General features: G+C 40.8%; 1 protein-coding gene and 1 non-coding gene across 9 annotated transcripts; one reads left to right on the top strand and one right to left on the bottom strand.

Moving 5' to 3' along the window:
• Window positions 1–17962: 17962 nt before the first annotated feature.
• Trnas-uga lies at window positions 17963–18036 on the bottom strand. The gene has a single exon. It is a non-coding gene; the product is annotated as a tRNA-Ser (tRNA).
• Window positions 18037–18448: 412 nt separating this feature from the next.
• Window positions 18449–58210, top strand: LOC124600613 (E3 ubiquitin-protein ligase sina-like). 8 transcript variants are annotated; one of them, XM_047136180.1, is made up of 7 exons: window positions 18515–18741; window positions 18846–18925; window positions 21997–22083; window positions 45551–45757; window positions 46542–46778; window positions 47123–47295; window positions 57561–58210. In XM_047136180.1, the coding sequence occupies exons 4-7, from the start codon at window positions 45566–45568 to the stop codon at window positions 57754–57756; spliced, it is 798 nt and encodes a 265-aa protein (XP_046992136.1). In that variant the 5' UTR covers window positions 18515–18741; window positions 18846–18925; window positions 21997–22083; window positions 45551–45565; the 3' UTR covers window positions 57757–58210. The 8 variants fall into 8 exon arrangements, with proteins under 8 accessions (XP_046992140.1, XP_046992136.1, XP_046992139.1 ...); XM_047136184.1 differs by lacking the exons at window positions 18515–18741; window positions 18846–18925 and adding an exon at window positions 18449–18464; XM_047136183.1 differs by lacking the exon at window positions 18846–18925.
• The last annotated feature ends 13879 nt before the right edge of the window (window positions 58211–72089 follow it).

Raw genomic sequence — 72089 nt, 5'->3', positions numbered from 1 at the left:
TTGTCTGTTACTACGAACTGTGACCTTTCTGACAGGAAATCACGAATCCAGTCGCACAACTGAGGCGATACCACATAGGCACGCAGTTTGGTTAGAAGACGCTTGTGAGGAACGGTGTCGAAAGCCTTCTGGAAATCTAAAAATATGGAATCAATTTGACATGCCCTGTCGACAGCACTGATTACTTCATGAGTATAAAGAGCTAGTTGTGTTCCACAACACTGATATTTTCTGAATCCGTGCTGACTATGTGTCAATAAATCGTTTTCTTTGAGATACTTCATAACGTTCGAATACAGTGTACGTTCCAAATTCCTTCTGCTAATCGACATTAGTGATATGGGCCTGTAATTCAACGGATTACTCTTACTTCCCTGTTTGGGTACTGGTGTAACTTGAGCAATTTTCCAGTCTTTAGATATGGATCTTTCTGTGAGTGAGGTGTTGTACATAATTGCTAAACATGGAGCTATTGGATCAGCATACTCTTGAGAGGAGTCTGACTGGTATACAATCTGGACCGGAGGGCTTGGCTTTATTGAGTGATTTAAGCTGCTTTGTTACACCGAGGATATCTATTTCTATGTTTTTCATCTTGGCAGTTGTTCTTGATTGGAAGTCAGGAATATTTACGTCGTCTTCTTTGGTCAAGAAGTTTCGGAAAACTGTGTTTAATAACTCTGCTTTAGTAGCACTGTCATCAGTGTCTTCGCCGTTGTTATCGCGCAGTGAAGGTATTGATTGCGTCTTGCCACTGGTGGGCTTTATGTATTTCCAGAATCTCTTCGGAGTTTCTGCCAGATTTCGGGACAGAATTTCGTTGTGGAAATTATTAAAAGCATCTTGCATTGAAGTACGCGCTATATTTCGAACTTCTGCAAAACTTTGCCAATTTTGGGGATTTTGCATTCTCTTAAATTTGACATGCTTTTTTCGTTGCTCCTGCAACAACGATCCGACCCATTTTGTGTACCATGAGACCCTCTAATGTAAGAGACCGCCCAGTCCCTTCCACACAGTCCCCGCTACCCGTGTAGCCACCTCCTGTGTGCAGTGAACTCCTGACATATTAAGAGGAAAATAGAAATCCACCACCTGATGGCACAAGTCAAGGAATCTGCAGCCTACTTGGTCACAGAACCGCCTGAATATCTGATTCAGACCTTCACCTCGGCTCTGCACCAAAGGACCACAGTCGGTTCTATTGACGATACTGCAGATGGTAAGCTCCGCCTTAATCATGGAAGCAAGACTGTCAGTCTTTACCATTTCCACTAGCTGCCCGAAGCCAGAGAGAATCTCCTCCAATCCAAAGTGACACACGTCATTGGTACCGACATAAGTCACCATTTGTAGTATTAGTATAGTTGTAACGCCAACTTAGAACATTGCAGGGGCACTCCTCTGTCCCATAGAGAGTGACAAACTCGTGATCTATGTTTCTATTATGTTTCTTGTCCAATACATATTTTCTACTTTCAAAAAGGAACATACAAGCAACAGAAGACAGTACACAACACTGGACAAAGCAGGAGAGAGCATAAACAAATACTTGCAAAGCATAGTGGCATTCAGTGGTAACAGACCAGAAACAATGTTCCTTTGAAATGTACTGACCAGTGATCTCTGGTGCCGATAAAGTCGTGGAACATGGAGTTTGTGTGTGCAACGAGTTGAAAAAATCGGTATTCTATACAAACTGCAAACAACGTTGTGAAAATTGGCACAGAACGTGTTCCGGACTCAGTGTAAACGCACATTTAAACCACAAAGGTATTTACTTGTGCCATGAAATAAGACATCCTCGATTGCTCTGGTGTCACAAATCTAGGTGCCAAGTGCCTGATGGTAGGGGATTGAAAATCTGTCAGCTACAGACAGACTATTACAAAAATGAAACGAACAGAAACGTTAAATTTTTATTACCTTTTACTGGTCCTTATCTTCTATTGGATTTTTTTCATTTGTTTTAGATAATTCGGAAAAAGTTTTTGTTGTGTGTTGAGTCATCAGCATATTTCTTTTTTGTATATTCTAAAAATATTATTTATGTTATTTATCATAATATTTGTTCATGCAGTAACTTTCCCATATTTTCAAGCATCATTTGTTAACAGTATCTAAAGCCAGGTTCACACATGCAACTAAAGTGTCGCCACAGCTGGTGGCATACTGCAGTCATGTGTGAATTCCCAGTTGCTAGTGAACCAACTTTACAGACTCATTTGTCATACCACAATAAGTTCAACATGGCTGTGAAAATAGTGGTCGACAGTAACATCGCAGTCTAACATAATAGTGTTGACGCTCTCTGCTGTAAAAGCTGTTGCCGTTTAACAGCTGGAGCGACACTAGCGCTCCAAGAGGTGAGAAAGGACAATATCAGGTGTGTCATAAGCATAATGTTTGTTCTGTATCCCTTTCCTACGTGATTTACAAAATATTTGAGTTACTTTTTTGCCTTCAAGAGTTTATGTAATGTCAGAAGACATAGATGTTTCTAAAAATGATTCTAAAATAAGCCCAAGTAGGGATAAAAATCATAAATCCAGTAGAAAGTTACAACGCATTTGTGAAGAAACACTTGTAACGTTGGACAGACGTGCAGCTTACCATGTAAGAAGCACGGACATGTACCTCTGTGTGGAAAAGTGATCTACACCCCATTTGTCGTTCTATAGGACTACTGTGTTTTAGTCATTGTCGCCTGTTGACATATAATATTATTATAAGTGTGACAAGCAACTACCAAATAGTTAGAGAAATATGCTGTGCATGTAGACTGCAAGTCCTCTAAGCCAATGACACCGTCAGAAGTGCTGTCATATGTTAAATTTGTCATTAGAGACATTTCATACAATGTCATATTCACTAGTTTATCAGAATCAGAGAAATGCTACACCTTCTGCTTCAAAAGGTGGAATATTTTGTCACTTAACCCACGTTTTATTTGTATGCCTTCCGCATACATCTGTAATGTATGCACTGATGGAAGTGTAAAACATTCTGACAACACCCATATGCCTGAGCGCCGTAATGTAATAAATTTAGAGGAAACAGTTTATTTTCGTTTTTCCATCTTGCAGCACGTCTCTCCTTCAACGGCATGGTTGGTTCAAATGGCTCTGAGCACTATGGGACTTAACTTCTAAGGTCATCAGTCCCCTGGAACTTAGAACTAAGTAAACCTAACTAACCGAAAGATATCACACACATCCACACCCGAGACAGGATTCGAATCTGCGACCATAGCAGTCGCGCGGTTCCAGATTCTAGCGCCTAGAACCGCTCGGCCACCCCGGCAGGCTCAACGGCATACAAATCTATCTTAATGTCAAGTCATTGGGATCCTACCCCAGATAGCACAGTAAGCTGGTTTCAAACTTGTTTCCAGATGTAAAGTTCAAGTATGTAAGCTTGATCAAAGCTGGAATATTCAGGCCTGTTAGTTGGATTCAAGCTTGAAGCAAACATCAAAGTTGGCAGAGTTCAAGATGTATTTCAAGCTTGACTTATCAAGTTTGGCTCCAGCTGTATCTACACACGTGGAATACAGCCTGGTATTTACAGCTTGTTTTAAGCTATATTATTATTAATCTGAATTTATTGAACCTAATTAATTAAATAAATATCAGAATGGAAATGGTGTGAAACAAATTATTAAGACAAGTATGTTTAAAAAATTTTATTTTCAAAGTGTTTAAAATTGTTTTATTTTAAAATTTAATTATTCTGAAGCCCCTCCGGCCCCAGTACACAGACCAGAGCAGGATGAAATATCGCTGACTTCTGCCGGTATAATGATCCTGTAACAGGTAAAAGAAAATGTTAGCCATACCTAAACATAAAAAATGTAAAAAATTGAAACTGATCAACCTAAATATAATTTATGCCCCAGATTACCAAAATAACTTGAAACTCAGTGATGAAGTAAGAATCATTAACTAGTATAAACGTCACTGAGTAAGCAGCTGCTTCTGGTGACTTCATTCCAAAGAGTTTTTAAAGTAATTTGAAATAACTTTTTGTTTGAAATTTTTAAAGTAAAGATTACATTTCGGTAATTTTGCGATGACTTCATGAAGAAGCCACACATCACTATTTCTAACAGTTTCAGGGCCATTTAATCTGAATTATAAAGAAACAATTACTTGAAATTGTGGTGTCACCGCCAGACACCACACTTGCTAGGTGGTAGCCTTTAAATCGGCCGCGGTCCGTTAGTATACGTCGGACCCGCGTGTCGCCACTGTCAGTGATTGCAGACCGAGCGCCGCCACACGGCAGGTCTAGAGAGACTTCCTAGCACTCGCCCCAGTTGTACAGCCGACTTTGCTAGCGATGGTTCACTGACAAATTATGCTCTCATTTGCCGAGACGATAGTTAGCATAGCCTTCAACTACGTCATTTGCTACGACCTAGCAAGGCGCCATTATCATTTGCTATTTATCTTGTGATGCATGTACCATCAGACCGATGTTCACCAATTATGGATTGAAGTTAAGTATTCCAGCAGCTTGTAATTTTTCCTCCTATCTACGTGATTATGTAGCTCTCAATTCGTTCGAGCAATCAATCATTCATGATAGGAAATACAGTCATAGCTCAGTCACTCAAAATGATTCTGAAATTTTACTTGTTAGAATGAAATCAGGCGATGATTCTTCTTCTCTGCAGGCTCATGCTTCGCGGCAGTCTGCTAATCTGTACAAATAAAATGCCTCGTAATTTTGGGACCGTTGTATAACCAGTCGGGAAACCTCAGATCAAGCGGATATTTGGCTTTGATGAAGTTTAACCTTCCGACGAAGTAATGGAGCTCTTGGATTATTAAATGCAGGTTCGTATCCAGTCTTTCGGAAGTTCCCTTCTGGTTAACAACTACGCAAAATATCGATAAATATCATTAATTCTCAAATGTCAAATACACACCTTTAGTATGAAGGAGTAATCTATATATATAATTCCTTTTTAATCGTACAGTTCGTATCAGTTATCTTCTGTGATAAATCTCAATAATCAGATTACAGTTCTTCCAAACCAAGCTCAGGCCAATCGGCAGGAAGACAATCTCGGAAGCTTTTTTTTTTTTTTTTTTTTTTTTTTTTTCTAACAACCACCAGAGAGAGTACTACAAAGAATACTTATGCGCTCATGGCATAGCTATTGTATGAACTACTTTTCGCATGGATTCTGCGAGTATGAAGATAGAAAATTAGTAAACGTCATTCAAGGGTAGAATTGTATCTGAATAATTCATCGAATATATAGAGATATTACAATTGCCCCTCGCAGCGAGCAAAGTTAATGATAATACACTTTGCGAGCTAACAGAAAAAATTTGTTGGGTTGTTTATTCAAAAGAGGAATATTTTGAATTAGTAGAATTTTATTATAGAGAGTATGGGTAAAATGTTAAGACAATAAGTTACGAGAATACCTAAGCTGTAGCTTTTACATGTACCGGGGTATACCCGCATCCCGAGTACATAACCAGGGAAGATGTAGATTGGTGTAATTACGAAAAAGGTCTACCCATTTGGGAACTGGCCTTCACAGGGAAACCCTGGAAAACCCGGAAGAATAGACCCCAGCTCAGGTATTAAAGAAGATAGGAAAGCCTAAATCCAGTAATTTTGAAATGTATAGAAACTCTATAGATTAGATCGAAGGAAAAGTGTCTCATAGCCAAAAAAAAAAAAAAATTAACAATATTGCTCAAAAAAAATTTTTTTAAATTCTTCTTTCGACGATGTAGCCGGCGATCTCGTTGTGAAGTCGATGGAACAGGAACACTGGGTATGGACACCGGGTAGGCGACGTACAGCGTTTGGTGGACGCGGCACGGAGGACAGGCGATGGCTTATGGTACAGGATAGAAGCTGGTAATGTGCCGTAGAAACAGGAAGATGATCTCAGGAACAGATGGTCCGGGACGTGAACATGAAACAGGTTTAAAGTGGAATAAGAAAAGGTTCTGACTGAATAAATCCCTGGAAAAGAGTGGATTAAGGCAACGAAGTCCATATTTCATCGTTGAACTCAAAATCGGAGTGGATTCTTATATTCTTCCATCTGTACTAGACTGGAACATCCATCAGTCCTGACAATCACGAATTTTTTTGTAGTCCTCAATACCAAAGTTGTTTTGCATTACAACTGCTGATTGTCCAAAACATTGCCAAATAGACTGTGGGCATTTAAATTTTGTTGTAGCTCATATCGAATGTATTCCTCTCAAAAAAAATTTTAATCAAATCTTCGTTTTGTTATAGTGCAGGTGGAAGTAGAGCATTGAATCTGTCCGAGGTTTGCTTTCAATTAAGAAATTATGGATAAATTTAAGTTTACACCTGATGAAAAATTTTAAACATAGGCATATGACACTGACTCCACAAAAGGAATAATTTGAAAAATTTTCATCATTCTTATAATTAATTGATTTATAGATCCACTTGCAAATAAATATCATTAATGATGACGTATGTTCATTTAACAAATCATCCACTCGTAGAATCTTCTTCATCCTCTCATGAACATTTATGGAAATATATTTCAACAATTATGTCCATAATATGAAACACACAAACTGCTATTCTTAAAAAGTTAATTAAAATTCTTAAATTAATTCTCCTGGTAAAGAAGGCATAATGAAAAATCTAAAATTTATAATAATTGCGCGAACAGTTCACATCATACACACAGCGTATTTACCTACATATCCCACACTGTTCAAGTTTCACACGCAATTCTCACATAAGTGCCGTGTCTTGAGGAAATGTAGATGCACTTTCATTGTATATCACTGTGGCTTCTGCTCATAGTCCACACTTACAAACACTAGTAATTAACAAATTCTTCTACCTATCTTAAAAATTTTGTGCTAAACTATCACAGGAGTAATCTCACTGTCTCTTAACCTATCACAGGAGTAATCTCACTGTCTCTTAACCTATCACAGGAGTAATCTCACTGTCTCTTAACTTACCATAGGACTAATCTCACTGTCTCTTAACCTAGCACAGGAGTAGTCTCACTGTCTCTTAACCTCTAGACAACATAAACTTCTTGATATTTATATACACATTCGACTCATAGTCAAATTCCACTCTAAATTCTTTTCCATATTTGGTATCACAGATCTATGATCCTTCACTAAATTTCTTAATATCATTATGCGGGAACAATCCCTTTATTCTTTTCGATTCGGGATATGCCAACAAGTATGATCCAGGATTTGGTATATTTACAATAACATATGGTCCAGTATAAATAAGATTCCATTTCTTTATGTTCTTCATCAGTTTCGAGGAATGGATGTGTCGCCTCAATAAAACCTTTTCTCCAAGATGAAACGTCTGAATCTGGTGAATCCGTTTTTCATATGTCAATTTCCGTTGTATTGCCTTTTTAGTTAAATTGACAAGTGCGAGTCGAATCTTTTCTTCCCATTTTAAATTCTGGTCTTCATACTTTTCGTCCGTTGCCTCCAGGTTTTGGAACGACCAAGAACGGAGAACAATATGGACTAGTTGATGGCTCAATCAAGTTCCATTCTAACATTCTATTTATCTCCCTTTGAACGGATTGTTTTAAACGCCAGGGGATCGGATAGTGCGTGTAACAGTAAGTCTGATGTGGCTTCACTTGTAGGTGACAAATATACCCTTTAATAATTCCTGGTTTCTCATCAAAAATCTCTTCATATGCCTCTAACAAATAATGAAGCTGCTGCCTTTGTTCTCCGGTAAGCTGATTTGATTCACTAGCTTTTATCATTGTTGTTTGGTTAAAGTCCTCCTGTTGTATCAAATCCTTTGAAAGCTCCGTCCAACGACCGTTTGTAGTGTCAATTAATTGAATTATGGCACCGCGACAATATTTCTCATGCACCGTTTCCTTTCTATTTAAATCCAGTGCTATCTCTTCTCCATTTAATCTAAATTTAACTATTCCTTCCAAAAAATCTATCTGACAATCGTATTCCTGCATACTCCCAATACCAAGAATACAGTCCACTAATAACTTCTCCACTACAAGGAACGTGCATTTTATTGCTACATTTCCCATTTTCATCTCTAATTGTGTTTGTATTTTGACATTGGGAGAGCGTGCTCCAATAGCTCCGATGATTTTGCAGTTCTGTACTGGCAAAATTGGTACCTTCTTCTTCCTAATAATTCTCCGAAAAAGAACGCCTGAGATGACATTGGCGGAAGCGGCGGTGTCTAATATCACATTCGTTGGAACTTCCTCTATTTCAACAAATACTTCCGATACCGGAACATTCGATCTGTCATTATGACACGTTATTAAATCCTTTGTTAACTCATCAGTCAACAGCTCACCATCATTATATCTTAACAATTGTAATTTTACTGTTTCGCTCCTAACAGATCCCCTGACCGCTCCTCCGGGGCACGATGCGGTCATGTTTAGTTTGACTGATTATTGGTCCGATTGGTATTTATCTCTTCAGCTACTTCAGTGATTATCGGTTGTTGTGGTGAATTCGGTCTATATTGTCTTGCTTGATTTGTGTAATTATTGTTGTTGTTCTGCTGGTGTTGGTAGAACTGTCCTGTGTTGCCATACATTGGATCATATCGATTAAAATTCCTACTGTTCCTAAAATAGCCCCTCGCTGCACCATTACTAAAGTTTCCATTATGGTAATAATTATTGTTTGCATTTTGTCCATTTCTAAGTCTCCTCGGAGAGTGTAGTTGGTTATGATTATTGTTACTGCTACCATTACTGCCATTCCCACTCGAGTTGCAGCTCGGATTCGCTTCTATTGCTCTTCTTTGATATGACATTTCTCTTGCCCTTTTATTGTCCTCCTCAATTATATCAATACGATCAAGCGTAGTCATAAATGAGTCTATATCCTTATCATTTGTATATAACAGCTGATTCCTTATACTGGTGGGTAGTCTGGACTTGAGTATTCTAAGTATATCCGGCAAAGGAATCGGTACATCCCAATACAAAGATTTATTAATGTATTTCTCAAAATATCTCTTTAGAGATCCTCTAGAAAATGAGAAAGGCTCAGGATATAATACTTCCTGCCTAAGTCTTTCTTGTACTCCAGCAGACCAATATTTTGCTAGAAAAGCCTGCTCAAATTCTTTGTAACATTTACAAGAAGATGTTTGTTCGGATGCCCACAGTGCTCCTGTTCCTTGTATATATCCAGATACAAAACTAATCTTTTGCCATTCTGTCCAAGATCGTGGAAATAGACCATTGAAACTTCGAATAAAGACTACAGGATGAACATTCTTTTTGTCAGGGTTAAAGATTTGAAATTGTCTCTGTTTAATCATCTTCTCCTCAACGCTACTACGATTCCAAAAATCATCCTGTTCGTACTTTTCCCTATGGCTATCCGTTATATCGAATCTTACTTGTGACGTTCTAGTTCTGTCTACATCGGATCTTGACGTGGACGGAATGTCACGCACAGATTGAGAGCTTTGTTTCTTACTTCTCGGTGTTTCTAAATCCTCCTGCGAGAGATTTAGTGATCTTTCGATATTTTCTTTCCAACGCGAGAATTCTTCGCCAAGTTGTTCTCGAACTTCCTTTAACCCTTTGTTAAAAAAATTATCCTCGGAACTCTCTGAAATTGACTGTAAAGCTACTTTCACAGTTTCTTCTATCGTTTCCGAAGGAGAATTTTGCCGCTCTAATGTCATTTCTGAAAACTTTCCCGCAAGTACGTTCATTCTATGTTCCACTGTCTCCTGTTTTTCCTTCACTTCGTCAAATTGCTTCTTTAAATTATCTTGGGATTCTGTTATTTCTGGTATCATAGATACGGAACACTGTATGTCCTCTTGAGCTTGTATTACTTGAGGAAACAGTTCTACTTGTTTTTGTATCGTGTCAATTTTGACGGATACATATTCGGTTAGTTCCGCTTTTAATTTACTATTGTTTTCTTGGCATTGTCGGCGGACCTGCTCAATTCGAGCAATAAGATTCTGTTCGGTCTTTTCTGCCTGTTCTTTTATTTCCTGTGTCTGGGTATTTAATCTCTGATCTAATTCGGTAAAGGTTGCTCTTAACTGATTTTGTAGTTCTGTTTGATTTTCGGCTAGTTGATTTTTGAATTCATTTTGTATAACGGATAAGTCTCGTTTCACCTCCGCTTGGCCTTCGGCTAATAGAGACAACTGTTGCATAATAACAACTAATGTGTCAACAACCCTCTGATCAGCTGTTGTATGAATGTTTTCTGAACCAGCGGGATTATTTATATTGCTACCGCTAGCCACAACAGTCTCAGAATTGTTATCCGTGGCCTCTGCTCCTGCGCAAACAGCTGAAGGCTGTTGCACGTCTCGTTGCTGATTCAATGACATTTTAAATGCCGCTCTAGTCAATACCATTAAATAACTGTCAATATCAGGTTCTAATCACTAAATACAGTTTCAAATTTACTGTCGTAGACACACTTAACTTTCAAATTACTTCACAGATGGTATAAAGTTAAATGTTCAGATACGAAAATCACACAATATACAGTTCTACAATCTAACTACTATCTGGAAAAAAGTTCTTTCTAAATTGATTTCAAACTATTTTAACTACAGGATAAAAAAATTAGATTTCTCTGGCCTTGTTCTGTAGTCTCGGTGTTGTCCAATAGTTGAAATCGTTTCTTGGTATCAGCAATCTTTTACTATGGTCACCGAATCTCTCTTCAGATTAGTTACCTCTCGTTCTCGTTGGTTTTCATGAAACATAAAATACATATATTATATAACAATCCAAGAGAGTCCTGTCACACTGGCGCCACTGTAATTTTTTTTTTTTTTCTTTCTTACGTAATTATGTAGCTCTCAATTCGTTCGAGCAATCAATCATTCATGATAGGAAATACAGTCATAGCTCAGTCACTCAAAATGATTCTGAAATTTTACTTGTTAGAATGAAATCAGGCGATGATTCTTCTTCTCTGCAGGCTCATGCTTCGCGGCAGTCTGCTAATCTGTACAAATAAAATGCCTCGTAATTTTGGGACCGTTGTATAACCAGTCGGGAAACCTCAGATCAAGCGGATATTTGGCTTTGATGAAGTTTAACCTTCCGACGAAGTAATGGAGCTCTTGGATTATTAAATGCAGGTTCGTATCCAGTCTTTCGGAAGTTCCCTTCTGGTTAACAACTACGCAAAATATCGATAAATATCATTAATTCTCAAATGTCAAATACACACCTTTAGTATGAAGGAGTAATCTATATATATAATTCCTTTTTAATCGTACAGTTCGTATCAGTTATCTTCTGTGATAAATCTCAATAATCAGATTACAGTTCTTCCAAACCAAGCTCAGGCCAATCGGCAGGAAGACAATCTCGGAAGCTTTTTTTTTTTTTTTTTTTTTTTTTTTTTTCTAACAACCACCAGAGAGAGTACTACAAAGAATACTTATGCGCTCATGGCATAGCTATTGTATGAACTACTTTTCGCATGGATTCTGCGAGTATGAAGATAGAAAATTAGTAAACGTCATTCAAGGGTAGAATTGTATCTGAATAATTCATCGAATATATAGAGATATTTGCCGAGACGATAGTTAGCATAGCCTTCAACTACGTCATTTGCTACGACCTAGCAAGGCGCCATTATCATTTGCTATTTATCTTGTGATGCATGTACCATCAGACCGATGTTCACCAATTATGGATTGAAGTTAAGTATTCCAGCAGCTTCGTACTTTTCATGCTAGTATAATTACTTTAACTGTTCCAGACCTCAAGCCAGCCTGCGTGAGATTAAATGTGTGCCTTTCGGCTACCTGTCACTGTGGATTGGCTGTCTTGCCAGTCCACAACAGAAATCATATACACCTCATACTGTAAGCTTGTAAGGAAACTACTGTTTAGAAAAATGTAGACGTTTTATTCTATCCACAATTATGTTAGTGCAACTAAACACACACTATTTAAGCTAAATACAACATTAAAAAGGTACAAACATTCATAATAAACTCAGATTTTTTTTAAAGTTCTAGTCAAATGAGAAGTGTCCCATGTTGTTCATAAATGTTGGAATATGGTAAGCTTTCTCAACAGTACTACAATCATTCTCAATAGATTCATCCTTCACAGTGCAGCCCAGATCCAAAATTTGCCACTACTTTCCATTAAAAGTAATGTTACACTTATTATGAATATTCTTTACTTTTGCCAAGCATGAGTCACAAGAAATTTTGTGTCCATCATCACAGAAAGAATTAACAGCTTCAACAAAATCTCTCAAGACTGATGGCGTAATAACAACTCTGATTTTACTGTTGCCCAACTTTAAGACTTCTTTGACTTGAATTTCTTGAGTATGTTTACTTTGTACAAGAGTGTCATACTAACGGGAAGAAATTTCATATTACCGCAATTAAAGAGCAGTCAAAGCTATGTAAATAAAAAAGACTGACACCTATGTAGTGACTGGTTCTTGATGTACTTTGTCCCGTTCACCATATCATTACTATTTGTATTCACAAAGAAACTTTTCGCACTTCACGATTATTCATTCATTCATTACAAGTAAACAAATGTAATAGGGCGATATATATATATATATATATATATATATATATATATATATATATATATATATATATATATATATATATATATATATATATATAAAGGCGAGATTTTAAAAAGGTAAAATAACATTAAGTTTTAATTTATTGGTGAGATGTACTAGAGAGCTAGTTTGAAATGACCTCTTTTTGCTGAACAACTTGTAATATGTATTCTTAGCTGGTAATCCATTTCACTTTCACCCAGGCTCAATATTTCTACGTAAAAGAATATGATATTCCTTTATGTTACATGATAATATTTATCATTTGTAATATTAACGTACCACTAGAGAAAAATGCACCAACGTACCTGTAATACACTATATGTCGTCTTCAGACCCGGTATAGCTGTAAGGCAGGAGACGCCACACATTTACCGAACTATTTTCCAGTATAAAACAAACTTCACAACAGTCAACGATCATTAACGCGCGACAAAAAGGTAAAATGGCCGTCAGTGCAACGCTTATAAACGCTTGTGGCGCTTCCTGTGGACGTGTATGGAATCTATGTTGCGCGTGCATCGGCTGTACAGCCTTCCAGGAAAATTACAGTTTATTTCAAGCTTGGGAAAATTATTTTAATTCAAGCTAAATTTTTACAGCTTGATGTAAACTGTGTAACAGCTTGATTTTTCAATTTTGAATTTTCAACTGAACCTAAACTCAATATCCACCTTGAAATAAGCTGTGTAAAGGTTGATTTTTCAATCTTTAATTTTCAACTGAACATAAGCTCAATATCCACCTTGAAATAAGGTTGAGTGCTAGCTGGGACAGTCTTCAAAATTTGCTTGTACTCCTTCACTTGATCCTTCTAACGCAATTTCTGTAGCGGTCTGTACTTAAAATGATAGGCACATCTTTGTCCCATAATAGTTTTGCACGAAGTCTAGCAATCTGCACATTCTGAAACGTCACACGCTTTTGCAAGACACAAATAACTTCACTTAATCTAACAACTTCATCGGCAAAGCAGGTCTGTGTTGACGAGTCAGGTGAAACTGGCACTGATATATGGGTAGTTGAACTGGCTGCTTTTGTGCCATAGGACTGTTTTTCAGCTTTATACGGATTGTCAAAGTTCTGTGGCAGTTTTCTCTTCGTCAGTTGAGGTGGCTAATCTGAGATGTCAAACACGGTGAGTACTGCACTCCACAGAAGTTTATTATTGTCTCCATTCATGAACTGGTTTGGTTCGTAGTGTAGCAAACAAAACATAACGTTATTATAAAGGTCAACAGGGTATTTTTTCATAAGATCTTCTCGTCTGATATTCACTAGCCATTTTCTGCTCCTAAAACGAAGCATTAATCATTAATGCACATGTAGTTTGCAAGCGAATCCTGACGATACCGTTTAGTAACATGATGGTGTATACCTCTCAGGGTCCTTAGGAAACCTAAAACAAAAAGATGTGGTGTCTTCTTGTTGTTGTTCTTATTGTTGTTGCTGCAATTTATTGCGCTACAGACGCTACCGTTTGTAAAAACCGTTCTACAAACCAAAATAAGCAACTACTATTCGCTTTCACGACCGTGCCGAACTGAACAGTTTTACTTACGGGTCTCTTGGCGCACTGCTGGCACAATAGGCAACAAAATTGACGCGAAGTGTCGCGACTGTCATGTTAGATTCTAGTAACACTCGCAACTTCTGGAATTACAAGAACAGCAACCTATGTTTGATTTTCTGCAGCAATGTGTGTGTGTGTTTGTGTGTGGACAATATTTGCAAACTAATGATATATTCCACAATCTTCAAAGATTGTTTTGATGAATAAATACATAAACATAATATATGTACCTCCTCAGGGGACACCGCCTTAACGTAGCACTGTCCATGCGGGTGAGGAGGTTTGTGTGCTCTGGATCCAGACGGCTATGCTGGTGGTGGCGTAGCTACCAGCAGGGCCACCCATGCTGGACAGGCTAATGGGGAGGAGTCAGACGAAGTGTGTCCCACAATGACCTATCTCCTGTCTCCTGTCCAATCCTATCCTAAGCCTATCCCTTTCCCTTACCATTCTTAACATCCTACAACACTACAACACAGGGCAGGGAGGGCTCTAGAGACATGGCGAAGCCAGTCTGCCTAAGGGAGTAAACCCAATACAAATCACCTATTGCCTTGCAGTTAGTAGGAGGTCTACAAAGGCTAAGGATGCTGCCCTGAACATGTAGCCAGCTACCCTGCAAGCTGTAAGGGGCAAGCCCCCAAACGGTTGGGAGGAAGATTAACAGTCTCACCCTGTAAAACATCAATTGTTGCGAATGCTAGCAAAGGAATAAGCCGGAGAGATATTTCGATGACGACCCCAGCAAACAAAAAAAGAGATATGTACATAGGAATATGGAATGTGCGGAACCTATACCAAGCTGGAGCCTTATGTCAGCTGCTAATCCAAGTAAACAACTACAGTATAAAAATATTGACTCTCCAGGAAGGGGAGTGACATAATGGATGCAGGAAATTTCACTATCTTCTATAGTGGTTGGAAGATGATTACCTTTGGAACAGGTTATGTGGTGGCTAAAGAACTGAAACATGTGGTGATGTGCTTCCAACCAATCAATGAATGGATCTCCATTTAAGATTAAGGGGAAAATTTTTCAACATTACAATGATAAATGTACGTACATACACCCACAGAGGAGGCAGATGAACAACTAAAGGATGACTTTTACAACAAGGTAGAACAACTGTATGATCAGTCTCCCAAACACGATGTCAAGATATTAATAGGAGATCTGAATGCAAAAATAGGAAGAGGCCTTTCACCCACCATAGGAAGACATGGCCTCCTTGAAATATCAAATGACAATGGACTTAGGGCTGTAGATTCTGCTATAAGCAAAAACATTACTGTCAGCAGTACATGTTTCCCACACAAAAAAAATACACAAAGAAACATGGATTTCACCAGATGGACAAACCAGAAATCAGATAGACCATATAGGGATTGATCGGAGACATCGATCAAACATAATGGATATTAGGAGCCAACGTGGAGATGACTGCAATTCAGACCACCATCTAATGAGAATTAAATATAAACAAAGGATCTCATTATTGAGTAAACAAAAAGGATACAAAAAAAGAGGTTTGACATTAAGATACTGAAGTTAGAAGAAATACAGAGAGCATATCAGGCAATAATAGAAGAGGGGATTAAGAATGAGACTGACACATCAAATGAACATACAGGGGTAATGTGGAGACAATGTAAGACTGCAATCCTTGAGGCAACTGGAGAGGTTTTAGGACATGAATGGGCTCAAAGGAAGGAAGATTGGTTAGACAAAGAATGTATGAGGAGAACTGAGGAACATAATATAGCACGAATGAAATTATTGCAGAGAAGAACTCGAGAAAATCTGAATGAATACAATGAAAAGCGCCGTGTAGCGAAGAGGGTCTGCAGACAGAAAAAAAGAGCACTAGAAAAAAAACTGGAAAAATTGAACAGCTAGGAGAAGAGAAGGAAAGTCGTGAAATTTACCAAAAGGTTAAAGAAGGAAGGACCAGGTTCCAAGCCACAACAAATATGTGTAGGAACAAAGAAGGGGATTTGATACGGGAGAGTAATAAAGCACTTGACAGGTGGGCAGAATACTTCCAAGAGTTACAGAATCCAGAATTAGAAGGGTTAGAACCAGAGGAACTGGTGGAACTAACTTACTATGGACCACAGGTTTTAACACCAGAACCTACACTGGGGAAAGTGATGCAAGCCATTAAGACCTTAAAAAACAATAAGACGCCTGGAGAAGATCAGATCCAGGGCGAACTTCTCAAATATGGTGGGGAAAGCGCTGTGGAAAACAATTCATAAAATAATACTGAATATCTGGCAAGAGGAGAGCATGCCAAAGGAGTGGAAAACAGCTATAATGTTCCCCATACGTAAAAAAGGAGATAAATTAAACTGCCAAAACTATTGAGGAATCTCCCTACTAAATACTACATATAAAGTTTTCTCTAAGATTCCTAACCAACAGGCTTACTCCATACGTGGAAGAGAGAGTTTGAGACTATCAGAGTGGCTTTAAAAAAAATAGTTCAACAACTGACCAGATATTCACATTGCGCATACTACTTAAAAAATGTTACGAACATCAAATTAACATACACCAGCTTTATATCGACTTTAAACAAGCCTATGATAGTATCTCAAGAGTGGCACTGCGGAATGTAATGGAAGAGGCTGGAATACCTAAGAACCTCATTAAACTTTCTATGATGACCCTCAGCGGAACCAAATGTAAAGTAAAAATACAGGGCAAAATCTCCAGAGAAGTGGAAGTGAAGAAAGAACTTAGATAGGGTGACAATAACTCCTCATTGCTATTTAACCTTTGCCTAGAAAAAGTCATAAGTCAGATAGAGTTAAATAAAGGAGGGACCTTCTTAAATCGTTCACTACAGTACCTAGCCTACGCTGACGATGTGGCATTACTCGCACGAAACACTGCTGTGCTAGGTGAAGCCTATCAACGACTGGAGAATGGTGCAAGGGAACTTGTCCTGACAGTCAATGTCGAAAAGACCAAGTATATGGCAATGACCAACCAACAAAACCTACCAAATCTCAGGATAGCCGACAGGGAGTTTGAAAGAGTGAGAGCCTTCAAGTACCTAGGGTCGACTATCACTGAGACAAATTACCCATGCTTAGGAGTTCGCATCTATCACGAAAATCCTAAATCCTCATTTACAAAACAAATATAAGACCAGTTGTTATTTATGGTGTCGAAACGTGTACCATGACTATAAATGAGGAAAGGATCCTTAGCATATGGGAGAGAAAGGTACTACGTAAAATATATGGCCCAATATATGATCAAGAAGGTTGGTGGATTCGTACAAATGCAGAACTACAACACCTTTTTGAAGAATCTGACATTGTCACTACCATTAAAATAAGAAAACTGCGGTGGGCAGGGCACATGGTCAGAATGGAAGAAGACAGAACATGTAAGAGGATTTTTGATGGCGAGGCTGGAGGTAGACGCCCCAGAAAGAGATGGGTGGTTAGAGTTGAAGAAGACATGAAAAAGCTGGGTGTCAGAGGATGGAAAGCCATGGATTGGATAGAATGGCAGGATATTGTGATGCAAGCCAAGGCCCTTCAAGGGCTGTAGAGCCGAGGAGTAAGTGAGTAATATATGTAACCAAAAAAGCGTGTCCGTAACCTTCGTGATTTGTGAGACCAAGCATCGTATTAATTGTGGATTATATGCGGGAAAAAGCTCCCGATAGTAATGTGGCAGCTGTTTTAAATGTATCCAGAATGAGATTTTCACTCTGCAGCGGAGTGTGCGCTGATATGAAACTTCCTGGCAGATTAAAACTGTGTGCCCGACCGAGACTCGAACTCGGGACCTTTGCCTTTCACGGGCAAGTGCTCTACCATCTGAGCTACCGAGCACGACTTAGAGCACCTTTGCAAAGGTCCCGAGTTCGAGTCTCGGTCGGGCACACAGTTTTAATCTGCCAGGAAGTTTCTGTTTTAAATGTGTTTGTGACCCCTGATTTATCTCTGTGCTAAATCTATTTTTCCTTGTATTTAACATTTGTCACAGCTCTAATGTCATAACCGGCACTAGAATATTCATACCCATCCATATGATTTCAAAAGACATCATATTGAAAGCTGCGCAAATATACAGAATATGTGGTGTCCTGTATGAAAGGCAGCTCACAATGCCACTACGGAAAGCCAAAAGTTGTGGCGCCACATTACATGCGTGTATGAACCCAGCTTAACAGCGTCCCCAACTAAGTTTTTAATTTTTCACACTTGGTCAAAAACTTCTCGAATTTTTTCAGTGCTTCGAATTTGACTGTGCTGTTGTGGTAATAAATTTCGACACGTATTTTGGAAGTACGTGGTATTCGATGTATGCATTGGTCAAACTGCGAAAGCCGGGACGTGACAACTTAATTTGTTGTCAAGGGTATTTGTAATTGTTGAAATATGCATCAGTGCTCTCATAAAAGAAATTCTTGAGGGTAACAGAAGAAACGAAGGCACAATGCTCTGATGATACTTCAAAGATTGAAGTATGCGAATCAGTTTCAGAAAGATAAGAGCGCGAAGCCACTACGTCATTTAATATCTGGGAGTAGCTTGGTAAATAGTAAATACGAAACGTATGGTATTATTACGCGGAAACAAATTTATAACATTTATGTTTGCGTTTCGTAGAACCATTCAGTGTGTTAATCTGCTTTCAGGAGACAGCCTGATAGTCGCAATTCCGACTACTTGAATCGGATCTTGGTATGAGGGTCCGGTGCTAAGCTGGAAATATTCGGTATGATATTTAGTCGTAGTGATATAACGTATGTTGCTGACATCTACCTGTGACATTTTTGATAACCGGACATGCATTGAGTCTCACAGACAACACAGATGCAGTATCTAGAAGCCGTTTAAGTTTATGATAGTTGCCGTTAGTTTCCACGATTTGGATTCCGATCCATACTTCTTTTATGTTGTAAAACAGAAGCTGCATCCTTTATTTGTTAGTTACTCAGACGACATTTAGTGCAACGTCGAGTCACACACACAAAGTGCCGATTATTTAACTGTAAAATTGAAGTAAATAAATGATTTTTGTCTTTTCCGTAATAGAGAGTGTATTATTTGCGTTAACAGATATTTTACACTATTGTATGAAGTCCCATGTATTTCCTATGCTTTCAAAATTCTGCTACTAAAGTAATGATCTACTAAATATACCCATAGCATTTTTGCTAAACAATTGAGGTACTTTCTTTTGTTTGTTCTTATCACATAGATAGCCATCATCACATTTAAGGTATAGTGATGATGTGTATGGGCAGAAGTTCCTTGATTCAGTGTAATTATGTGCCTTTTCGATTACCACTGGGGGATTCCATTGTCACGGGTGGGACAGTTGCACTACGTTTTTCAACAGTCAGACGTTGATATAACATAAAGTATAAACAGAAATAAAGTAAAGATTGACTGGTTGCCTTACAAATAATTGTTTTACCTTCCCTTTAAATCTGAATGTCAGAAGTTTACAAATTGAGCTGTTATTCATCTTTAAAACTTTGTCACGGGTGGGACAGCAAATAGACGTAGCATTGAACAACCACCAACATTTTAGAAGAATTCTGTGATTTATGCACTTATTTTCTTCTGAAAATATTGAATTCACATTAATAAAACAATTCTCTATATGACATAATATCAATAAATATTTGATTAGCAATACTTACTTACAATAATTGCAATCAAAGACTGTCACGGGTGGGACAAGGAATTGTCATGGGCGGTACTCATGTGAAGTACAATCTGTTTTTTTTTTTTTTATTTTTTTTTTATTTAAACAGATTTTATTATGTCAGTTAGCTATGAATCAGTAGGTAACATATACTTAGAGGGCACTTTAATAACTTTGTAGAACATTTTTGTTGCTTATAAATAATATAAATTTTGGTATAGTATTAGTTTACAGTTCTGAGTACTTAATTATTTCACTTGAAGAATGTACCACTTCGAAAAAATATACACTTGGCCTCTCACCCACTTTCGAAAATGTCTAAATTGCCAGGAAACTCATAATATAAGGTGTCCCTAACATGTTTGACATTTGGATTTGGGAGAATAGCAATAACTTGTTTAAACTCTATGTGGGATACATCCTGCTCGTCAGCTTTAAATACCTTTGCTGAGTCCCCAACAGATCGCATACACATAATCTGTATTTCCCCATTGTCTTCTACACGTCTCTGTGCAATTGCAGCATATCTGTATGTAGTAGATTTCTTTCTTGCAGTTTGGAACTCAACTAAAATAAATGTTCCTGGCATGATTTGTTCCGCAGCTGGCTCTGAACCTGTAACTTCTTGGAAATTGGGTGTCAACAGGATATCACGATATGATTCCTCATCACTCATCTCAGAATCTGTGTAGATTAGTGAATATATGTTGGGTGAAAGTGGAAAAACCTCCACTTTCTCTAAATCTGATTTTAGGAAAGTTCTACCACATACTGGATTACAGGTATTGTAACCGTTGAAGTAATGCTTGCTGTGAATATCTTTTTATTTTTTTAACAGCTTTCCAGCATCCATCCAGAAGGTCTCTGTTTTCGTCAATATGATATTTTGTCAGAAGAAGAAAGTTTATTCCAGAAACAGATGATTTGGCACAGTCTAAAAATTCCTGTGCATTGCTGACTACGACTTTTCTTTGCTTAACTTTATTCCAAACAGCCCTTTTTGTTACAGCTCCAATGCCATCCACTGCACCTTTCCCATGTGCTGTTGGAAAGAAAAACCATTCTCCAGACACTCCAAAGTGTTGTATCATGTAGCAGAGGTTAGAAATGGTGAATTTGTTCTTAAATTGACCTGCGCAACCATCAGAAAAAATTTGTATCGAGGTCAAATTGGGAAGCTCTTGTTTCAGCTTACTTATTATAATCTTCAAACATGTATAAACTGAATACTTGTCATGGCACAGTTCTTCGCTCACAATTTCAAATGACTGTAGCCCTGTTTTCATCCAAACACAAATAGTGACCACTGTAATCTGTGTATGACTCCAGTGGGCACTTTGTATTTCATCTTGTGCCAGTGCTACATAGTTTTCTACAAAATCTATTTGCAATATCACTTCATCATCACTAACTGATGCTTTCACAGTCTTGAGAGCTCGAGATTGCATCCTTTTGACAAAGAAGTGCTCCTTGAATGTTTTTAGTTGAGACTGAAGTTCAGAGAGAGCTTCACAAAGTGTTCCAGTGGTAATAGTCTGTTTAGGGTGACACTCGTGTTCGGTCCATTTTCTCTAAGATATTATGTCACACAAATCAAACTTTCATCTATTAATGTGTGAAAATTCATGATGCATTTCTTGCATTGACTTGTCACTCATATTTCACTTTCTACATCACAGCAAACAAGATTCATAAGGTGAGTGTGAGTAGCTATTTCTTTGTGAATGGCTTCAATGATGAAGTTGAAGTTAGCATGATATCTGCACACACATACATTGTGAGGCATTTGAGACGTTAGAACAACATTTTTAGGCCGCAACTCGTAGAATTTTGAAATCTTGATGTCAATATCTGGATTGTCTTGCTTAAAAAGAAAAAAATGCTTCCTTAACTGTCATACTCATGTGACGTTTCTGCAAGCTTACTCTTTTCCCAGTTTCATGGTCTACAATAGACTTTACATCCTTTATACCAGGTGTCTGCCTGCTGATTTCATCATTTGTGAAAAATTTTTGTATTTTGAGCAGATTATCATCTGTAAGTTTACGAGATGTTTTCTTCACTACTTTACTACCTTTTTAGGTAAGGTTTCATTTACAAGCTTTTTTTATTACTGCTGATTTTTTTTTGAGGGGCTTGAGGGAAGCACCTTCTTTACCCGAGAAACAGCTTTGCCAAGGGACTGAGGACGTTTATATGATCCTAACTGGGAAATACAGGTCTCAGACTGATCTTCAATTAATACTGATTTTAGTTTGACTGTACTTTCTTTTTCTTTCAGCTTCCTTCTTTCGATATTCCAATAAAGATTTTTCGCTGGAGGGTACCTTCATCTTCATATTTTCCTTTCTTCTTTTATCCCGCTCTCTTTCTTTTTCTTTATGGTCATTGTACTTGCTGGTATTTTTCTTCAGTTTTTCTCGAAGTTTTCTCATATGCTCTGCTGATGTTGTTTTCCCCATTTTCTGAATAAACAGTAAGTTTTTATTTAGTTTAACCCATCAAAGCACTTGTTATATCAACCAATTTAACTTAACAATAACAAGAAGTGTTAAATGGTTTAGATTTGAGTAACATCCAAAAAACTGTCATGGGTGGGACACAATTTCTTTTAACATTTATAAATGATCGTTCACAACTTAGAAGATGCCTTAGGGCTCATTGGATGTTTTTATTTATTTTTCTTACTTCTAACCTAAAATATATAGAATTCCTATAATTGCTGAGTTAAGTTAAACTTTTTCATGTTTTTTGTCACGGGTGGGACACTAAATACATAGTAACTTTTGTGAATTAGCTGCATACTTAATAACTTACCTTTCTTTAAAAACTGAAGTTTGTCAGAAAGATAAGATTCTGCTCATGAAATTTAACAATTAAAACATCAACAATCGCTGCAACCCAAATTTAAACAGCTGCCAACACAAAAAGTAAACCTTTTGTTTTTCATCCTCATCTGTAGAATCGCCAACTTTGTTTAACTATATTTCCTCAGCTAATTATGTAATTTTTATCATTTTTTCAGGACAGTAAAATTCAACTTTTGTAGATTCGAAAAACTATAACATTGTTAAACTTGGGATTTTTTCAAAAAATAAGCCTCAGGCTCAGTTTGGCATGGAATGACCCCAGTGCTAAGGCCACCATCATCAAAGAAATGATATCTAAACCATTATAAAAAGTGAAAAGGAAATGCAAATGTTGTGGAGATGAAAATTTGCATGTTGTCACTGGTTTGTGATAGTGTCCCCAACACCCTTCATTATCTTGGTTGTGGTACATTTATCTGTACTGTTCAAGGTCTAGGTTGGATTGTAAGATTGCGGTTTAGTTGTGAGTTGGCAAAGACAGTTAATGTAAATAGAAAATGAAGGCTAATATTTGCTCCTTGTTTAACATATTTTAGAATAAATAAATGAAATGATGAGGTAAATTCAGGAAAGTTGTACTGCAAAACAGCCAGATTTTAGAAATATTGTGTGTGTGTGTTATGAACTTTATCATACATCAGGTTCTTCCAGTGCAACTTTAGTTTTGTTTCCCAATCATGTTTGCGGTCTTGATGCCTTAACTGCACATGGTTATTTTCATCATTCATACCAAGAAAGAGGTATCCAGGATTATATGGGAATATAAGGAATTGTACAGGGATTCAATGATAAATTAGAAAAATAATAAATAATAATGAAATAATAAAATATCATTGTGGCAAGGTAGGTTTGTAGTTTAACAAATTGAGAAGTATCATGCATAATTCTGTGTGTTTCAATTTTTCTCGCAGAACATCTCAACTTTTTTCTCAACTATACTTATGTCTTTTAATGTATGTAATGCTCTGCTTTATTTAATAAGAGCATTGAAAAATCAAACTGCAGTACTGATCGTCATAGAAATAAGTAATATTAGCAATCTCAAAGTTGATGACACAAAAAGTGAAATACGGAACAGAAATACGGAAGAAAAACTAAGCAAAGACAGTAGAGAGGAACCTAGTAACAAAAGAGACTGTGTGACCAGATCAGTATGAAAACACTTTGACAGTCGCAGTTTTTCTCCAATAGGTGGGCAGGTGTGTCAATAACTTGCAGATTACATGTTACTGTTTGTGTTTTGGCTACCTTCTTGTATCAGCAATCATTGATGCATGCATTTTGATCATGGCTAGTGAAGTATTGTGTTATATTCACAATACATTCATCACTGGTTGGTTGCTTGAGAAAAGGATGTGGTCAGTATTTGCCAAAGTTTCTGAGGAGTGACGCTATCTACACCTGTAGAATTTAATAAACTGCTTTTGCCAAATAGCAAGCACCTCAGAGACTCATGCCTGAGTTCAGACTTGGCAAATCAAAGGTTTTTCCACTTAGGGCTGGTCAACGCCACCAATCCTCTAATACTGTAAACTAGGGGGCATGCTTTAGTAACAACTGTTGAGTATGACAGTTAAATACTGTGTGTGTTTTGGCAGTGGGAATCATGGCTCAGTCATTCAGATATCAAATATGAGAGCACATCTCTGTAAAATTCACTGAAGGAAAAAATGAGTTATATGCTCTTCATATGGATTCTTGTCCAGGTGAAACATTCATTTGTAACAATGACTGAAAATTATTTGAAAATGGGGATTCACACAAAGATTTCATGCTGGTTGCAAACATTCACCTTCACCAATTAGGCCAGTCTTTCAGGACTGGTTCAAGATGTGTCAAGCTGAAAGATCCAGGGATGTTAATACCCATGAAAACAATGAAATAAATTAATCAAACCCATAAAGCAGCCACGAAATCTGAAGTTGTATGGAAAATATGCCATAAGTACTGAGCTGTGCCGTTCACTGTACTTTATAGGAAAGGGATGTTCAGTTGTATAGCAAAGGGATGTTCAGTTGCAGTATACGACACCAAAGAATTGTGAAACAGTTGGGGAGACTATTCAAGACAGTGGAATGTTGTGCATTTCATAGACTGAAGCTTTTGGCTTAATTGATTTGAATGTGTGTATTATAAGGGGGGGGGGGGGATGACTGTGAAACTGTCTGACACATTTTGCTTGTATTAGTCTAAGACAGAAAACCAGAGCTCCTTCCATAGACTGCTACTTGCATCAATGGAACATTCTTTCAAAACGTGATAGACTGATGTAACATCTAATTACTGTCCAGAAGTCTCAACACTCTAAATGTTGTTAACAGTATTGTCATATGCAAAGGATTTGCAAAAATGATTCATGGGTAGAGTAATGTATGCAACATGTTGAATATTGTCAAAAAAGAGTTACTTGTAATTTGAACTAGATTGTAGGAGTAGATGGGGAAAGAAACAGGCAGCTTTTCTTGTACTTACTTTCAAATCACTCATTCTGCCAGGACATATGAAAGTTGATTTTACTCATCTGACAGCACACCCCTGCTGTTCCAATCCTTTGTAATGTTTTAAATACTAGAATTATGCAATGTCTTGTTTTCATGAACAAGACAAGCAACTTGTGAAAAGTGATGCACACTCACAATTTAGCAATTCAAAATATGCTAAGATTATCTGTTGTGGTAAATTGGTGTACAGTAAGAACTTTTTATTTGTCCCGAACAAGAGGACATTTTGTAGCTCTAAGGTATGTTATGCTGAGCCCAAAGAAATACATTTGATTTGATTCATGTGCTCATCCAGGGATCATCTCACAATGATAAATTATTTTTCATTGTAATACAGTGAAAATAAATAGCTCAAAATATACACACACACAGAATATGTAAATATGTTTGTATATAATAGAGGGAAACATTCCACATGGGAAAAATATATCTAAAGATAAAGATGCTGTAGCTTACCAAACGAAAGCGTTGGTATGTTGATAGGAGACAATAAAAAACACACAAACACACACACAAATTTTGAGCTTTCACAACCCAAGGTTGCTTCATCAGGAAAGAGGGAAAGACGAAAGGATGTGGGTTTTAAGGGAGAGGGTAAGGAGTCATTCCAATCCCGGTAGTGGAAAGACTTCCTTAGGGGGGAAAAAAAAGACAGGTATACACTCGCACACACACACACACATATCCATCCGCACATATACAGACACACATATGTCTGCTAGTGTCTGTATATGTGCAGATGGATATGTGTGTGTGTGTGCGTGTGTGTGTGTGTGTGTGTGTGTGTGTGTGCGTGTGTGTGTGCGTGTGTGTGTGCGTGTGTGTGTGTGTGTGCGTGTGTGTGTGCGCGTGTGTGTGTGTGTGCGTGTGTGTGTGCGCGCGTGTGTGCGTGTGTGTGTGCGAGTGTATACCTGTCTTTATTATTCCCCCTAAGGTAAGTCTTTCCACTCCCGGGATTGGAATGACTCTTTACCCTCTCCCTTAAAACCCACATCATCTCGTCTTTCCCTCTCCTTCCCTCTTTCCTGATGAAGCAACCTTGGGTTGTGAAAGCTCGAAATTTGTGTGTGTGTTTGTATGTTTTTTATTGTCTCCTATCAATATACCAACGCTTTCGTTTGGCAAGTTACAGCATCTTTATTTTTAGATATAAATATGTTTGTATATAGATAGGCCAGGTGGTCAGCTTAGGCTTTGCTGAAGGGACTATCCCTCCGTTTGCCTTAAATCATTTAGAGAAACCTAAACCAAGATGACCGGACAGAGCAAAGTCCACCCTCCCGAATATAAAGTCGGTATCTACAACTGTATTGCCTGATTTGGTTGCTCCCTGTTGCACAGTGTTCTTTGATTTACAGACAATTTGCACCTAATAACTTATAAAACGAAATTTTACACTTCATCACTGCACACTATGGACTCCTGGACCTTGCACTCCCTCCAGTATGTGCAGGAAACTGATCACATGCCTGTAAACTTCCACCAATGCCACATGCATGTCTTCATGTTATCCCTCAGCCCCTCATGCGATGGTAAAAAGATTTAGGCACTAGACCCATGTTTGGGAAGAACCAGGTTCACATTGCATCTGACCATCATGATTTATGATTCCTGTTGTGTTTCTGCATGAGTCATGTAACACAAATGCCAGAATCATCACTCCGGTAATGGATTTATCAGGAATGTCACTTCTGGTAAGCCTGGTGCTCACTCATTACTTGCCTATGAGTACAGTAGTAACACATCCATTTCATGTCACAATTTTTCAAGAAAATACGTTGCCATAGTCAGTATCTTACCATCTAGATTTTAATATCTGTCCCCACTGACAGGGAAAGCCAGTGACAAAGTAATAACTGAAAACCTAGCAAGGTGATGGAATGGTAATACAGTGGACATTCAGGAAGATTATTGTTTAAATCTCCATGCTTCTATGCAAATTTAAGTTTTGCAGGGTTTCCAGAAAAAGCTCATGGCAAGTGCCAGCATTATTTCTTTTGACTAGGGTTTGGCTGATTTCCTTCACAATCTTTGTACTATCTGAGCTTGCAGCCCAACAATGCTCCTTCCTTGGTATGACAATTTTTTGAATTTTGTCTTCAGTAGCTTCCCCAGTTGTTGGAGGTCCTCTACCATAGCAGCAGTACTCCGTCTTCAGGCCACAAGTGGCACATCGGGACCACCCGACCGCCATGTCATCCTCAGCTGAGGATGCGGATAGGAGGGGCATGTGGTCAGCACGCTGCTCTCATGGTCATTATGATGGTTTTCTTTGACCACAGCTGATACTGTTCGGTTGAGTAGCTCCTCAATTGGCATCACGAGGCTGAGTGCACCTCGAAAAATGGCAACAGCAATTGGCGGCCCGGATGGTCACCCATCCAAGTGCCGGCCACGCCCGACAGCATTTAACTTCGGTGATCTGACGGGAACCGGTGTATCCACTGCAGCAAGGCCATTGCCACTCCTCTGCCATAACAAGACAATAAATAAATCACCATTAACACAGTTTTACATTACAGTTGGTCCTAAACTGGTTTATAACTCATATGAAAAAACAAGCTCTTGGCGCAAAGAAGACATTTCTGCATTTGCTGACAAGACAGACTTTATCCAATTATCGATGATTATGTGCTGAGAGGTTTTGTCCTCCACCAAGAGGGCATTTGCAGTGCTGCATAAGCAAGTAAAGGTATACTAACTTTACTTACCACCACTTAAAACTGTTATGCAGTAGACTAAAGAAAATCCAGTCAGTCAAATCATTACCTCTTTTCTGCTCCTTGGATACATTCATGCACATCTGGCCAGTTCTGTGCATATAAACTAATTGGAAATCTGCTGTATGAGGAAATACTATATAATCTACACAGAGAGTATGGCATGTAGTTAGGCACATCAGTGTTACCCGATTCCTCACTGTTACCTTATGTGATCTTCTTGCTGATGTTAAGCAGCTAAAGATCTGCAGTCATATGACAGCTTTCTAGTGTGGATTAGTTTATATAATAGGAAGTCCCTTCAAAGAAAGCTGCCTAAGTGGATTTTCTGTTATGTCAACAAGACACTGTCCAACCATTTTGTAATGTTTGTATGTTGAGACAGTGATCAATAAATGACGAACCATCATGCCAGGTGGCCTTTGCAGTGGCTGGGTGGTGCCCATGGGGAGAGCCCCTGATCGTAGTGGGTGGCATCAGGGCGGATGACGTGCAGTGAAGTGGACCAAGTCATCTCTCTCTGGTGACCGCACGGCACCAGCAATCTCTAAGAAAGGCAGGATGGGAAGGAACGTAGGGCTACAGAAAGAAGAGAGCTATATTCACCTCTGTATTTAGTCTGTAACAGAATGGATGGGGACTCCTTTCTGTCTATGAAGCCTCAGTTTTTCGTTGAACATCTTGAGGATAAGTTTGGGGAAGTGACAGTGCTGTCCAAGGTGAGAAACGGTGCAGTCTTGATTCAGGCAGCATCCCCAGCCCAATCCTGGGCTTTACTCGCCTGTGACCAGTTGGGTGATATTCTTGTTTCTGTCACTCCCCATAAAAGCCCCAGCATGGTCCAGGGGATTATTTTTCATCGTGACCTCCTCTTGCAGTCTGATGACAAGCTCACCGCCAATCAAGAAATGGCAGGGTGTTCACTTCATCCGGTGCGTTTACAGGGGACCTAAAGACAACAGGGTTGCTATTGGTGCCTTCATCTTTGCCTTTGAGGGTGATTCATTGCCTGAAAATGTAAATGTGATGGTTTATTGCTATGACATTAAACCATACATCCCTTCCCCTATGTGGTGCTTTAAGTGCTGGAATTTCGCGCACGTCTTCCCGCTGCACTTCCAACGCCACATTTCGAGACTGCAGACGTCCACTGCACCCAGATACTTCGTGTGCGCCACCTCCAACTTGTATCAACTGTGGAGAGCGGCACTCCCCCTGCTCGCCAGACTGCACAGTACTCCAAAAGGAGTGGAAAATCATGTAGTACAAGACCCTGGACTGGTTGACTTACCAAGAGGCTAGGTGTAAATTTGAACGATTACACCCCATTCAGTTAACGTCCACATATGATCTGCAGCTACTTCCACATCACCATCACAAGTGCCAGTAGTTCCCCACTCTGTGCCATGAACAGTGGGCCCTCCAGGGTGCCAGAATACATTCGCCCCTTGTTGGTAGGGGGAAATCTCCTTCCACTGCCCCCAAAGCACCTACTTTGGGAGCAATGTCCCCCCACCCCCACCCTCCAAATGCAGGGGACATCAGTTCCCTCTCCCCAGCTGGAAAAGCAACAGTGTCCTCCGCTCCTCGTGCGGAAGGGGTCCCTTGGGACACTTTCTTCCAAGGTCTCTACTAATGCCACAGTGGACACAAGCCAGTGGCTAAAAGAGCCAAGAGCTGCTGGACGAAGAGCTCCACGGTCTTCCTCCATGCCTGAAACTACTTCAGAGCAGTCCTCCCAGCAAGTCCCTAAAGAGAAGCAAGAGGGCAAGCAAACCAAGAAGAAGACTGGTAGGAAACGAGGTCTTCCAGTGGTCCCAACACTGCCACTCCCTACCACTTCCGCATCTGAGGATGAGTTGGAGATCTTAGCGTCTCCTGTGGGCCTGGATGTCACTGATGTCTCATCCGCAATAGGAATGGATACAAATACTCAGTCGGCGGCAGCAGGTGACCCTGAGGCGTGACATGCCTCTTTGCGTGCTTCATGCCTTCTCAGCCTCACAATAATGTCATCCTCCAGTGGAATTGCAACGGTTTCTTCCACCACCTGGCTGAGCTACAACAACTGTTAAGTTTACACCTGCTTTCTGTCCCCCTGTGAGTCCAGAGGTTAGAATAGGCCCGAGGTATCCATGCCTGTTGTAAGAGGTGACAAAGGATTCTCACACTATTTGGCCCTATAAGTTCAGGTCCCATTTTATGCTTCAACTTGCCACTTTCCAAATTCTACAGAAGTGCGGGCCATATGGGAAGGATGCCTTATGTGGTGCATGAGTTACCCATAGTGCCCTTAGATTCAGTCTCCTGAACCTCTTGTCATGCTTTGAATCTTCACCTGCAATTCAACTATTTGGGCGAGGACACTTCCCGGGGTATGTCATCTTCTTCTGTTGTCTCTTGTCCTCTTTCGCCCCCAAGTCAGTATTGGATTTCTCTGTGCCCAATATCCAGCATGGTAGCCAGTCCATTGTAGTGGGGCAGTCATTTACCCATTTCGTGGTATCCCCCTGACAACACAGGCATCGCACTGCTGATGCCTGAGCTGTAAACTCCCCAAGTATGCCAAGGAGTAGATGCCTGTCTTCCTGGGGCATCAAGACTCCTGGCAACGGCCATCATGCCAGGTGGCCTTTGTTGTAGCTGGGTGGCACCCGTGGGGAGAGCCCCTGATCAGAGTGGGTGGATGACCTGCAATGAAGTGGACTGAGTCATCTCTTGCTAGTGACAGTATGGCACCAGCAGTCTCTAAGAAGGGCAAGATCGAATACAATGCTGACATGACCCTAAATCATTTCCCTCCCTCGCTACACCATGGGAGGAACATAGGGCTACAGAACGGAGAGAGCCGCATTCGCCTTGGTTTTTTGTCTGTAGCAGAACTGGTGGGGACTCCTTTCTACCTATGAAGCCTCGCCGGCCATGGTGGCTGAGCGGTTCTAGGCGCTTCAGTCCGTCAGCAGGTTCGAATCCTGCCTCGGGCATGGATGTGTGTGATGTCCTTAGGTTAGTTAGGTTTAAGTAGTTCTAAGTTCTAGGGGACTGATGACCTCAGATGTTAAGTCCCACAGTGCTTCAGAGCCATTAGAACCATTATGAAGCCTCAATTTTTCATTAAACATCTTGAGGGTAAGTTTGGGGAAGTGACAGCACTGTCCAAGGTGAGAAGCGGTGCAGTCTTGATTCAGACAGCATCCCCAGCCCAGTCCCAGGCGTTACTCGCTTGTGACCGGCTGGGTGATATTCCTGTTTTTGTCACTCCCCATAAAGCCTCAACATGGTCCAGGGGATTATTTTCCATCACAACATGCTCTTGCAGTCTGACGATGAGCCCCGAGCCAATCGAGAATGGTGGGGTGTTCATGTCATCTGGTGTGTTTACAGGGGACTCGGAGACAACAGGGTTGCTACTGGTGCCCTCATCTTTGCCTTTGAGGGTGATTCGTTGACTGAAAAGGTCAAGGTGATGGTTTACCGCTGTGACGTTAAACCATACGTCCCTCCCCTCTGTGTGGTGCTTCAAGTGCTGGAATTTCGGGCACATGTCTTCCTGCAGCACCTCCAATGCCACATGTCGAGACTGCAGACGTCCACTGCATCCACATACTCCCTGTGCGCCTCCTCTCACGTCTATCAACTGCGGAGAGCAGCACTCCCCCTGCTCACCAGACTGCACAGTACTCTAAAAGGATTGTAAAATCATGGAGTACAAGACCCTGGACTGGTTGACCTACCAAGAGGCTAAACGTAAATTTGGATGGTTACAACCCATTCGGTTGGTGTCCATATATGCTGCAGCTACTTTACCATCACCATCACAAGTACCAGTTGTACCACACTCTGTGCCACGAAGAGTGGGCCCTCTGGAATACATCTGCCCCCTTGTGGTAGGGGGCAAATCTCCTTCCATGGCTCCCAAAGTACATACTTTGGGAGCAATGACCCCCCCCCCCCCCAAACGTAGGGACATCGGTTCCACCCCCCCCCACCCCCCCCCCCACCCCTCCTCAGCCAGAGAAGCAATAGCCTCCTTGGGCTCCTCTCATGCAGAAGGGGGTCCCTTGGGATCCTCTCTTCCAAGGTCTCCATTAATGCCACAGCACACACTCGCCAGTGGCTAAAGGAGCCAGAAGCTGCTGGATTAAGAGCTTCACTGTCTTCCTCTGTGCCTGAAGCTACTTCGGAGAAGTCCTCCCAGCAAGCCCCTAAAGAGAAGTGAGGGGGCAAGAAAAGAAGTAAGTCTACTAAGAAAAAGGACCCTCCAGTAGCCCCAACACGACACTCCCTACCAGTTCTGCACCTGCAGATGAGGTGGAGATCTCAGCGTTCCTGAGGACCTGGATCTCACTGATGCCTCATCCACAATAGGAATGGATACAAATACTCAATCGGTGGCAGCAGGTGACCCTGTTGCGTAACCTGCCTCCTTGCATGCTTCATGCCGTACCAGCCTCACAATAACGTCATCCTCTAGTGGAATTGCTGTTGTTTTTTCCACCACTGGGCTGAGCTACGGCAACTGTTAAGCTTTACACCTTCTTTCTACATTACCCTCCAAGAAACCTGGTTCCCAGCAATGCAGACCCCTGCCCTTTGTGGCTATACGGGATATTTCAAGAACCGTAGCAACTATAATAGAGTGTCAGGTGGAGTTTGTGTCTATGTCCTGAACTCAGTATGCAGTGAACGTGTGCCCCCTCCAAACCCGTGTTGAAGCTGTGGGTGTCAGGATAAGGATGACACAGGAAACAACTGTCTGCAACGTATATCTTCCTCAAGATGGTGCGGTACCCCTGAACACATTGGCTGCTCTGGTTCAACTCCCTAAACGTTTCCTACTTTTGGGAGATTTTAACACCCATAACCCTTGTGGTGTGGCACTGTGCTTACTGGCAGAGGTAGAGATGTCGACACTTTCATGTCTCAACTCGACCTCTGCCTCTTAAATACTGGGCCCCCACACATTTCAGTGTAGCTCATGGCACTTACTTGGCCATTGAATAATCCCTCTACAGCCCAGGACTTTTCCCATCTGTCCACTGGAGAGCCCACGATGACTTGTGTGGTAGTGACCTTTTTCCCCATCTTCCTGTCACTCCCCCAGTGACATTTCCCCGGACGTCTACCAAGGTGGGCTTTAAACCTTTAAACAAGGCAGACTGGGAAGATTTCACCTCTGCTGTCACCATAGAATGTTCCCCACGTGGTACCATCGATGTGGTCGAGCTCTACAGTGACATAAGCAGCTCCCTTCCCTAGAGCACCTAATAGCTTTTAAACGGCTCCGTGGCTGCATTCTCCAGCTTATAAAAAGACTGAAACAGGCGTGTTGGGAGAGGTACGTCTCGACCATTGGGTGCCGTATGTCACCTTGCCAAGTCTGGACGAAGATCAAATGTGTTTGTGGGTACCAGACCCCGATAAGTGTTACTGGCATTAACATCAATGGCGTGTTATCTACTGATGCAAACGCAATTGCTGAGCACTTTGCTCAGCACTATATTCTAGCCTCGGCATCAAGGAATGTTCCCCCAGCATTTCGCACCCTCAAACGGAGGATGGAAAGGAAAGGCCTCTTGTTCACTGAACGTCACAGTGAACCATATAATGCTCCACTTACAGAGTGGGAGCTCCTCAGCATCCTTGTACATTGTCCCGACACAGCTCCTGGGCAAGATCAGATCCACAGTCAGATGGTCAAAAATCTCTCGTCCGACTACAAGCGACATGTCCTTGTCATCTTTAACCGGATCTGGTGAGAGTGTCTTTCCATCGCAAGACGGGAGATCATCACCATTCCAGTGCTCGAACACGGTAAAAACCCGCTTGATGTGGATAGGTATCGGCCCATCAGCCTCACCAATGTTCTTTGTAAGGTGTTAGAACGTACAGTAAGTCAGCAGTTGTGTTGGGTCCTGGAGTCGCGTTGCCTACTGGCTCCATGCCAGGGCAGTTTCCTCCAGGGTCGCTGTACCATTGATAATCTAGTTTCTCTCGAGTTTGCCATCTGAACAGCCTTTTCCAGACGCCAACACCTGTTTGCCATCTTTTCTGATTTACAAAAAGCTTACGACATGACCTGGCGACATCATATCTTTTGCACATTATATGAGTGGGGTCTCTGTGGCCTGCTCCCGATTTTTATCCAAAATTTCCTATCACTCCGTACTTTCCGCGTCCAAGTTGGTGCCTCACGTAGTTCCCCCCATATCCAGGAGAATGGGGTACCTCAGGGCTCTGTATTGAGTGTATTTAGTGGCCAGTCTAGCAGCATCTGTCTGGCCGTCAGTCTCACCTTCTCTGTATGCAGACGAATTCTGCATTTTGTACTGCTTCTCCAGTACTGGTGTTGCTGAGCGGCACCTACAGGGAGCCAACCACAGGGTGCAGTCATGGGCTCCATCCCACAGCTTCCAGTTTTCAGCTGCAAAGTTGTGTGTCGTGCACTTCTGTCGGTGTTGTACTGTTCATCCGGAACCAGAACTTTACCTTAATGACCCTCCACTCACTGTAGTGGAGACATATCAATCCGTAGGACTGGATTTTTGACACCAAACTGACGTGGCTTCCTCATCTTTGTCAGTTGAAGTGCCTCAATGCCCTCCGCTGCCTGAGCAACAGTAACTGGGGTGCAGATTGCTCTACATTGCTGCAGCTCTACAGAACCCTTGTTCAATCCAGCCTTGGCTATGGAAGTCTGGTTTATGGTTCGGCAGCACCCTCAGTGTTGTGTTTACTCGACCCAGTGCACCACTGTGGCATTCAACTGGCAACAGGACCTTTTAGGACGAGTCCGGTGACCAGCGTCCTGGTGGAGGCCGGAGTCCCTCCATTGAAGGTTAGGTGTGCACAACTGCTCGCCAGTTACGTTGCACACATTCATAGTTTTCGTGATCATCCAAATTACCATCTCCTTTTCCCATCCCCAGCGGTTCACCTCCTGCGTAAGCGGCCCAGGTCTGGGCTTAAGATTGTGTTTCACATCTGATCTCTTCTGTCTGAAGTGGAGTCCTTGCCTTTACCACCTATACTCGAGGTCCATTCACGTACATATCCATGGTGTACACATAGGCCGAAGCTTCGCCTGGACCTTTCACATGGTCCTAAGGATCAATTTAACCCTGTAGGTCTCTGCTGTCACTTCCTCTCGATTCTTGACATGTACCAGGACCATGAAGTGGTTTATACTGACAGGTCGATGGCTGATGGTCACATTGGCTTCACGTATGTTCATGGAGGACATATTGAACAGCACTCCTTGCCAGATGGCTGCAGTGTTTCCACTGCAGAGCTGGCAGCCATTTCTCTTGCTCCACTCGTGCCCTGGCGAGTCGTTTCTTCTCTGTACTGACCCCTTGAGCACCTGACAAGCTATTAACCAGTGCTACCCCCACCATCCTTTGGTAGCAACCATGGAGTAGTCCATCTATACCCTGGAATGGTCCAGTCACTCCATGGTGTTTGAGTGGACCCCAGATCACGTCAGTTTCCAGGAAATGAACTAGCCGACAGGCTGGCCAAACAGGCTACACGGAAACCGCTTCTGGAGATCAGCATCCCTGTTACCTGACCTGCCATCATTATTATGCTGCAAGGTGTTTCAGCTTTGGGAGACGGAATGGCATAATCTCAGTACACACATCATACTGCGTGCGATTAAGGAGACTACGAATCTGTGGAAGACCTCCATGCGGGCCTCTTACAGGAACTCGGTGGTTCTCTGCCAGCTCTGCATAGGCCATACGTGGGTAACACATGGCTATCTCCTCCATTACAAGGACCCACCTCGGTGTCACTGTGGCACACATATGACTGTCGTCCACATCTTGCTGGACTGCCCACTTTTAGACGCTCTGTGACGGACTTTTAACCTTCCCAGCACTCTATCTTTGGTGTTGGGTGACAGTGCTTCAACAGCAGATTTAGTTTTTACATTTTATTCGTGAGGGGTATTTTTATTGTACCATCTAAAGGTGGGCATTTAGCCTTCCCTCTGAGGTTGCCACCCTCCCTCCATTTTAACTCAGTTGCAATTACTTTACAATTGTTTGTCTTGGTGGTCGTCTTTTCCATACATGTGTTCATCTTGCCTTGTCTTTTTAGGGTGGCCATTTTACATGTTGCAAAGTGACTGGCTCATCCTCTGTTATTATTGTGATCAGCCAGCCCGGACCATATGCTCTATGGTTTTAATACCTTCTTCTACTTTTCCTGTGGTGTATGTTTTCCCCGTTTTTTGTTCGTTCCATTCGTTTTCTTTTTGGGTGATGGTGTTGGGTGTTTTTGTACCCTGAGCCTTGCTTGCATCAGGAAAAAGGGACTGTTGACCCTGTAGTTTGGTCCCTTTACACCCCAAACCAACCAACCAACTTGCTTTCTGTATTGTCCTCCAGGAAATCTGGTTCCTGGCTATGTGGACCCCTGCCCTCCATGGCTGTAGGGGATATTACAAGAAGCAAGCAGAATATAATTGAGTGTCAGGTGGAGTTTGTGTCTGTGTCCTGAACTCGGTATGTAGTGAACCTGTGCCCCTTCAAACTACTCTTGAAGCTGTGGCTGTCAGGGTAAGGACGACACAGGAAATAATCATCTGCAACATATATCTTCCTCCAGATGGTGCAGTACCCCTAAATGTATTGGCCGAACTGATTCATCAACTCCCTAAACCTTCCCTATTTTTGGGAGATTTTAATGCTCATAACCCCTTGTGGGGTGACACCGTGCTTACTGGCCGAGGTAGAGATGTCAAAAATTTACTGTCTCAACTTGACCTCTGCCTTTTAAATACTGGGGCCCCCACACATTTCATTGACCATTGATTTATCACTTTGCAGCCCAGTACTTCTCCCATCTGTCCACTGGAGGGACCATGATGACTTGTATGGGAGTGACCACTTCCCCATCTTCCTGTCAATCCCCCGGTGTCATGCCTGCAGACTCCTACCCAGATGGATTTTTAAAAAGGCCGACTGGGAAGCTTTCACCTCTGCTGTCACCATCGAATCTCCCACACACGGTAACATCGATGTTGTGGTTGAGCGAGTCACCAGGACAATCATTTCTGTGGCCGAAAACGAGATTACTTGTTAATTAGGGCACCCCCGGCGAAAGTCAGTACCTTGGTGGTTGCCAGAAATCGCTGAGGCAATTAAGGAGCATCGGCAAGCTCTACAGTGACATAAGCGGCACCTTTCCCTGGAGCACCTAATAGCTTTTAAGCGGCTCTGTGCCTGTGTTCGCCACCTTATAAAAAGGTGGAAACAGGAGTGTTGGGAGAGGTACATTGGGTGCCATATGTCACCTTCCCAGATCTAGATGAAAATTACACGTATTTTTGGGTACCAGACCCTGACAGGTGTCCCTGGCATTACCATCAATGGCGTATTATCTACCGATGGAAACGCAATTGCTGAGCAACTTGCTGAGCATTAAGCTTGAGCCTCTGCATTGGAGAATTACCCCCTAGCCTTTCGCATCCTCAAATGGCAGATGAAAGGGAAACTCCTCTCGTTCATTGAATGTCACAGTGAACCTAATAATGCTCCATTTACGGAGTGGGAGCTCATCAGTGCCCTTGCACATTGCCCCTACACAGCTCCTTGTCCAGATCATATCCACAGTGATTAAATGTCTCTCATCGGACTACAAGCGATATCTCCTCATCATCTTCAACAGGATCTGGTGCAATGGTGTCTTTCCATCACAGTGGCAGGAGAGCATCATCATTCCATTGCTCAAACCTGGTAGAAACACGCTTGATGTGAATAGCTATCAGACCATCAGCCTCACCAACAATATTTGTATGCTGCTAGAATGTATGGTAAGTCGGCAGCTGTGTTGGCTCCTAGAATCACGGGGCCTACTGACTCCATGCCAGGGCAGTTTCCTCCATTGTTGCTCCACCATTGATAACCTAGTTTCCCTCGAGTCTGCCATCCAAACAGCCTTTTTCAGGCACCAACACATGGTTGCTGTCATTTTTTATTTACGGAAAGCTTATGACACAACCTGGTGACATCATATCCTTGCCACTTTCTATGAGTGGGGTCTCCGTGGTCTGCTCCCGATTTTTATCCAAAACTTCCTGTTGCTCCGTACTTTCTGTGTCCAAGTTGGTGCCTCCTATAGTTCCCCCCACATCCAGGAGAATAGTCTTGCAGGGCTCCATATTGAGTGTGTCTCTACTTTTGGTGGCCATTAACAGTCTAGCAACAGCTGTAGGGTCGTCAGTCTCACCTTCTCTTTATGCAGACGACTTCTGCATTTTGTACTGCTCCTCCAGTAATGTATTGCTCCTCCAGTACTGGTGTTGCTGCGCCAGCTTCCTGGTGGAGGCTGGAGTCCCTCCACTGAAGGTTAGGTGTGCACAACTGCTTGCCAGTTACGTTCCACACTTTCGTAGTTCTCCTGAGCATCCGAATTACTGTCTCCATTTCCCATCCACGGCAGTTCATCTCCCGCATTGGCGGCCCAGGTCAGGGCTTCGATCACAGTTCATACCCAATCCCTCCTGTGTGAACTAGAGTCCTTTCCTTTACCATCTCCCTTCTGGGTCCATCTGCATACATCTCCATGGTTTATACCTAGGCTGCGCCTTCGTCTGGACCTTTCGCATGGCCCTGAGGACTCAGTTACTCCCACAGCTCTCTGCTGTCACTTCCTCTCAGTTCTTTACATGTACCGGTGCTCTGAAGTGGTTTACACCGACAACTCTATGGTTGATGGTCACGTTGGCTTTGCCTACGTTCACAGTGTACATATTGAACAGCATTCCTTGCCAGATGGCTGCAGTGTTTTCACTGCAGAACTGGCGGCTGTATCTCGTGCTCTTGAGCACACCCGCTCATGCCCTGGCAATTCATTTCTTCTCTGCACTGACTCCTTGAGCAGCCTCCAAGCTATCAACCAGTGCTACCCTTGTCATCCTTTGGTAGCAACCATCCAGGAGTCCATCTACGTCGTGGAATGATCCAGTCATTCAGTGGTGTTTGTTTAGACCCCAGGACACGTCGGCATCCCAGGCAATGAACTGGTCAACAGGCTGGCCAAACAGACTACATGGAAACCATGTATGGAGATCGGCATATCTGTAACTGACCTGTGTTTGTTATTATGCCGCAAAGTTTTTCAGATTTGGGAGACAAAATGGCTTAACAGTACACACAACAAATGGCGTGTCATTAAGGAGACTATGAAAGTGTGGAAGTCTTCCGTGTGGGCCTTTGGCAGGGACTCTGTGGTTCCCCTGCTGGCTCTGCAAAGGCCACACTCGAGTCACCCACGGCTATCTCCTGCGCCGTGGAGACCCACCTCAGTGTTGGTGCGGCACCTGGTTGATGGTGGCCCATATTCTGTTGTGGTGTGCTTCTTTGGTTGCCCTGTGATGAAATCTTTGGTTATTGGACTCGTTGCCATTAATTTTAGCTGACTATGCCTCATCGGCTGATTTGGTTTTATGTTTCACATGTGAGGGTGGGTTTAACATCCTATCCAAGTTTTAGTGCATGTCCTTTGCCCCTCTGTATCCTCTACCCTATTGCTTTTAGGCTGGAGGTTTTAATGTGTTGTAGAGTAGCTGGCTTCTCCTTTTTATTTTCGTGGTCAGCCAGCCGTGGTAATCTGCTTTCTTGTTTTAATCTCTTCTACCTGTTTCTTGCACCTCTCTATTTTCTTGTCCTCTTTTGTTCATGTAGTGTTTGTTGCATTTCTGTCATTCTTGTGATTTTTCCGTTGTTTCGGTATTGCGCTGTATGTCTCGTTTTGTTTTATTCTTTCTCTTGTGGAATTATTTTAACAGGAGCAAGGGACTGATAACCAAGCAATTTGATCCCTTTCCCACCCTTTTAAACCAACCAACCAATATAGCACTACACCTTCAGAACTTAAGAGGTGATGTTGCGGCATAGGCATGGTACTAATACTATCTAATTTGTGACCTGAAGAAAGTACAGACACACACCCAAAGTAGGAGTACATACACAATCTCATCTATTGGAATCCACAGCTAATCTCCAAGTAAAGTAAAGGTGGTTGTGGGAGGACCCATCCCTAAACATGTTATTAGCAACAGAGGTTAGTGATGAGTAAAGCAATATTAAAACCACTATTTGTAATTCTGTTAGAGCTGTGATGAGAAATATCCTTTATTTACAATGACTAGTTTTGGGCACAATGTGTATTATCAAACCATTGCTTTCATTGTAAGTATTGAAACATAATACAACCGGTACATTTTCAGATAGCCACATTCATCAATCAAGAGTCACATGTACAAATCAGCTATAATGTATTATCAGTGTTTCCTGCCACACAGTATCCTGGTAGCTAAAGGATACTGTGTGGCAAGAACCACTGGTAATATGAGGTTGATGATATGTACGTGTTACTCATGATTGTCAGTTTTGGGTATTTGCTAATGTAATGGTTGTATGGAGTTTCAATACTTATGATGAAGCCAATGGTTTGATATGGATAGTACGTTCGAAACTAGTTGCTGCAAATAAGGATTATTTCTCAATGCAACTTCAACGGTATTAAAAATATTAGTTTTAATAAATTAAGAAAAAAAAAAAAGGTTGCTGACCCATTTCTCCTGTATGCTGTGACTATGAGAAAGGCCGAGGCTGGTACAACTTGTTGCTAGAGTATTGGCTGAGGCATGTTATAGATGAAACTGATGCCCTCAGCTGTTACACCCCTGTCCTGGTCAACAGCATATATAGCCATAAGTGGCCCGTTCATGTCACTTCTAAGAAGGTGCAGATAGGGTGATGAGATGATGCACCAAGTTCTGTCCACAACATTATTTATCAGGACAGTGTGTGCATTTTTGCAGCAGCGGCAGCAGCAGTGCTTCTCTTGGCCAGTCCTCACTTTTTCATTTTACTTTGAAAATCACCTTCTTCAGTCATCAATGTCGCACTTGACCAGAATTTTTATGTATTATAACTTCGAAAATTGTGAAAATTCTTTCTGTGTCAACTACTTTTTTGCACATTGAATGTTGGTCTGCAACCGAATCATATGGGATCAAGATGTTACTATAGAATATTATCTAAATAGTTTAGAATTGTTTCTTGATAAATATTAAGTTCATTTCAGATATCGTGGGTGCTAATATGCGAACATTGCTCAAGTTTTGTCAGTTTCATCAATGTTTTCAGTGCTTTGTGAAGAAGATTCAGGTACATCTCCGACATCAAAATTTCCAGGCAGTGTTTTTTCTTTCAGCTTTTCATCTCATTTACTGATACCACTTCATGTTCAAAAACATCACATAGTAACCCGTATTCATCACTTTTTGTAAAGAAATTTAATACGGTATTGTTCTTCGGCATTTTCATTCAGGTTCGAGATATATATATTCACTTGGCCATGTTGTGTTCAGTAATGCCAGATTGGAATAATATTTTCAAAGTTATGCAATCGCAAAGCTTTTTATTGTAGTGCATCAGGAAACCCTTTATGTCACATTTGTTTTTTTTATTATTTATTTTATTTTTTATAGCAATAATACTTACACATGTAAATTCCTCCTTCTGCATACGCATAAAAGCCTCTGCATACTGATTGCAATTTTTTTTCTTTCTGAATGAAATTACACTTCAAAAATATTAAATATGTTTCTGTCACTAAATTGTTATAAATGTGTCATGCTAAGCTAATTTCTAATGGTATGACTGATAAAACAAAAAGCTGTTGAATTTTACCTTATCCCTTATTGAAAATCTATAAAATATTAAAATAGAACTGTTTGTACCATACAAGATTTTCCAATTTTGGCAATGTGTAATGCATGCCCTTAAATGTTGCCATCCCCTGACTTAAGGCTAGTGGTGGAGTAATTCCTTTGAGGAGTTCGTGGTTTAATTTCACCTCAAACCTGAGCTTGTGCTCCATATCTAATGACCTTTTTGTCTTCGACACCAGTAGACGAGCAGCAGTGTCTGGTGGTACTGTCCAGATCACTTGACAGAATTGCAGAATTGTAATGGGGGACACCCGAGCTGCCATCAGTCGGTCTCCTGGTGAATACTGGCATCCATTGGCTTGTCAGGATCTGTATAATCCTCCACTAACAAAGTTTAGTCTCTTTTGCTGGTGACAGTAGGGAACAATTTGTCCAGATTCTATGTGCCCAATGTAGTGGAGTCCTTCAGTACCTACGGGTGCATTGATACTGTCTGAGGCATGGCCGCCTGTGTCAGGAACCGTGCCTTTGTCACAGGATACAATAGTGTTGGTGATGAAGAGGGTACTGTCAGTTGGGGAGGCAACTTCAGTATAACCGGTTATGTTAGTACTTGTAAGTGCCATATTTCATTGCCCTCGTGTGTATGAGGTGAACTTATGGGGTGGAGAAAAACAGTCTGATAATAAGGTCAAAGTATTGTTGAGGACATTGAATCAAGCACAATTTTTCAAGTCACCTTAGGTCAGAAATACACTGTTGCGAAGCTGTTGCTCGAGACTATGACTATCAAATATGACATGCCAGGTATTTTGAGAGAAAAAGTTACAATTATTTTTTCAATGTTGTCAACCTTGTACATTGGAATTTTGAGCATTTGCTCTTAAAAATGTGATTTGAGAAAAAAAAGTTTAAAATTTATTTTCTGTTTTCTTTTTTACTGATTAGCCGTCAATGTTATAAAAGTTCATTTTCCCAGTACATTAACAAAAATATGTGGCCATTGCATTTTGTTAATAACATAGGCACCTCATGGCACCATGTTGACTGTATTACTGCAGTGCTGTTTTTGTTGTACAGCTTATTATCGTAGCAGATCAGTGACATTTCAGTATCTTTAGTATAGTTTAATTTACTGTCTAGCTTTAGACAGTAAACGTCACATCAAACTTGTGGTTAGTGTACCCAATCATGGACAAGAATTTAAAGCTTGCTCAGCTCTGGCTATTTAACTGAAATCGTTAATTAGTATGGCTCTCTTTAGCATAAAGTACTAGCTGTGCCTAGTTAGTTCAAAAGCACACCCTTCTGTGCACTCATTGTGTAGGTATTATCATTTTATGGCCATAGCAGTATATTTTCAGCCTGTGGTTATTTGTAAAATCTTCCTCAATTTGATGTTGCCTATCCTGTAGCTTTTACTGAGATTTATCTTTGAAAAATAGTTACTACTCATTGATTTAGACTGGAATGAGACTCTACAGTAGATTGGTGTTTACTGTGGAATCAAAATTGCCACATTGTAGCAAATGAGCCATTGGACTTTTTTCCTACAATAAACAGTGAGGATTTGCACGAATAAAGTATGTTTTGTGTTTCTAAATGGTCATGTTTCTGTTTGAGATCAGTTTTAGTATTGAGAGAGATGGAAAAAATTAAAAAGAACTGGAGCATTACTGCAGATTTGAATATTGACATCTGCCTAGAAGTTGATTCACACCCGAGACCTGGTGGGAAATAAAAAAAGCTGAGAATTATTGAAACGAATTGTCTAAGACTGGAAAGGGAATCCTACATGAGATCAAATTTACATTTTCCAGATCTGAAAAACTGAAAGGGTTGGAAGTGTGATATGAAAATATAAGTAGGATGAAGTAAAGGGATGGTTAAAACAAACAGCTTGTGATAAACCTATTGTTACATAGTCTGGAGGAATCTTTCCTTAATGGGAACTTGTTTACCTGCAGAGATTAACCCATGATGGCCCAGGGACAGCAGTGGCACCACTAAGGTAGAACAGGGTTCAAATCAACCACCTTTCAGCCATCTAATTTCCAAACTGTTATTTTATTTGACTACAAGTTTCGGTGATTTACTATGCCATCTTCAGACCCCCTAACTGATGTGCAGGAAGATTCGAACCTCGGTTCTGGTCAAAATTGTGGCCAGCATTCAAGTACTGGTGTCTGTAGATTTCTGCTTGATACAGTGATCATTTCATCTGCTGAAATTGAAAGGTGTTTGATTTACTTGAAAGTAGACTTCACATTTTGTAAAGTAGAGCATTATGAAAACTTTACCAAGCTTATTAGAATCAAAAATTTAAAAAAATCAGCCTTCAGTTGCAAGGTAAAATTTTATTAGTTTACCTAGGTTTCGACACTAATAATGGTATCTTCTTCAGAACCTATAAATTAACCCATATGGACGTATGTTACACATTGAAATATATCACCAGTCTAATTATTTCATAATAAAGAAAATCATGGTACTTACAAAACTTAAATTATTTTGAGGGCCAAACGTTGGCCATGTCACAGAATAAAATTAAAACAGAATAAAGACGCATAGCCATAAGATTATGTCTGTCAAAACTAAAAACATTAAGACAAACTTAGACAGAGCTACACCAGCCAGGAATAAGAGTCACATGTAAGCAACGAGGAAACTAGGCATCGCAAGCAGTTCCACGGCGAGGCTCAGCCAGCAGCCAAGCACATGCGCAAGTGCAAGCACTAGAGACAAGCTGTCTCCAAATTACTTAGAGCAAACTTAAATTGTAAACCAATTGTGATGGGAAGCAGTCCTACAAATGGACAAACCTACCTATTGGTATAGTATATTAAACAATTTACCTGGGAACTAACTAGAAAGTCAGGGCATGAAAATTTACATTCAAATATTATAATAAGAGGGCGAAGCCCCACTACAGTAACTAATAAATTAGTATGGGAAACACAAGTGTGCGAAGCATAAAATATCTTGAACATAAAACAGGCAAATTAAGAAACACCTTAGCAACTAGATGTCATTACCAGTACAATACAAAATACATAGACACACATTGTCCAGTCACACTGTAATAAAGGGACAAAGCAGATAGGAAACAGCATCAGCCACTCGAAGCAGACTGTGGGTCAACTCCTCTGGAGTAAAGGTTGAAATCCTTCGAAATAATTTCTATTTTTTAGTTGCAGCTGATCATTAAGTAAATTTTCTCTATCGATAATAAGATGTTTAAATATTTGCAATTCTTCAAGGGTGTCTAATTTACCTCTTTTGACTTCATTATGCAAAAGTTCTGCATCTTTTAGAGGCTTGGGAGCATGGGCCATTAGGGACAAGATGTTCAGCAAATGTAGATCCTCGTGTTCCATCACCGCTTTTAGTCGGCAGATGCTCTTAAAACCTAACGGACAGGGCCCTTCCAGTCTGGCCAATGTAATAACAGGAACATTCAGCACAAGTGATATTATTGGCATCGAAACCTAGGCAAACTAATAAAATTTTACCTTGCAACTGAAGGCTGATTTTTTTAAATTTCTGAACAATTCACAGTTGCTGAAGAGCTGCACTATGTTAAAGATTTGGTGTGTGATATCTCAGGTTTTCTCATTGTGATTGATTACTGGTGTGCTTTCTGGTGAAGAGTGGAATTTTTTGTTTCGTTTTATTCACAATATTTTGACACCCAACCCAGCTGCCTTCATATGATGCAGTAGGCTGCAAATGTAATGTAGAGCAATTTTTCCCCTGTGTTTAAAGCCTATTTTTTGCATTAATCTTGTGAGGTGCTACTTGTAAATGTGCCATATTCCATGGATTAGAATTTTCACATTTCACTAACTATTGTAAAATTAGCAGACCTTACCAGGTTTTTAATTATTCTCTTCTTTTGTCAACAGAATATCTCTTCAAGTATGTCTTCATTATCTGTTGAAGATATCAAAACAACGGGGACAAGTTTGTCCCCAGAGGATGAGGTCATGAAGGAACTGGAGTGCCCAGTATGCCTTGATTTCATGTATGAGAATATACGTATGTGTGAAGCTGGACACAACATATGTTTTGGATGTTCTGACAAGCTAAACACATGTCCCCTTTGTAGAAAGGTATGTTAACATTCAGTGTATTCACATCTCACTCATTTATTTGATTTTTTAATAACTTATTGATGGTACATATATTTATTAAAACAATTCTTTGTCAGATCCAGAGGGCTTTTTGAAATCTGAAAACTACAGACATATGAATAAAAAAGTATATGTTTGTCCTGTGTGCCTCGTTACATGCAGTGGACATCTTTTGGACACAGGATAATAGTGATATACCACCATACAGCATTTATAGCCTTCAGCATGCTCTGTTGGCATTTTCCCCAGCAGTTGTATAATTTTTCCATTCAGTATTATGTTTCCAGGATGTTGTGTTTGTTTTGTTATTGGAAATTAAGTAATAATATTATTTAAAATTTATGGTTTATTTTTTCTGTTTGAAAGTAGTTCTCTTCTCCCCAGCATATACATTTTAATTGCAAACTATAATTTGAACTTATCCATTTCACATATCTTTGCAAAGCTTTTGAAGTAGTTGAAGAAAACTGTCTGAACAGTGGGTGGGAAGTTTTAGTTGTTTCCCACACAGATGTCTTGCCCATGTGTACCAATAACTCGTAGACTGCTGGTATGGATAGTAGGTGCCACATCACCAAATAGACCATTTTTATTTGTTTTCATAAACTTTGTAAATTTGTTAATAAGACAGAGATTTGTCTATGGTATAGTAAAAGCATTGGGTATAGTGCTCCATCAGCTTGCTGAATTATTTTGTATGTGCTCTCATTAAAAATATGTTTGATGGAAATTGTGTAGTTGCACAAAAATTGTTTTATTACAGAATATGCTTGTAGGGACGCGAAATAGAGCACTGGAGAAAATGGCATCACGAATGACTTTCCCATGTCGATACCACACTGCAGGATGCTCTGAAAGCTATCCTGCAACTCTGTTAAGTCAGCATTTGCTGGTGTGCCCTCGTCGTCCTTACTCTTGTGCAGTAGATGCTGCAAATTGCAATTGGAAAGGTCAACTGCATCAGATGGTTTCACATTTACAAGAGGAACACCATGAGCAGGTTAGCCACTGATATCTTATTAGACTTCCTCCAGTTAGTAGTTATTGAACTAATTCCATGGCTCACACATGTGATATTTGTTTTGATGTGGAAAGTGTCATTTTCTCAAAACTCTCTCTCTCTCTCTCTCTCTCTCTCTCTCTCTCTCTCTCTCTCTCTCTCTCTCTCTCACACACACACACACACACACTTGATATGTGATCCACAAATAAGGTCTTGGAGTCATACTGATGCTACTCAAGACACTGAGAGCCTGTTATGCCTACAGGCAATAATTTAATATTCATCATTTTGTATTTTGATGATAAAATGCTTTTGTAATGACCTTAAAATGCCATTTTCAGCTCTGGGCAGAACAGAGTGTGACATTTGTGTACACAAAATTTGATGGTACAAATATGGATGTGCTGCATGTGCTGGGAGGAGAAATGTTTCTTATCCATCGTCGCATTGATACAACCAAACAGTTGTTTTATGCAACAGTCCAGTATTTGGGTCGAGAAGAAAATGCAAAGCAGTAAGTTGTATTTTTCTTTCTTCTCCGCCTCCTTCTCGTCATCGTCATCGTCATCATCATCATCATCCCATGTTGTATGTGGAATTACTCTAAGTAACTGCATTCTAGTTTTGTATTAATATTCATTTTTAGCATTGTTCCATTGGTTTTGATTACTTAGTTACAGTATTGAAAATGTCGTTTATCTTTACTTCACTGAAGTAGACTGGCAAGTTTAGTTTTGACATCACATTGGTGATGTGTTTGTGAGACAGGTGTAATAATAACTTTTTTCTAAACACATTACCCTAAATTTTTAAAGCTTTGACGTGTACATTATTTCCAAATTCATGTTTTGAAGTGTTTCACTGCCGAGTTTGGTAATCAGAAGTCCTGGTAGAATGTGAATAATTTAATAGTAAAGATAACTATCAAACAAACAAACAAACAAACGGTAGAGGTTTGGGTCGTCAGAGGCCGCCCATAGACAAGACTGAAAACTTTGCTAGCTTTTGGGTGAATCCTTTCTTGAGCTAGTGCCTTTCACATTCAATAAATGCTGGGTGCTCCCCCCTTATACTTTACGAGTAGGCCTCATGGTTCCATGCCCTAGTATACATCTTTATGTACACTATAATTAAATATTCTCTGGTAAAATTAAAAATCTACTTCACATTTTACACTTCCTTCTTAATACTTCATCTCATACCCTACAGTCCTACTTTACTCAACAACTTCTAACGATGTCTATATGCTCTGTTCAGTACATTTTACTCAAGCTATAAGAGTCCCACTATCATCCTACAATTCAAATTCATCAGAATATTTGTTAGACTGACCTGTCTGGCTTATGTTCTGTTTCCTTACTCACACTTCCTATTTAGGTATATTCGATGTAAAATTAGCATAGTTCTTCTACACCTATGCACATAGGCGATATGGAACGATCATTGTTCTTATATATATACATGTGTTTGTGCTGTAAAACAGTCGCAATAAACAACAATGTGTGCATATTTCACGATGTACACACCTCTTCCCCCACAATACTTGATGGTTTTAAATCTCTCCTTTCATTGTTTGCGTCTTTGTGTTCCGTTGTGTGTATGCTTAAGTGTGTCTGTGTATCCTGATTCTTCGGCCTACTTATATGAAATAAGTTGAAGGTTATTGGAAACCACGGAAAATAAGGACTTCAGCAATAGAAGTATATGAATATGTAAAGAGGGATGGATAGACAGGTACTCAAATGAGAAGTAAGAAAGGAAAAAGTAGAAATGTTTGCTAAGATTGAAGAAGAGAACGAGATGGGCCCAAAGACAAGAAACCTTTCCCATCCCCCTTCCCCAGGACCCTACCTCGCCGGTACTTGAGTGAGAAGCTGGAGGAGGCATGGTGTTAAATCGTCTCCTACAGAACGGACATTCTCACCTCCACCCTTGAGGTCCCCGAAGAAAAATCTTAGCAACACCTGTGGAACGGCAAATGGTGAAGAATCAGTCACACTTGTCTGTGACGGTTGTCTGGAAGGTGTGGTGTGTGTTTAGTGTTAGTCATGATTTATCTGTCGGTGTAGATCATGCTATTACTTACACTACCCTCCCCTTTCAAAATTGATACAAACCCTCCCATCTACATCACATTTCATGAAAGATATAAAATATTCTATACTAAATAGTAAGTTATACACTATGCTAAATAGTTGTTTAGTCATTAAGTTTACACTATATTTCTATACCCACATAAAAGATTATGTTCAGTTTGTGTCATCTAGATATCATTCTGTTTGAATAGTACCATCATATTATGTTTTCCACTAATACTATATACTGTTCATTGCATTTTGTGTTTACACTGTTCATCTGTGATTCTCTTAAGTCTGTTATCTTTTAGTCATTATAGTTTCCTAGGTACTAACAATATGGGATAGTTTAAGAATTCAAGAAGAGATCACAGAATAGTTTTAAGATTTGAAGGGAATTCGGTGCAGGAAAAATAGTACAGAAGAAACACTGAAAACAACTAGGGATCCAACGGTTGTCCCTCCACCTGTTAACAAAGAACGTTAACATCCCTGGGAGACAGATGTGACTCTGCCCGGATCCCGTGGATCTAACCTTAACGTCACTCGGTTACTTATGGACCAATACTGCTCATTAAATTTTGTGTGAAAGCCTCCCCACAACAAAACAATTACCACTTTATTAGGAAACACAACATTAAGTAGTTATTCTATTTTCTACTCTGTCATGGACAAGTGTAAATTCTTCACACAAGTTGTCTATAACATTGCTGTTATCATTAAATTTAGAAAAAGCAACAGTCAAAACGTTTCCTTCCTCATGGCAGCTTTTTGATCGATTATTTCCTCTACCTGTTCCTCCAGATTACTTATATTTATTAAGTCTGAAGTTACTAGTTTCTCTTTAAAATTTCTTTCCATGTTATTAACTCATGTGTTAACGCCTGCAATTTGCAATTGGAATATAGGTATTAATTTATCCTGTTTTTCCAAACTCTCTTTTAAGGTGTGCAATCTCTGCTTTACAGCATCAAATGTAACATTGCATACACTTTGAAATGATCCTAACCTTTTGCCAAGTTCAGTTTCTACATTATTAAATTTATTTTCAATATCAAATTCTAGTTTTTTTAGCTAAGTCCTGAAATTGTTTACTCTGTCTCTGACTAAAGTCAGTGAACAGTTGGTTTACATGTATAGTCATGGAATTACTTCATTCATTCTTTAAATCTAATTGCAAACTCTCCAGTTTATCATTTAAGACACTGAACTCAGCATTTAAAACCTCGGCCTGTGCTTCTAATTTTTCACTAAAAGTAGCACTTAGTTCCTTTCTTCTAGCAGCGGAATCCGCTTTCTGTTCATCTAATTTAGCATTTAGTTGAGTTTTCACTGAGTCTAATTTAAGACTTAGTGCTTTAATTACATTTGCTACCTCAGTCTAGTCTGGCATTTCTTTTCTTGCTGGCATGGCCATGGCTGGTTCTGATGTTTCCCCAGTTTTTTGAGTATTGTCCATGTTCCCCTTACTTTTAGCTCTAGTGATCATTAAAATAAATTCACCTCTGATTGTGATAACTATATTAACAGTCTATTATTGAACCATGTCCTTAACTTCTCACTCAAATAATTATTGTCTTTTGCTCACCTCGCGTAGAGTTTTAGGCTGCGTCGGTGAGCCGGTGTGGAATCAGCATCAGTGAACAGCATGGGCGCCGGCGGTGTCGAAGGTTGGTTTCAGCATCGGTAGCGGTGAATGGATTTGTAGTCAGCACTGGTTAGCAGCAGCTGGCGCCATTGGTGTCGCTTGCTGCTTACGGGGCTCACGCCCCCGCGATGTGTATGAGGGCTGCTTACTCTCCACACTGGATCTTCATCACCGCATAGATCTCGTCGTAACTCTTCTTAGTCTAAACTGTTGAGATTTTCCTTGCCTCTTTTCTTGTATGGTATTTATTAATTTTCACCCCTTTTTACTGTTTCCCTGTCTTGTTACTATTGGTTGCTATGGCAACTCAGAATATCTTTTTATCTTGATTTTTGCTTCAAAATTCCTCTTTTTCGAGCCCTGATCACATCGGTCGCCACGTTCTAAAGGTTTCGACGATAGAATGTGTAAAGTCGGATTGCCGTCCTTATTAAAAAAAGTTGGCAATTCACGATGTATTTTTACATCGTCAAATTCTCTGCTTAGACATAAATGTCTCCGTCATGTTATATTGCACTCATACTTTGGGCTTTAGAAACACACTTAATGAACATTTACAAATGAGTTTCGTTTAAGAATCACTCGGAAATTCAAAAACAGGTCTTGCTTCTAGGAAGTCTAACACCAAGATTAAGTAAGAGTCTCTAGACACATCATGTTTCAATTGTCTGTAACAATTACAATTATTCGACCACCAAGGAATAATATGTAGTTACTCCTTGCACCCTCCATACAGGTTCTATGGCACGAGCAGCAAACGCTTGTCGGCGTTGCTCATCTGACGCAACTCCTGTCCTCCCATGACCAATGTCCATCCTGCACACACAGACATGTGTTGCGCAGTAAATAAGCTCTCTCTCTCTCTCTCTCTCTCTCTCTCTCTCTCTCTCTCTCTGTGTGTGTGTGTGTGTGTGTGTGTGTGTGTGTGTGTGTGTGTGTGTGTTAATAGATAGGCAAGAGTTGAAAGATTATTCTGAAATGATACACTGAGCAGAAAAGTGAGAAATGAATAGACAAATGGCCAGTTTAGAAACCATTGTTATTTCTAGACCAGAAAAGGCATCATGTGATCAAGGCTGTACTGAGGGGGGCCGAGATAGGACACCTTAGGCTCACAGCAGGTGAAAGGGCGTGGGAGGTGGGGGGGGGGGGTGGAGGAGGAGTAGAAGAAGAAGAAGAAGAAGAAGAAGTAGAAGAAGAAGAAGAAGCTACCCCTCAGGTTTCTACTTCCTACCTGCAAGAAGAGGTTTTCCCTCAGCCTGGGACAATATATGCATGCTGGTGTCACATTGTCATTGTGGCCAAATAGAACACAAAGAAACAACTACTGCTGAACAGATGTCTATCGCTAACATGACAACATTACACACAGTGTCCGCCTCGATAGCTGAGTGGTCAGCGCAACAATCATCATCATCATCTCATCCCCATCGATGTGCATTTTGCTGAAGTGGTGTCAACTCAAAAGACTTGCACCAGGCAAATGGTCTACCTGATGGAAGGCCCTAGCCACACGACATTTCATTTCATTTCAGTACGCTTGGTGCACACAGCTGCTAAGTATACAACTCACTCCTGTTCAACAGTGTTCTTGTGTCTACTTCAATATAATATTGTATGATCTCAAAGTTCAGTGACTTGTTGCTGAAACACATATGCTATTTCATTGTAGACTTCCAATTTCTGACAACTAGGGACTGAGCAAGACGTGATGGTGGAGGAAGCAAGGAAAAAAGGTGGAGGGGATAAGTAGTAATTTATTTGCCCCTCCAACCGGTACTTTTTTGTTATCAAGTTTTGGTCTGTAAAATCTGGTGTTTAAACAAAAGGAATTCAATAGCAATATTTCTGTAGGGGTTAGTCATCATGCTTGTAAACAGCTATCCTCTGTTCACCTAAGTTGAAGCCTCATGTAAACAACGGTATGCTCTGCCATTGGTTATCAGCAACAATTGATCAAGTGTCTGATGCCGTAAACCACTGGAAGTAGGCCTTACATATGTACCAGATATTTGGATATTATTCTGTTTGTTCAAATAAAATAATGATACATACTAAAACTTCTTATGCCTTAAGTTTCTTTGCTAAACATTTAAACCATGTGTAGTGTTGTTCAGAAAGTGGTGTGGTTTTCGCATAACAAATTACGAACATTAATTTTTGAAAAAAGCATTAACAAAATTCATGAACATGTTCAACACATCTTGTAATTTCAAGTATAGACAAATGTATGTTTCGTACGACCTCTACAGCACTGGCATGCAAGAATTCTGTCCATGAATTCGCTATGATTTTATGACAAAACTCCACTTGAACTTCACCAAAATCATATATAATTTCCTCATATAACTCAGAGATGTGAAATATCTGATGCAGCTGACCTTTCCAATTGCAGTTTGCAGCTTGTACTGCACAAGAGTAAGGGTGATGCGGGCACACCAGCAAATGCTGACGTAGCAGATTTGCAGGATAACTTTCAGGGTGTCCACCAGTGTGGTATCGATATGAGCAAGTCATCCGTGATCCCATTTTCTCCAGTGCTTTATTTCGTGTCTTCTATGATAAAAAAATTCTTGCCTGCTGTGTAATTTGCTTCAAACATAAATGTTTTCAGTAAGGACACATACAAAATAGAATGTCAAATCGAACACCTCTCAGCTGTTTAAATTTTCAAATTGCTATTTTATTGGGCTATCAGTTTCGACAATATATTATGCCATCTTCAGGCTCCTGTATACAGACATCAATGGTAAAAGTATGACATAGATAACAAAGGAGGGTGGTGCAAGTCATATACAGTGGTAATATGTAATAACATAACAATAGCAAGCAAACTGTACAGGGAGCTACATCAAAGCTACAGATAATTTAAGAAATAAAATAAGAGAACAGTTGCACACTGTATTAACGTAAACTAGGGAGGCAAATATATGTCATATAATCATAAACAAAAACCTACTAAATGGAGATCAATATTGCATGTTACAATTAGATAATCAGGGTGTAAATCTAATGCAATGCATGTGAAACAACTGGAGTAAACAATATAGTCATTCACTGTATGTGTACAGACTGAATGTAAAATATTTGATTACACGTTGTCGTATACTAGAAGAACATAAACCACTTACTGGAGGTAAGTTCTCATGAAAGTGATAGGTTTGTTGGTAAGCAGGCATGTGATTGGGTGATACACCAAACCGTAAGCTATGAAATTAGCTAAAGAAGAGACTGCGATGCATACACAGAATATTAGAAAGTTACACATTTCAATCAGAACAACCAAAGACATGTACCTCTATACGTCATGTCGCCCTTAAACAGGTGGACAAAGGGCAACATGACCTACAACAGAGAAACCACCAGAAAATGTGACAGGGTATACCATACAGTGTGTAATATGACAGTTGGTACCTTTATGAGAAGATGGTTAATTGAGAATGTGAATGTCTGGGAATATACGAGAACACTGTGTTGGGTGTCAAGTAATAAAGGTAACAGTTGCATGAAAACTAACACTTGTCATGTACCAGGCTTACACCATAATGACAACAGATGTGTAAAAACCAGAGAAAATTTAGAGAACCGGCATTTGAAACTGACTGCCGAACGATTCTAGTGCCGCCAACATACACCACGCATAAGGACCACAAAGATAAGATATGAGAAATTAGGGCTGATACGGAGGCATGCAGACAATCATTTTTCTCTCGCTCTATTTGCAAGTGGATCAGGAGGGGAAGTGACTAGTAGCAGTAAAGGGTACTCTCCACCATGCACCATTTGGTGACTTGCGGAGTATCTGTGTAGATGAAGATGTGGTTTTTGAAGGTAAGCAAATAAGGCAAATAAGTAGGTCAAGACAATATTAACTTACGTCATACAGGATTTGTGAAAAAACTCGGAAAATACAAAATACTAACATCATCTGTACTATCTCAAAATAGTAACTGCACAATTGTAGTGCAGCCTAGAAAAATGATGTTACAAACCAAGTAAGGAATATGGTGTAATATATTGCTGAAACTGGTAGCCCAATAAAATAACAATTTGGAACTCTTGACATTTCAGTCTGCACAGCCGAGATCCTGCAACCATCTCCGTAAAGGTGGACATACAGAAACATACAAAATAATTCAGCAGAAAATAGAAATAATGAACTCACACCATTGATTTAAGATAACCCTAAAAAAAAATCACAATGGATTCAGTTGCATGACCTTGGTTGCCAGTGTTGGTCTCCATTACATGAGATGAGGTGATCCAGAAACTGCTCATGGAGCAACTCGGTTGTTTTGCTGAAAGTGTGACATATGGCACCATCCTTTTGAAACGACAACTCTTGAATGTCCATTCCATTGAAATGAGGCCACAAAAAAAATCTCTTATTATTGTATGGTATCGGTTTCAATTAATTGTCACAGCTTCCCCTGCCTCACCTTAAAAAAAAAAAATTAGGGTTGATGATGCTACCCACCCGAAAGCCACACCAAGCTGTCACTCATTGTGGATGCATTTCCTTCCCTTGAACCGTGCAAGCTTTGGAAATTCGACCAGGGATGCGAAGTTGCCTTGGTACAGCTCTGCTAGTGGTACATAAGAAGGCTTTCACTAGAAAAGATATATGGCAGTTGATTTTTCAGCAACTGCAAAGCAGCCATTTAATGAATTGAAGAACTGAGAGGTGGTGGAAATAAGCCAAATACAACCAATGAATATGATTGTGGGAAAGATATGGACTTCGCTAGTGACCAGAACAGCAGGCAATATTGCTGTTGATACATCCATCTACTGGAAGTGATGCTGTTAATGATTGTTGAAAAGAGTTGAAACTTGTCAGCATTGTCCACCCACTTCGTTCACGCTGCTTTAAAAACAGCAGCAAACACAACGTCCATTTATCACCATATGACAGGTGCATTTGTGGTTACAGAATCAGCCTGTTGCCACAGATAACAACAAAAATATACCCATAAGCTTGAGCCAAGGCTGAAGCCTTTCTTCCAGCTTCTCACAGATAGCAATACTATTAAAGTTTCACTTTCAGAATCCAAAATAGAAGAACCACTTTGTGATGGACTCTTGACCCCTAGACTAGAATACGCAGATTTCATAGTGGTGATTATTATTGTAGAATCTTCCTTTCCATCACTACAAAGGGAGAATCACTGCAAAAACTATTCACTCAATAAAGCAAAGTGGAGGTATTGAAAATACTCTAAAGGAAAAAAAAAACTGTGGAGCAGGAGATGCTGAGCTGGAGAGTGACAGCCAGAAGAATGCTTGGAATACCAGAAAATACCAATAAATGCACTATTGCACTGAAAGTATCAAAGAGGAAGATTAGAGGAAATATTTTGCTAAAATGGAGCCACCAGTAACTGTTTCATGGATGGCCTCTGCTTCTTGTGTATCAATAGGAATTGATCCTGCTGCTACTGTTGCTTATGATGATGTTGAGTCATGTAATGATGGATTAAGTTGATGTTTCTTTAGTCAGCAATTTGAACTCGGATTTGTTAGGATTGGGGCTCAAAAGCCCACATTACATGAATTTTCTGTGATCTCTCCAAACCACTTCAGATAAATGACTAGGTTCCTACAACAAAACCAAGGCCATATTCTTCTCCCAGTTGTATGCAACTGAGCTGGCACTTCATGTCTGTAAAATGTTAACCTCCACACTTGTTTCCTTCTGTCGGTGGAAAAATTTGAAACAGTGCAATTCCAAGAAGTTCTAAATTACTGTTCTGAGACATGCTTGATGTTCTGATAATGGAATTTAGTTCAGATGAGATACTATCAGTGCCCAAAAGTTCTGGCATTAGTATTGTGTTTCCCAAACAGGAAGCTCAGAAACATCTGAGTGCCCCACGCCACTGAATCGTTCCATGTTGTTTGTGCCAAGATTTCACAATTCAGCTGCAGGTGCTCCAGCACCTGCCATACTGTCCTGACATTACACCAATGGATGTCCATAGTTTGGCCTGTTGTAGAAGAAAGCATGAGGCATCCTGTGCAAATGCTGAGGTCACACTGATCATTCCCAAATGCATATTCTCCCAATCAGCAGAGTTCTGAGAAACTCTTGCTCTACTGGGAAATAAATGTTGAAACACTTGGTGCATGTGTTCGAAGTAACTAAGGAGATGCATTTTCAGGGTATGTATGTTTGGTTTGTCTGAGATAGTAAATGTCATGTGAAATAATTTCTGTGTGTGGCTTTTCAATCCAATATTAAGTAGAATATTTTTTGTGACAAAAAATCAGTTTTCATGCTAAGAAATACAGTAGATATTAGTTGTACAATTTTTTTTCTGGTTTTTGTAACAAATGACAAATCTTAAATATTTGTACACTATAACAGATTGTATCTTCTTCAGCAAAATCACAAATAGTACGTGCCATAATAGGCATGGTACATAAAGTGTTACTGAAATTGTATCTACGCATGAAGTAAAGGAAATTAAATATTTCTCACTAAAAGGTCCAATCATACTACAAAATAATGACACATTTTTTTATTATAGGGCGGGGGGGACAAGGTACTGGGTGCTAATTTCAACATTCTACCATTTTATTTATTTATTTTTCCTTCTGAAATATTGGCAATAGCATTTCAATATGTGCCTTCCACAACTGTCACAAGAAAAGTTCAATGTACATTAAGACATCATTCAGCCCTGTATAATTATATTTTCTTCAGATTTGGAGTTAAAGTGTTTATCTTAATTATAAAGGATTCTGCTGTAGATTTAGTGCACCTGAAAACTCACAGCAAACATTCTATCTGAAAGGGAGTTTGCTGAATGCTTTGGTAAAGGCTAATGATGACCCCCATCATTGGCTAACCTAATTGCGTCTGTGAATTACATTTCTTTGAAAGAAAGCAGATTTGTTTCAACTGTTGTTACTAATTAAGTAAACAGTTTCCTTTCATATAATTTGCACTTTTTTATGTCTGTCTTAAATATGTATTTGATTATTTCATTCTCCAGTTTTGTACCTTCACTCAGTTGTAAGAAAGAACCTGTAATATTTTTAATTCAATTACAGGTTCAAGTATACAGTGAGGATTTTTCGCCTTGATGGAAGAAAAAGTGTGTCCTATCAAGATATGACATTTCCTGACACACAGAATGTCGACACTATACTTGAATCTGCCAATTGTGCTTGCTGGTGTATGGACTTTGTGCGAAGTTTCATAACAAATGGTGAACTGTGGTGTACAGTTGAAGTTTCCTATTTGTAAGGTTCATGTGATTCTGACTACATAGTAAAGTAACTCAGTCTTTAAAAAATTAACAAAAGAAAGTTCTACTACCTTTGTTAACGTTAAGCTAGGGTGTTTGAGAATAGAGCCAGCTAAAAGACTAAGTATAATATGTATTGTAATTAAAAGAGCTGTGTTCTATATGGTATTTCTGTATGTTGTATATGAATGATTTTCTTATGCATTTGTTATTACTTGAGTTGTCTCACCAATACATTTCTGTCATGTTGCAAGGACCAGAAAATTTATAGCATTTGATGCTGAATTCTATATTATATGTGGCTCAAAGCCATCTGTTGATTAAGAATGTGTGTTATTTTCTTGAGGCAGTATTTCTATATTGAAACTGTTGTAAATATAGATGGATGTTCAAGCTGAACACAAAGTATTAATGTTGTGACTGAATATTTTGGAATAAATATATTTTATGTAAGAGACAACCTAATAACAGAATAGCACATCCCAATTTTTTTGGCAGTGCTAAATATTAACTACTGATGTGACATTGTATAATATATTGTTGTGAACACATCTTGTAAAACATTGCTGCAGCTAGTTGACAGCAGCATTCTGTCTATCCTATCACAGTGGTTTCACCTAAGACTTGTTTAGAACAAATTCTTACAAAAGACAGAAATGCATAGCAAATGATGTAGCATTTGAAATTGGTACTGTATAAGAAAAACATTGCTGTGTGGCTGAATCTATGGATCTCAACTTACACTTAATAATTATTATTATTGATCAAAATGTAAGAAATCCTCTCAAAACCATGCACTTCTAATATCAATAACGCAAACCAGAGGGCTAGAGGTATATCATCCAATGTGCTTTTACATCAATGCAAGCTGATATCGTACTGTTGCAGAATAAATAAGAGGGGCATTTCCCAGTGTTTTGTTACATGTGTGGCATTTAAAAGTTTAATAGTTTTCACACACCTTCTAATTTACAAATAAGTATACAGTTAGAATAACCACTAATCACAAGTTAGAATTTTATTTTAATATATAAAATAAATTAGTTTACATCTGTGTGGAGAGTGACAGACAAAATATATGGGAAAAAAAATTGTTTTGGTAATTTGAGGAAATCTTTTGAAAATTTGTTGTTTAATGGTAGCCAGAAACTTCCTTTAAGCTTGCATAGTTAGTTTTTTAATCTCTGCATTAATCTAATTTATTAGACATACTTCTTGTGTTTTTGTCAGTGTCTACATAGTTCTGCAGCGTGTGTTCATAGTCCTTTGTTTGTCTATATAGTGTAATTTTCCACAATCTTTTGTATGGATAGGGACTGTGTTTGCTGTGTGCAGATTTGAGCCGAATTGGTGACACTTTGCTCTCAACTCCAGGTTATGTTGGCTTGAGTTACAGAGCTTGAGGCTTGATGGGCATCACTGTTGTAGACCAGCTGTGAGGATCCAACGGACACTCAACATGACCCATGAGTCCGCCAATGAGTATGCACCAGTGGGACAGCCCAGTTACTGCTCACATTGAGGTTGACCCGTGACCCATGGTCGAGTGGGAAGCCGTCTCGGGGGCTGGCAGGCTACGAAAGACTTCCTGGGGGGCCGAATATAAGGCCTTCCCAGTTAGTCTGACAAACAGGTTCCAGGTGCTGTGTGTGACTGACACTGTCCCTCAGCCAGATGCAATCACTTGTGCTGTTTCAGAGAAAACTTCTCAGCCTGCAAGATGTGGGCAGTCACAGAGGGTGGAATTATTGGTAGTTGGGGGCCCCAATGTTAGGCGCATTATGGGTCCCCTTAGGGACTTGGCTGCCAAAGAGGGGAAGAAAGCCAATGACCACTTGTACATATTGGGTGGAATCATTCCAAATGTGGAACAAGCCCTTCTGGATCCCATGAAGAGTAAAGGGTGCAACCAACTGCAGATGATGGCTCACGTTGGTACCAGTGATGCTTGTCACTTTGGGTTGGTAGAGATTCTCTCTGATTTGGAGCAGCTATCAGAAGTAGTAAAGGCTGCCAGTCTTGCTTTCAAGATGAAAACAGAGCTCACCATTTTCTGCACAGTCAACAGGCCTCTAGTATAGAGACGAGTGGAGGGTCTGTATCAGAGGCACAAATGGTTCTGTGACCATGTAGGCTGCAGATTCCTCAACTTGCACTATAGGGAGGTGGGGTTTCAGGTTCCACTAAATAGGTCGGGAGTCCATTACATGCAGGAGGCAACTACAGGGTAGGAGAGGCTGTGCGGTGTGGACTGGGTGGTTTCTTAGGTTAAGTGTCTCGGGGAAACTCAAAATGGTCTTCAGTCCCAAAAGGTGCAGGTCAAACACAGGAAGAACGTAGATCTAGGGACAATCAGTATAACAGTTGTAAATTGTTGTAGCCATATTGGGAAAGTACCAGAGCTCCAAATGCTAATAGAAAGCACTGATGCTAAAATCATTATAGGCTCTGAAGCTGGCTAAAGCCGGAGATAAGTTCAGCCAAAATTTTTGTGAAGGATCGGTGGTGTTCAGAAAGGATAGGCTAAATACAATTGGCAGTGGCGTGTTTGTTGCTGTTGGTAGTAGTTTTATCTTGTAACGAAATTGAAGTAGATAGTTCCTGTGAGTTATTATGAGTAGAGTTCATTCTTGCCAACAGGAATAAAATAATAATTGGATCCTTTTACTTAACTGCCATCTCAGATATACGGACCACAAAGAATACCTATGTCTTATTACAAAAACCTATTAGACTCATACGATTATGGGTGGTGGTGACGTCGATTTACCCTCGACACATTAGCGAAAATACATGTTTAAATCCAGAGATATGCATAAAACACCATCTGAAATTGTGCTACATGCATTCTCTGAAAATTATTTCGAGCAATTAGTTGATGTGACCACTCAAATAGTAAATGGTTGTGAAAACGCACTTGGCCTCATAGCTCCAAATAATCCTGAACTAATAATGAGCACAAAACGGATAGCAGGATTAGTAAACACAGGGGTGTTGTAGTGAGAGTGAATACTCCCAAATTGTCCAAAAATAAACGAAAAATACATCTATTCAAACAAATTTGCTTGACCCCTTCCTGAGGGACAGTCTCCAGTCCTTCCAAATTAACAGTGTAATTTTAGACTAGATGTGGCATGAATTCAAAGAAATAGTGTTGACAACAATTAAGAGATTTATACCAAATAAATTAACAAACGATGGAGCTGATCCCCCATCGTACACAAAACAGGTCAGAGCACTGTTGCGGAAACATGAAAAAAGCATGCCAAATTTAAAAGAACACAAAATCCTCAAGACTGGCGATCCCTTACAGAGGCTCAAAATTTAATGTAGACTTCAATTTTAGATGCTGATAATAGTTTCCACAATGAAATGAAACTTTTGTCTCAAAGCCTAACAGAAAATCCAAAGAAATTCTGGTTGAATGTAAAGTATGCTAGCGTTAATACACAGTCAGTGCCTTCTCTGCACGATAGCAATGGAAACACTTTCAATGATAATACTGCTAAAGCATTGTTACTAAACACAACCTTCGGAAATTAATTCACCAAAGAAGATGAAGTAAATATTCCAGGATTCGAATTGTAGAATTTGGGTAATGAACACGATGTTCATAATGTGTAATGACTGTCAACGTTACCGATACATGTACATGATATTTATTTACATGATATTTATTTATCTACACTATACGGACAGTTACAATTTAAACATTTTGTGTCTCAGCACGCACTGCTGCGATATTCTTGAGGATAGAAGTCCATAGAGCTTGTGTCCCCAAAGGGCACCTGCCCCCCCCCCCCCTTTTCAAAGGCATGGAGTGCTGAAGTTGTGTTGCTGTGTGGTGCAGGTCATCTTTGGAGATGCTGTCTAGCTCATACTCGTCTAGATGTCTTGGTCAGTGCAGCGCTCTGCCTGTTGGTGACGTCGGTACTGGCTGAGTAAGTGGTACTGGAGGTGCCATGGTTAGGTCATCTGCTGGTGATTGTTTGTGACCCTGTGTCCAGTTTTCCATTTTGTGGTCTGTGGTTGACACACGTAGGATGCCGTCCCCACATAGTGTAGATAACAGTGCAGCTGTATCAACTGATTGTGGTATCGGTGTGGAGTGGTATGATGATTGCAACACCATGTCGCTGCCGACCTGTCACTTTTCATATGTGGCAAATACCACAATCGTTGTGCCATGTAGAGACGCTCTGATGTCTTCAAGAAGGTAGTGCTTAACATCAACTGTGATGGAAAAAGGGGTTGTGTCGTGGTGTAGGGTCAAAGGGGCAGTATTGTTCCCCAGCGTCTCCGCCAAAGTCCGTCCTGGCTTTAGTCTATTGATGGACACAGTAGAGGGTTTGTCGGCTATCATGATTTCGATGCGTTGTGTTCCCATCTTAAGTACTTTATACGGTCCACTATACGCTGGGTACAGCGCTGGCTTGATGGTGTCTGTCCATAGCATTACGTGAGTGCAAGTCTGTAGGTTTTCATGCACAAATACAGTGGGTGTTCTGTGGTGCAACGGTGGGGGGCTCTGATGCTGCCTATCCATTCTCTGATCCATCGTACGAGGTCTGGGAGGTCCTCATTGCCTTCACTGTTGTCTGTGTGACAAATTCCGCTGGGAGGCTAATCTTTTCACCATAGAGGATCTCTGCTAGTGAGGCATATAGATCCTCTTTGTGGGCCTTTCTGATACCCAGCAGCACCCAGGGTAAGGCCTCTGAGCATTCGGTATCATAGCACACCAGTGCTGTTTGCAGTGTGCTGTGCCACTGTTCAACTAGGCAACAGTTTGACTATGGATGGTAAGTTGTGGTATGGAATCAGTGGCAGCCGCAGAGGTGGCTCAGTCCTGTAAACAGGGTCAATTCAAATTGTCTACCCTGATTGGTTGTTAGCGACTCAGGGCAGCCAAATATCGTTATTCATAGGTCGATGAACAATCTCGCCTCTGTATCCGCTGATATGTCCCTGAACAGAGCGGCCTCCACCTACCAAGTCATTTGGTCGATGACCACTAGGATATAACAAAATCTGTTAGATTCAGGTTGTAGCCCCACTAAATCTATATGTGCGTGGCAAAAATGGCCCTTCGGGACAGGGAAGCTCCCAAAAGGCAGCTGGTTGTCATCCTGTCTTCGTCCTCTGGCAAGGAATACACACTCATAGAGTGGCACAATCCTTCTTCATATTCAGCCAGGCATAACGTTCCGAAACTAGTTTCATCGTGGGGTGCACTCCGGTGTGAGCTAAGTTATGGGGGAAGTCAAATATTGTTCGGCGATAGTTGGCAGAGACGAAAGGTCATTGCTTCCCCATTGACAGATCGCACCAAACTAGTTTGTTGGTTCCAGGCACTGGGCATTGTTGTAGTTGTAATCCCATGTCACCGCCTGACAAGAATCGTTCCAGCTCTGTATCTATTGCCTGCGCATCCACGAGGTTATCGAAATCCAGTTGAGTTGTCATGGCCACTAGGCAGGACAGGTAGGCTGCAACTATACTGTCCGCTCCACTCACGTGGCGAATGTCTGTTGTGAACTGTGCGATGTGGTCCAAATGCCTAAACCTGCGTGGTGTGGCACTGGCAGATGGATTCTTTACTGCATCAGCTAATGGTCGATGGTCTATACAGGTAGTAAGTGGTCGCCCTTAAATATTGTCGCAGAAGTAGCGCACTGCTTTATACATGGCCAGTAGTTCACGGTCAAAGTTTGATCACTTCCTTTGAGAGTCCGTCAGTTTCCTTGCGAAAAAAAGGAGAGTTTGTGTCATCCCTGGCACTTGCTGCTGTAATAGAGCACCTATCAGTCGGTCACTCATGTCTGATGTAATGATAAGATGAGCATCTGGTGAAGGTAGTGCGAGTGTGGCCTAGTTGAGTTTTAATGTTGTCAAACGCAGTTTCTATCCCAGCTGTCCATGTTAGCTTCCTCTTCCCCCATGTATTTTTCCCCTGTAGAGCTTCTGTGATGGAAAGTAGAGTTTCAGTTGCATGGGGTAGGTGTCGTCATTAGAAATTGGCAACACCAAGATATTTACGTAGTTCTAGAAATTGGCAACACCAAGATATTTACATAGTTCTTGGTAATTTGTTGCAGGGTACCTGTTAGTAATCTGCTCAATTTTGTCCTTTGTGGGCCATATGCCTGTTGCGTCGACTAGGTGGCTGACGAACGTGATGCAATGCTGTTACAGTTGGCATTTGTCAGGATTAATTTCCACCCCGTGTTGTGGCAGCTTGCCATATACTCCACACAGGTGTCATTCGTGTTCCTCTGTGGATTTTGAGAATATAATTAAATCGTGTAAATAGCAGTAACAGTGTGGCACATTGAAAAACGACACATCAGTGAATCTTTGCCACGTCTGTGCGGCATTTTTCAACCCAAACGGCATGAATAAGAATTCATATAAACTAAATGGAGTGATAATGGCCGTTTTGTGAATGTCCTCTGGAGCTATGGGTATTTGGGAGTGCGCTCTTGTACAGACCAGTATGCTAAAGATGGTTGCCCCTGCCAACTTGTGTGCAAAATCTTGGATTTTCGGGACCAGGTAGCTGTCTATAATCATTCTGGCATTGAGGCACCAGTAGTCGCCGCATAGGCACCATGTACCATATTTCTTTGGCCGCATAGTGATAGGTTATGCCCATGCATCCTGGAGAAATTCTTCAGTGGCAGCTGTGGCTGCTTTGAGCTTTTGGGGGGCTAAGCAGTGGGGCAGTCCTAGAGTGGTATTAATTCTGTGTACGGTGCTGTCCATAGCTATGCTAACTGTTTTGTTTGGCAGGTGTGGTCCAGGGGGCAGAATCCTGTTGTCTGATCTGTCCTCAGAGGTGGTAGCCCTGTCAGTGGGTAACTCGCTTGTGAGAGCAGAAACACTGTTGTTATTTGACCCACCCACTTGAGCGTAAACACTGTCACTGTTCTACCCGCTCGCAAGAGCTCTGTCACCAAGTATAGTGGGCACTGTACTAACTGGTGTATTCATGATAGTGCTTGTACAGTTATCCTGTGTGTCACGGGTACGCCGGGTCGTCTGTAGTTGCTGCTGGATTCATTGCAATTGGCTGTCCAGTTCGTGATGGCAAGTGCATAGCTGCTCCCTCTCTGTACATGTTTTGTTGTTCTCTTTGCAGATGTTCTCGTAGGCCGTGATCTTTTTGTGGAGTTCATCGCACATTGTAGCACGTTGTAATGCAAGATATGCTGTGTTCTCCATGTCTAGTGATGGAGAGGGAGGATCTGTGGTGTACAGTAGACTGTCACTGCAGACACACCCTGTAGGGTGTAGTCCATTGCCTTGTAATAACAGAGCCCTGCGAAGATCCAGAATGAAGCAGTAATGATGGAGCAAGTTCACTCCGAGCACCTGTTCCACTGTTTCAGCCACAAAGAAAGTCCATGGACGTGGTGTGTGGCTGTAACAGTTGCGCACTGTCTGCCCATGTGTGTGGCATGTTATGTGCTTTGGTATCTCCAGTAGAAAGGCGGTTTGTTGTAGGGAGGCGGGCTGATGTACTTAGACCAGTCTGCCGGTGTAGTTTGGGTAGCCACACGGTTGTCGGCAGCGGTGTGCGTTGGCGCCGAATTGCGCGTGAAACCAGTTGTAGCTGCTTGTAGACTTGTTTTGGCTGGGCTGTGTTGTGGCGGCTTGGGTGTTGCCCGTCTCCCTTGTTTGTTTATTTCCTGCAGGAGCTGGGTCCATGCGCCATGATCGTTGCTACGCTGCAGCGGTTGCAGCCTGCAAGTTGGCTGGGGTCCAGTTGCGGAGGGGGGGGGGGGGGGGGAGAGGAAGAGTAGGAGGAGGGGGAAGTTGCCTGGGGTTGTCATGCAGTGTTTTGCGATGTGTCTGCGGCTGCTGCCGTCCTTGTCTGTTGTGCACTTTATTTGTTGCTGGCATGGGGGTCGTAGGTAGGTGTCCTGACACTGATCAGTGTCGGGTGGTGTGTGAGTGCCAGCATCCTGTCTGCCTGTTATAGGCATGTTTCGAATGGTGTGTCCGCATGTTCTAGAAGTGCTGTCTGTATTTGCTCTGGGAGCTTGAGTAACCATAATGATCATAGAGCCCAGTCTGGTTGTAGGTTGTTATCAATTTCCAGGCTCAGTTTGTGCCATACACCGATGGTGTGTCATTGTCCAGCGTCATCTCGTTTATGGCAAGGTGCAGTTGTTGCTCCAGTGTGCGTGATAATCGTTGCAGTATTAATGACTTCACCGTCTTATACTTGTGCGCAGTCGGAGTATTTAGCAGCAGATTGCTGACGAGATCTGCATGTTCACCGAGATGGTTGAGAAGGATTAACAGCTTGCTCTGGTCGTCCTCGATCCCTGCTGTCCTCATCATACATTCGCACAAAGCAAACCACACAACCACACTTCTAGTGTAGGTTGCAACAAAATAAAATAAAATCATAAGGATGACTGTAAGTGTTTTATTTTCTCACAACACTTCAGGTGAGTGTGTGAATGGGCAGCGGGTGGAGTTTGATAGATGGCGGGTGGTTCCCATAGTGGTTGTTTTGTGTTGGTCCCACTGCGGTGTAGCCATGCAGTAACAGCATAGTGTTACTCAGACCGACTGTGGTGACCTGATGAGGTATGTCCACTGTTTGTTGTGCCTGTTGGCATGGTGTGGTGTGATATTCTGGTTGGAGCTGTGGTCCGTTGTGTAGTGTGGCCAGCCGGGCTGTGGCATCATGCCCTTGGAGCAGCGAGTGTTGCGGCATGGTTTATATCTCTGTGCCATCACTTGTGTGACATATAGAGGTATTGGTGGACTACGAGGAAATATAGTTCTGTTGGATATCACAGTTTTCTGGCGGTATTTGTCTGTGTGCCCACTGTGCACACTGTTCCGTTAGTCACATCGAGGTTGCTGTGGTGGCATCGGTGTAACGAAACGTAGCATGCAGCACAGGTGGTGTAGCAAGTAATTACATATTAATGGCGTTGCACCCCTTGGTCTTAATGCACATTGCGGTAGGTGGAGTGCAGTCACGATCGGCCAGAGGCCATCACGGCGCAGGTCTGTGCAGTGTGCCCATAGGGTTGGCAGTGTATCGTGTATTCATTGTTGGCTGGGTAAATTCGTGGTAGATCGTTGGCCCACATGGTATGGAGTTCACTGTAGGCTTGGCAGTAATGTCTGGCTCGAAGTTCATGCTCTTCGTTGTCAGTGCGGGTGGTGTAGCAGTCAGGTTGTAATTCTGATATCCACCTTGTGGTCGTAATGCTGTTGATGCGTCTGTTGTGGCATCCTGGTAGCTGTTGATGTGTGGTCATAGTAAAATGGTCGTGTCATGCGTCCATACGAGCACGTGGCAGGCATCAGCGTATCCCAGTGTGAGCTGGGGTGTGGAGGGTGGTGTGGCCGGCCAGGTCGGGCCATGACGTCACGCCCGAGGTTTGACGTGGTACGCAGCGTGGCTACCATAACATCACCCGTGTGATGTGTGTAAGTGAAAGCGGTTTGCAGAAGTATGCCATTCATTTTAAAATCACTGTTAACTGGCACTATCTGTCCCTGAGACCACCAAATACACTGGCCTGCGTGTTTGTTTGTTGTCACTGACTGTTCGGCGTTTGATATGTCACTGTGGTTGGTGTCCGTAATTAGCCTGTCAATGCCTGACATCTCTATAACGGTGGTCAGTCGGCTGATAGGGAGACTTGTGAGTAGCATTAGTACTGGCTGAAAGTATATCAATTGGAATATTGCACTCAAAAATGGTGGGGGTGGTAGGGTAGCACCATTGTTCACTACCGCCAATCGTCGTCATCCGTTCGTTATGTAGTCTGATGAAGTTAGTGTCCACATAAGCACTTGTAGCACTATTTTCAGTGTTCGTTAAAGGCCCTGTGGTCGATGTAAGTTCAATATTGGAGTCCCTATGTGCGCACTGATGAGACAATGGTTACATTGTTGTGCGGGTATTAAACACAAAAGTATTGCAATTTCCGTCTTGTAACCATGAAAAATCGTTAGATAAACGCTCGCAACATGTGCTATTGTTGACTGTAGCTGGCTGACCATTGGTGTGTGTGTAGGGTCCACATTGGCAAGGTGTTGCATTCTCACGTTCGGTGCAAGTGGAGCAACGCGTCACACGAAAATGTCACGGCGCAGTTGTCAAAAAACTCGGGGTCACCAATGTAGGATTTGGGTAACAAAAATGATGTTCATGATGTGTAATGACTGTCAGTGTTACTGATTCACATACACAGTATTTATTTACAAACATTATATGGACAGTTACAACTTAAACACTTGGCATCTCAGGACACACTGCTCTAGGTCCAGAGATACCGTTTTTGCTGCAATATTCTTGGGTACCGAAGTCCTTAGAGCTTGTGTCCCCACTGAATCAAAAACATCTGCCACCATGACTAACTTAGAAGTAGATATCCTCTGAGTAGTGAAACAAATTCTTAATAAAAGCAAGTCTTCCAGTCCAGATTGTATACCAACTATGTTACTTTCAGAGTATGCTGATGCACTAGCTGCATATTAAATAATCATATACAACCCTTTGCTTCGCAAAAGATTCATATCCAAAGACTGGAAAGTTGCACAGATCACACCCAAATTAAAAAAAGGCAGTAGGAGTAATCCACTAAATTACTGGCCCGTATCATTAACTTCAATATGCAGCACAATTTTGGAACATATATTGTGTTCAGACATAATGAATTACCTGAAAGAGAATGGTTGACTGACACACAGTGAGCATGGATTTAGAAAACATCATTTTTGTGAAACACAAATAGCTATTGACAAAGGATTTCAAATTTATTCCATATTTCTAGATTTCCCGAAGGTTTTTGACACCATGCCAATCACAGGTGGCTTGTAATGAAATTGCGTGCTTATGGAATATTGTCTCAGTTATGTGACTGGATTTGTGTTTCCCTGTCAGAGAGGTCACAGTTTGCAGTAACTGATGAAAAGTCATCAAGTAAAACAGAAGTTATTTGTGGTGTTCTACAAGATAATGTTATAGGCCCCAGTTACTTGACAAGGCTACATCCATCAACTGTCATTAAATTATAAACAAGGCAACATTATGCTTAAAGTAACTAGTTAACACATGTTGTTCCCAGAAAAACCAAAAGCAAAAATCAGTTCTTCCCTCTTACCAAGTAGTTGTATGAGTAAAACAAATGCTATGTCAGTGGCATCAGCCAGAACGTATTCGTCTGATATATCCAGCCACACAAAGAATATATTTTCTACCTCATTTTTGTCACACAGTGCAAGGAAATGTTCCTGATCCTTTTTACACGTCTTCCCATTGTCCCTCAAGACAAACAGTAAGCTGAACAATTTCTTCTGCAGGAACATATGAATTGCGTGGTTTTCTCAACCCTTGATGCAGCTGCCCATGCAGGACACTTAGCCCTACTGTATTCTTGACGTCTACAATTCCTTTAGCTATATCTTTTCCATGAGCCATTGCAAAAAGCTCCAGTCATCTGGAAACTCTGAGCTTCTTCATTGTGCAGAAGGTTCTCAAAAATAAATCTACTTTTTAACAGAGACACTGTTCCATTCAGTCCAGTAATGACAGAATTAATTTTATGGCCCCATTATTGAAAATCATTGAAATAGCATTATAAAAGTCAACAACAGCATACTTGTTATCTTTTGTAGAATCAGATACACCACCATATGAAACTGCCTTTAATTCACAACCACCAGTATCACAATAGTATGTCACATCTGTGAATAATGTTTTAGTTTCAGAATCACAGTGAGCTTGCAGTGGTTGCTTTTGAACTTGATGACATAATTCTCTGTGAAATCAGAATGTAGAGTGATTTCACCATCCTTAAAGTTTGCCTTCAGTACACAGAGTTCTCTATGCTGCTGTAGGCTTGAAGAGAGAAATCTTTTAGTTACTTTTTAAAAGGGTAAATGTCTCTGTGATAATTATGACTTCAGTCATCCTTGTTGAAGCTGGTTTTCCATAGACCCACTGGATGAGGGAAGTGTCTTCAGTAACATCAACCTGAGAAAGAAATTTGTACATAGTGTTTATTCCCCAATTTTAGAATTCTTGTTTTTCACGTGTGATATTGTCAGTTATGCAAACTGTTTTATCATTTGCATTGCCTGTAAATGATCATATTTTGTTACAAAGTTTGTTCTCAAGTAACTACACTGATCAGCCAGAAAATTATGGCCATGTACCTAATTGCTGGTATGTCCACCTTTGGCGTGGAGAACAGCAACACATCATGACATGGAAGCAATGAGGCCTACACACACAAGCCACCTAATTCCCATAAATACCGGGGACGTGACAGTGAGCTCTGTCGCCATGTTCAGTCACATCCCACATGTGTTCAATCATGTTCAGATCTGGCATGTTGGGGTGCGAATACATCAGTTGGAACACATCACTGTGTTCCTCAAACCACTCCACGACACTTCTATCCTTGTGACACGGTGCAATATCTTGCTGAAAAATGCCAGAGCTGTCAGGAATCATGATCATCATGAAGGGTTTACATGGTCTGCAACCAATGTACAATGCTCCTTTGGCTGTCATGGTGCCTTGAAAGAGATCTTCTGGAACCACGGATGCCCCAAGTGACTGTACCCCATAGCATAATGGAGCCACCGCCAGTTTGTCTCTGTGCTGCAGTACAGGTGTCATGGAGCCATTCCCCTGGAAGATGACGGATTCGCACCCTCCCATCAGCACAGTGAAGAAGGTATTGGGATTAATCAGACCACGCAATGCTCTGCCATTGCACCAATGTCCAATGCTGATGGTCATGTGCCCGTTTCAGTTGTAGTTGCCGATGTTGTGGCGTTAACATTGACACATGCATGGGTTATCAGCTGCGAGGCCCATTGTTAGGAGTATTCGGTGCACTGTGTGGTCAGACGCTCTTGTACTCTGCCCAGCATTAAAGTTTGATGTTAGCTCTGGCTCAGTTCACCACTTGTCCTGTTTTACCAGTCTGCCCAGCCTGACATCCGACATCTGTAATGAGGGGTGGCCACTGAACACAATGACATCTGGACATCTTGATAGTAGGTCTGGATGATCAGTATGCACGTTCTCATGATATATGCACACGCAGACCTCTTCAGGTTTCTCAGTTGTAGGAAGTATGAGGCGTCAGATATGAATAAAACATTGAAAAAAATCTATATTTATATGTGGAAATTTCAGTGCGGGGTCTACTAAATAATTTGTAACCCCCTTTGACATGCTTGTTTAGGTGTCTTTTCTGAAATGGACACCGAGCGAGGTGGCGCAGTGGTTAGCACACTGGACTCGCATTCGGGAGGAAGACGGTCAATCCCGTCTCCGGCCATCCTGATTTAGGTTTTCCGTGATTTACCTAAATCGTTTCAGGTAAATGCCGGGATGGTTCCTTTGAAAGGGTGCAGCCGATTTCCTTCCACATCCTTCCCTAACCTGAGCTTGTGCTCCGTCTCTAATGACCTCGTTGTCAACGGGACGTTAAACACTAATCTCCTCCTCCTCCTCCTCCTCTGAAATGGAGCTCTTCTTTTATCAACTTTTATGGATTTGAATGAGAGACATCATCCCATATCATCACAACATAGAAAGCATTAATCACCTCACAGATATTATGTACTGTCTTGACAAATATCTCCTTCCATGGTGTTTCACCAACAACTATCTCTTAATTATTGGTGATAATTTGCTGTACATTTGCTGCCATACTACTGTCTGTTTATTGGGTAACTTTGGCAATATTTTAATATCTCTGCAGGATGTTTCCCCTCAATGCTTGGAGGGAAACTTTTTGGTCACTTGTGTCTTGTTGGTGCTTTTTAACTTTTTCTCACTCTCACTGAAAACATTTCCTTTTTGCAACTCCTTTGCATTGGTCTTTCTCATCGGACAGTGTTGCAGTACTTTCCTTTCCCATCAAAGGCAGGGTTGCCTGTGAAACAGCCATGTGACCTACAAGCCAAGCTGCAACCACTGTGTGTGTGTGTGTGTGTGTGTGTGTGTGTGTGTGTGTGTGCAGGTACATGATGAAAAACCCCCAGGATGCTGTAAAATTAAGATTTATTAAAGAAAAAAGAAGAGAAAGAAAAAAAAATGAAACACCAAGGGCCAGAAAGCTGGCAAAGATATTAATTATAAATGCACAGTAAGGAGCAGACAAATGAAAGGAAAAACATTCACTCTTGTACTTTTCATTTTTTTTACTCTTACAGACTCCCTCGTATGTAGGACAATGAAGATGTGTGATTTTGGATATGAAGTATTGCGAGACCTATGTATCGTATGTGTGCGTGAATAATAATATGTTCGACAACAGTATCAAGTGGTTTT

This window comes from Schistocerca americana, chromosome 1 (genome assembly GCF_021461395.2).
Source record: "Schistocerca americana isolate TAMUIC-IGC-003095 chromosome 1, iqSchAmer2.1, whole genome shotgun sequence".
NCBI classification, from domain to species: Eukaryota; Metazoa; Arthropoda; class Insecta; order Orthoptera; family Acrididae; genus Schistocerca; species Schistocerca americana.
Note: the sequence above shows the minus strand (reverse complement) of the source record. Positions and strands in the feature narration are given on the sequence as shown.

Coding starts and splice junctions, on each gene's coding strand:
- LOC124600613 (XM_047136176.1), top strand. CDS start 20,569: ATGTTGGGTGAAAGTGGAAAAACCTCCACTTTCTCTAAATCTGATTTT. Junction 20,647..45,550: donor TACCACATACTGGATTACAG/GTATTGTAACCG, acceptor TTTTGTCAACAG/AATATCTCTTCAAGTATGTC. Junction 47,296..57,560: donor CGAGAAGAAAATGCAAAGCA/GTAAGTTGTATT, acceptor ATTCAATTACAG/GTTCAAGTATACAGTGAGGA.